At 42.0% G+C, this 72,089-nt stretch overlaps 1 protein-coding gene and 1 pseudogene across 1 annotated transcript; one reads left to right on the top strand and one right to left on the bottom strand.

The window, feature by feature from the left end:
• Window positions 1-17,010: 17,010 nt before the first annotated feature.
• LOC148010356 (uncharacterized) lies at window positions 17,011-44,104 on the top strand. The gene is made up of 13 exons (XM_087671173.1): window positions 17,011-17,168; window positions 17,580-17,922; window positions 18,373-18,553; window positions 18,632-18,681; window positions 18,798-18,890; window positions 19,021-19,109; window positions 32,917-32,995; window positions 40,367-40,449; window positions 40,626-40,704; window positions 40,816-41,617; window positions 41,788-41,889; window positions 42,858-43,512; window positions 43,729-44,104. The coding sequence occupies exons 1-13, from the start codon at window positions 17,137-17,139 to the stop codon at window positions 43,799-43,801; spliced, it is 2,661 nt and encodes an 886-aa protein (XP_087527299.1). The 5' UTR covers window positions 17,011-17,136; the 3' UTR covers window positions 43,802-44,104.
• On the bottom strand, window positions 33,283-33,984 carry LOC148010357 (uncharacterized; annotated as a pseudogene).
• Window positions 44,105-72,089: the final 27,985 nt, after the last annotated feature.

Raw genomic sequence — 72,089 nt, 5'->3', positions numbered from 1 at the left:
GAGAACCAGTCTAGGAAAAGGCTTAAATGTCGTCAGATAATGGGGGTGAGTATGTATCACGTGCTTTTGAGCAGTTTTGTGATGAGCGGGATATTAAGCGTCAGTTGACCGCCCCTTACACCCCACCCCAGAACAGTATGGCTGAACGCATAAATAGGTTCATTCAGGAAAGGGTCCATAGCATGCTTAGCCAGGCTGGCTTACCACAACACTTTTGGGCTAAGGCAGTTACTACTACAGTGTATCTCATTAACAGGTCACCTAGCAGTGGCATTGACTTTCAGGTTGCAAAGGAGATATGGACAGGCAAACCCCCCTCTTATGATCATTTGCGTGTCTTTGGATGTGAGGCATTCTACCGTGTTCCCAAGGACAAATGCAATAAGTTGGATCCTAAAAGTGTCAAATGCATTTTCATTGGCTATGGAGATATAGGAGAGATGGGTTACCGTCTATGGGATCCGCAGGCACGGAAAGTGATCTGCAGCCATAATGTCATATTTCATGAGGAAAAAATGCATATGCAGCCTGAGAAAGTGGTTGAGGTATGCAAAGTTATCTTTCAGGAGGAGCCACCTGCTCTCGTTCAGCTTGCTCCACGGCCAGCTAGACAGCGCACAGCATCACCTGATGCTCATGGCCCAGATGCTAGACATGTTGATGTTAGATAGGATGTCGGTTAGACAACAAAGCCTGGGTTGAGGCATTCTGCTAGGAGATAGACGACCTCCTGACTGTTTTGTGCCCTCTATGGATTATGTACTAGTTACAGATGCAGGAGAGCCTCTCACTTATGATGAGGCTATGCACAGGGGTGATTATCGCTCTTGGGAGAGGGCTATGTAGTCTGAGCTTGACTCATTAAATAAGGATCAGACTTGGGATTTGATTTCCTTACATCAGGGTAATAAAGCTTTGCCATGCAAGTGGGTGTACAAACTGAAAAGTATCCCTAGACATCCGAGCTGGCATACAAGGCTCGATTGGTTGCTAAGGGTTATAAGTAGGAGCATGGTGTTGACTTTGATGAAGTCTTTTCTCCTGCCGACTTTTTTACATGGGGATTTGCACGATGAGATTTACATGGAGCAGCCTAAGGACTTTGCAGACCCTGGCAAGGAACACCTAGTGTGCAAGCTAAAGAAGAGTCTATATGGCTTGAAGCAGGCACCTAGCTAGGGAATGATACCATAAGATTGATGCATTCATGTAGTCACAGGGCTACAACCGCAGTGCTATGGATCCGTACTTGTACATGAAGAAAGCTCGTGACGGTTCTTTACTAATTTTGGTACTTTATGTGGATGGCATGCTTTTAGCAGGGACAGCTCATGAAGAGCTAGATGCTCTTAAGGCTTAGCTTAAGAAGAGCTTTGAGATGAAAGATTTGGGACATGCCTCTCATATACTTGGTATGCGCATTATGCGCGATTGATCTCAGGGACTACTCTATCTGTCATAGAGGGAGTACATTCATAAAGTCCTTGAGCACTTCCACATGCAGGATGTTAAGCCTATTGGTTGTCCCTTACCTTCTCATGTAAAGGTTTCACAAGCCAATTGTCTGCAAACAGATGAGCAAAGGGTCGAGATGACCAAGGTTCCCTATGCATCAGCCATGGGCAGTCTTATGTATGCCATGACAACCACCCATCCAGATATTGCTTTTGCAGTTGGGGTTGTGGCACGTTATATGGCTACACCTGGCAAGAAACATTGGGATGTCGTGAAGGGTATCATGAGGTACTTGAAAGACACAACAGATATGTGTCTTTATTATGGCAACCAAGATATAGGAGTCATGGGATATACTAACTCTGATTATGCAGGACATGCAGATAGTAGGAAGTCCACTTCTGACTATGTGTTCACTTATGCTAGAGGGGCTATCTCTTGGATGTCCAAGGCGCAGAAGTGTACGGCTCTTTCTACCACAGAGGCCGAGTATATTGTAGCCATAAAGACTTGCAAGGAGGCTATCTGGTTAGGCCGTTTGATTACATACATTGGTATGACATATGCTATGCCTACACTGCATTCGGATTCTATGAGTGCCATTCAGTTGGCTAAGAATCCGGTCTTCCATGCGAAGACGAAACATATTGAGGTGAGGTATCACTTCATTCGTGAGGTCATTGAGGATAGGTCTGTTGATCTTGTCAAGATTCCAACTGAGCAGAATCTTGTAGACTTGCTCAGAAGAGCCTCACTACTGAGCGCTTTGCCTTCCTTAGGAGATTGATGGGCATTGGATGAGATGACATCTTTTTCCTCATCCTATTGTACATGTGTACATGTTTGTATTGACTTTTCTTTTTCTCTCTTTCACTAGGGCAGATTTTCCTTTAAGTGGGAGGTTGTTGGGGGTAAAGGTGCCTCCACCTAGCCGCCCGTGTATTACTACACTGATAGTATCCACCACTGCACACTGCAGGTGGCGGGCGCTCCTCACAGTCACTTATTTTTTATTCTTTTAGTGATAGTTTGAATAAAGGAAGGCTCGGCCACACATTGTGGTTGTTGGAGTTCCCATTTGTGCCTCTCTCTCTCTTCTTGCTCTTGCTCTCTGCCATAGCTCAATTCTAGCAAGCTTTGATCCTTCTCACCTTTCACCTCTTACCAGATAGGACCATGCATTTCTACACCATGGACATCCAAGAAACAACACCTCTAGCAAAGGTGAAGTCATAGCCAAAGGTGGACTTCCTACTGTCTGCATGTCCTACATAATCAGAGTCAATATATCCCATGACTCCTATATCCTGGCAACCATAACATATGCACATAGCTATTGTGCCCTTTAGGTACCTCATGATATCCTTGATGGCATCTCAATGCAATATGCTAGGTGTACCCATATAATGTACCACAACTCCCACTGCAAATGCTATGCCAGGACGAGTGGTTATCATAGCATACATAAAATTTTCCACTACGGATGCATAAGGGATCTTGGTCATCTTGGCTTTTTGCTCATCAAGCTGTAGATTATCAACCTGACTAACCTTCATGTGAGAAGGTAAAGGATAGCCAATAGGCTTAACATCCAGCAAATGAAACCACTCAAGGACCTTTTGGATATACTCCTATGACAAGTAAAGGAGCCCCTTAGAGTGATCGTGTGTAATGTGCATCCCAAGAATATGTGATGCATGTCCAATGTCCTTTATCTCAAATCTCTTCTTGAGCTGACCTTTCAAAGCATCCAGCTCATCATGAGTATTCCCATCAATCAAAATATCATTCACATAGAGAATGAAAATCATAAGGTTGCCATCATGAGCCTTCTTCGTATATAAACAAAGATCCATATCATTACAGGAATATCCATGTGAATGCATAAAGGCATCAAACTTGTGATACCATTCCCTAGGTGCCTACTTAAGGCCATAAAGACTCTTCCTCAATCTACACACCACGTGTTCCTTACCATGTTCTACAAAGCCCTCGGGCAACTCCATGTAAATCTCATCATGCAAGTCCCCATGTCATCTTCACAATAGGAGAATAGACTTTATCAAAGTCCACACCAAGTTCCTACTTAAAGCCCTTAGCAACCAATCCAGCCCTATATCCTAACTTGGGGCATCCAGGGGTACTTCTCAACTTGTACACCCACTTGCATGGAAAAGCATGCTTGCCACTAGGCAAAGGAACCAAATCCCACGTATGGTTTTTTTGTAGTGAGCCATACTTTGACTACATGGCTCTCTTCCAAGAGTGACTATCACCTCTGTGCATAGCCTCATCATAAGTAAGAGGCTCACTAGCATCTATCACCATAACATAATCCATAAAGGGCTCAAACTGCACAGGTTGTTGTCTATCCCTAATAGACTACCTCAAAGTTAGCTGTGGGACCTGTACATCTTGTGGAGCATCATGGACATGGGACATTGGGGTATCAACTGTTACTGTAGGCTATCTAGCTAGCTACACAGTAATAGGAGGCTCCTCTTGAAATATCACATTGTATACCTCAATGACATGCTTAGGGTGCTTACGCATTTTCTCCTCATGGAAAACAACATTATGGCTATGGATAACCTTTCGAGCAACCTATGGATCCTATAGACAATAGCCCATCTCACTTGCATCCCCATGACCAAGAAAGATGCACTTCCTAGACTTAAGATCCAAATTATTGCGCTTATCCTTGGATACATGGTAGAAAGCCTCACAACCAAAAACATGCAAATGAGAATACGAGGGAGGTTTTCTTGACCATACCTCCTCTTCAACCTGATAGTCAAGAGAAGTACATGGAGACTAATTTATCAAGTATACAGAAATAGTAACTGCCTCAACCAAAAAATGATGTGGTAAGCCTACCTTGTGAAGCATATTGCGAAGTCACTCCTAAATTGTTATATTCATGCTCTCAACCATACCATTTTGGGGTGGGTTATACGAGGCAGTCAACTAACACTTAATACCCCTCTCATCACAAAACTACTCAAAGGAATTAGAGATATGCTCACCTCCATTATCTGATCTTAGGTATTTTAGCCTATATCCAAATTGGTTCTCAACTAAAGCAAGCCAATGCTGAGATGTGGCCAAGACTTTTAATTTCTACGTAATAGGATATGCATAGACCTAGTGTATATAGTCATCAATGAAGGTAACAAAATACTTTGTGCCACCTAACGATTTGTAGGCCATGGGACCACATACATCTGAATGAACACGAGTTAATGGCTCACCCATGCATGTCAGACTAGACTTTTTATGCATATTGTGTGTTTGCTTGCCATATAAATAATGATCATGACTCAAAGCACTTATAGTCAAGGGATGGAAGATACTGCAAACGAGTAAGCATTTCATTCCTTTCAAGGGCATGTGCCCAAGGCGACGATGCCAAAGAGATACATGTGAAACTACATTTACTACCAAAATATGGTTAGTTGTTCCAGACACAAACAAGTGATTGAGAGTATTCGACTTATCACCATGTGCAATGACAAGATTTCCACATGTAATCTTCCATGAGAAATCACCAAAAGAAACTACATAAGTTTCATAATCCAAAGTGCCAATTGAGATCAGGCTCTTCGTGAGAGCCAGTACATGACGTACGTCACAAAGAGTAAACATGCAGCTTGAACCAAATTGCAGTGGACATCACCAATACCAACTATCTCAAATGCCTGGTCATTACTCAAACGAACAAATCTAGTTATTGTCAAGATTGTGGAAGAGAAGGAAGGAGTCTCACTTGTAGCTTTCTTGCTTGCACAATGGGGGAATACACACAAAGGTGGAGGCTGAAAACAGTTTTCCTCTTCTTAGTTGTGTAAGCCAAAAGAACTCTCATACAAAGAAATAGAAGAACCCTATATATGGGTCTCAAACCAAACTCAACTAACTAAGGTGGCATACTAACTGAGCCACGAACTAGAGTAGATAAGGATAGCTATCATGTAGCTATTATTCCTGGGCGGTGTACCAACCGCGTCTGCAACTGACAAGTCGGTGACATAAATGCACAACGGTCACCCTAGCGTATCACGAGTGGAGCTCGATATCTCAACAGTTATACTACGATAGGAGTAAAACCACTCTCTATGAGAGGTCACATGAAAAGAAGCCCTTGAATCGATCAGCTAACACTGAGTGTACCCTAACAAAGCATCAATCAACTATTGTGAACTATCAAGAGAAGAAGCTACAAGTATGAAATCATCATCAATATCAGTCTATACAACACTGAAGAGACAGTCTATACAACACTAATCTCTTCAATCTTAACACTAGACTTGCTAGGGACAATGTTGCGATCATCATTTTTATCTTATGCTTTACCCTTTCCCTTTTCTATGTGCTTATCCTTGTGCATCTTATGGCATTGGGCCCGAATATGTATTGCTTTTCCACAATAATGACAAGTCAATGAGGACTTACAACCACAAGACTTACTGCACGACTATTCATGGGACTTACTGTGAGACTATCCACATGATCGAGAGAGAGATTGTTGAGAGTCTCTCCCATGACAATCATTACCATCCCTACCATTATTGCCTTTAGCTGTCAAAGCATGAGAGGTGTGAGAAGCATTGACATCCTTTTTGTTAACCTCGTCAGTCAAGAGTGCACCCTCTACATCCTACAACAACTATAACCCATCAGTAGGTATATTAGCACGCATAACAGTACGAAAGGTATCCCATGATTCAGGCAATGTAACTAAGAGAAACAAGGAAAGAAGAGTGCCCTTGAATTCAATCCCCTGTGAAGACAAATGACTGATAATGAAATGAAACTCATTTAAGTGAGCCAACATAGAAGTGCCCTCCTTCATGCGAAGGTCCATGAGTTGCTTCAACCAATACATTTGAGAAGCAAGGCTTTTCTTGTCATAGACATTGCAAATCTTTTCCCATAATTCCCATGTGGATTGCCCATCAAAGAGAACATTATAAAACACCCGCTTAGAGAGGGATAATATAATGGTGGACTTACATAGGTTATCTAATTCACCCTAATCCTCTGTATCAATAAGTTCGGGCTTGATACTGTTATGTTTCAGAGGTCTAACTTGCATCTTCTACACTAAAGCTTGCCAGATTTGGGCAATCCAATAGCTATAATTGATGCCATTCAACTTGTCAATATTAAAGATAGCACTATCGTTTGAGCCACCAGCCATACTAAAGGTAAACAAGTGCACAAACTGTCAAAATAAGCTACTGTAATTACTACAAACAACCCTAAAATCACTGCCAGATCGAGTTGAAAACAAGAAGTACTGACCAAGGATTGAACTATCCACAAACTCAAAGCAAAGAACTATCAAGTGACGGTGATTGCTCACAAAAACAACAGTGCAATAAATTACAATTACAACATGCTGAAAATAAAGTACATCAGTAAGAAATCAATGCGATCATTGATACAAGACCAACTGCAACTACCAAGGAATAGCTCCAACTAGTAGTGAATGAGTATGCGACTAGAACCAAAAACTATAAAAAAATCAATGTGTTAGACTAAGGTACATCCCATAGGCATAACTATCATGCATAGAGTGGGTCTCATGGGTAATAGAAGAGACCAACTACAGGCACAATGGATTGAGCAATGAGGAAGCTCAATACATAACCAACCAAGATGCATACATCACTGGCAACATCGTGACAAAGATAGGTGCCGGTCCAAGAGAAATGTTAGATTAGTCCATAAGCATCAACTGCGTACATAAAGCATGACAAGAGCATATACATGTCACCAAGTTCCACAGTCTCACTGTATGCCCCTCAAGCTCAAGTACACAATACCAAAAGCTCAATGTAATATCCAAATGTCAAGAAGTGACTCCCATTGGAACAAAATTCAAATGCAAGTTGAGCAAATAAAGCTCAAAGCATCATGTGGAGGGCATCCATACATCTAGGATCTAAGTAGTATATATATGGGACCATCCAACCCAAGTAACTTACAAAGCTCTTATTGGAGCATCAAATAACCATACATAACAATGATTGACAATCACTATCAAGATTTTAAGCTCTAATCCTAGCTCAAAGGCAATTTGGAAGCATAACCAAGCATGTCACATGAACCATAAGCATTGATATATCACCCGAAATGATCAGTAAGTCACCTAGGAGCAATAAGCATATGCTTTCACTGATAAAATAGCATTCAGGCCTACTTATTACATATGTTAAAAAACGTCTATAAAATTGAGCAAAAGAGTGCTCAATTTAGTCCAGGGCCATCTCACAACAATGTCATATCGTCCCCTGAGTATGTAGCATCAATACATAAGCATACGAGAATCCCGGGAAGCATATACAAGCTCCAATGTCTGAGAAAAATCTATTCAAACTTGTATAATAGTAGGTCTACTATTTATGATAGTAAAAAATGGAGGTTGGGAAATCCAAGACTCAAATAACCAATGACAGGGAGTGTCGGGGATGATTGCCCAAGTGGCAAATGCCACACAGGAGGTGGGAGAGTTGCCAGATTGGATAGAGGGGAGGGTTGCCTAAACAAGTGCAAACACATGGATGTTGTTGTTGCCTTTGTTGCCCACAACGAAGCCCAAGGCAATGATGATTGGGGCTAGGGGAAGGCTTGAAGCAAGCCTTAATAAATCTTCTACCATTGGGAAGAAGATGGAGCTCAATGCATACCTTAGGGTGAAGAATCCATGGTTGCCATTGAAATTGTGAGCTAAAGCTTTTTTCCATTAGCTGAAGCAATGTGGGTTGAACTCTTGAATGTGGGTAAAATGGCTCTAATACCAGTTGAAGGGAGTGAGCTGTGAAGTGGAAGCAGAGAGCGGAAGCAAGAGCTATAGCAGAAGGAGCAAGAGTAAGAGAGAGAGAGAGACACACAATGTGGGAACTCCAACAGTCACAATGTGTGACTGGCCTTCCTTTTATTCAAATGTCACCGAAAGAATAAAGAATGAAGTGATAGTGATGGGCACTCGCCATCTGTATTGTACAGGTGTGTGTTGGGGGTAAAGGCACCTCCGCCTAGCTGCCCGTGTATTACTACACTGACAATCACCGCCACTGCACACTGTACGTGGCGGGGGTCCGTCACCATCACTTTATTCTTTATTCTTTTAGTGACAGTTTGAATAAAGGAAGGCCCGGTCACACATTGTGACTGTTGGAGTTTCCATTTCTAGTCTCTTCCTTTCTTGCTCTTGCTCTCCCGCCATAGCTCTCGAGTCCAACCTTCGATCCATCGCTCCCTTTCAATTGGTATCAGAGCTTTGCTTTCTGACTCTTAAGCTTGGTTCGTGGCATTCTCAGCATCCCATCGACTCCCTACTTGCATTGGGTCTCCTTCCCAGCAACCATATCCGACTCCTTTGAGCTCCCGTCACTCCTCGGCTTCTCGAGCACCTTCCCAGTATTGTTGGGCACCTTCAGGGAATTACATCAAAGATATTTGATCATTTCTTCAAGGTTTACTTCAGTTCTCAGGTCTCACAGGTTGTAAATAAGATTGGGAGAGCCACCATTGAGGCTCCCTTGCTTCATATCTCACTTGCCTTTGAACAAGACTTGCTAGAGCTTACGTTGAGGCCTTCCTTGGCTTTAGCCGGACCCCTCCGAAGCTTAGCCACCATTTTATACAGCCCCAGGACCAGCATTTATAGTTGGCGGAATCACATAGCCCTCCCATATATGTCTTCAGCATTGACAATCATAATAGCAACTCTCTCCCTCCATTGGCACAAGGCTCCATTTCGGGCATATGAACATGCTTTTATGCTTGGTTTTGATGGTTGATGTGTTGGCATGGCATTTGGATTGATTTAACACTGTTCTGGGACTGTCATAACAGTCCATAGGTAGTTTATGACAGTGTTACATTGACATTTGATGCTAGAACTTGTTTAGCATTGTCATTTGATGCCCGGTTGGTCCCGTTTGATGCCCAGATGTTAGGGGAATATATGCCTATTGTTTGGAAACCATTTGGAGCTGATTTTGGTGCTGAAATTCTCAGTTTTGAACAATAAATCACTGCTATACACAGTCGGGCTGAAGTCATTTTACTCATGTATACTTATGCCTATGCTTTTCGGGCTATGTTTCGGACATATATGGTGATGTATTGACACTTGGGGCTCGACATAGAGCTTGGTTTTGATTCGGGATCGTTGGTTGAGGCGAGTTCGCTTTGCAAAGCATTTGGATTCTCCGTCTTGGATGTACTTATGGCATGTATGTTGCTTATGTCTGACCGATCTTGACAAGCTTAGCCTATGCCATTACTACATGCTAGTTACATTGTTTGGAGCCTATTGCTACTGGAGCTCGGTCTTGGCTTGACCTTGGATTCTCAGAGTCTTAGGATGTACTTGATATCTTACATGCTTATGGATGCTACATACGGATGCTCTACCGCCTACATGTTCAAGATGTACTATTGATGTATTGTCTTGGACTTATGTCATTGGCACTGTGTCTTGCCTTGGCTTGAGCTCTTGAGCTTGTACATACGGCTTTTGTGCCAGTGAGAGCATTCTTGAATGCTTATCAGACATTGAGCAGGTGGTACTTTTATGCATTGAGTCGTTATATGCTATTGAGTAGTTACAGACACTTGAGACTTTGGAACTTCTTACCTTTTGGGATGATACATCATATGTCTTGGTTCACTGTATGCTTATGAGCTAAGTCTCAATTTTGGATCCGTATCTTTGTGAACTGACACCTACTTGTGTCAAGTTTTGGTAGTGGCAGGAACACTTTGCCCCGTTGCCTGGGGGGTGTGCCTACTCACTGGCAGATGTTTGTATGACATACTTGGGTGTTGGATTCATGCTTATCGACCGTCATATGCTTATGCTATGCCCACATGATGCCGGCTTTGGTCTTGGCAGTATCTGATTGCCTTGGGATCCGATTTTGACACTATTAGCTCTCTTTTACTGAAATCTGAAATTTATTATAGCAAGCATATATATATGGACTGACATGGATTTTTCATACCGAAACACTTTGAAATAATGTACTTTCAGTAGTACTTGGTGGGCAGCAACTTTGGTTCCACTTTCTTCGCCATTTTTCCTCGATTTTGGTGATCTTTTTTGTCATTTTCTACAGTAAACAGCAAGCAGTTTTGAACTGTCTATAGTCTTCCAGCCTGCATTATAGCGAGTTTGTCCACTGATCGTGCTATTTTCAACATCACTAAGCTTGATGATACGAATTACTCTTATTGGAAGAGCCAGATTTGGTAGGTGTTGGTGCAGAAATCGCAGATCAAACCTTTGAGGTTAAGCGGGCATCCACCTGCAACTATGCTAGATGAGGAATGGCTTGAGCTTGATGAGTTATGTAAGTCCACTATTGTATTGTCTCTCACAGAATAGGTTCACTGTAATGTCTTTAAGAAAGAACAGAGTGCATGGCAGTTGTGGAAAAATATAAAAAATCTCTATGACAAGAAAAGTCCAGCGAGTCAGATACATTGGCTGAAGCAGCTTATGGATCTGCGCATGAAGGAGAATGTGACTACGTCTGCTCACTTGAGCCAATTCCATGCTATACTCAAGAACTTGACTTTGCAGGACATCACTTTTGCAGAGGATGTCACTCCTCTTTTCTTACTTGGTACTCTTAATGAGTCATGGGATATATTCCGTACTGCATTATGTGCCTCCACTGTTACCTCGAAATTATCTGATATTGAGAGTGCTCTTCTGCAGGAAGAGGTTAACCGTAAGAATTTGGATGCCTCTCGTGCGTTTCATGCTATGATAGTTAGAGGCATGAATGATGGATATGGAAAGCATGGCAGTGGTAGTGGCCATGGACGGGATTCTCAGAAATCTCAGTCCAAGTCTCGTGGGAAGTCACGTAGCAAATCCCGTGGCAGGAATGCATATGTTACTTGTCACATTGTGGGAAAAAGGGCCATATTAGGCCGCCACAATGCCATGAATTGCGCAAAGATAAAGTGAAAGAAAAAGTGCAGGATAAGTCTTCTGATCGCAGCATAGTACCTGCAAAGTCCAGTGTTAAAATTGAAGAGAACAATGTTATGCAGCCTGAGAATGTTAATGATGATGATTATATCCTAGCAGCTTCTTCTAGTGCTTCGCAGATGACAGAGATACACTCTATGTATGCACAGTATTAGCTCTTGGACTCAAGTGCGTCCTTTCACGGGACACCTTGCCGAGAGTGGTTTCATTCATACCGTACTGTTTCGGGTTCTGTGCGTTTGGGTGATAACACCTCTCTTGATATTGTGGGCATTGGTGGTGTTAGGCTGCAGTTTCCTTCTGGCAGTAGTTTTGTTATGCGGGATGTATGTCATGTACCTGCTTTGACACACTGTCTCATGTCAGCTGAATAGCTTGATGACGCAGGATATCATGTATGTTTTGGAGACTCTGCATGGAAGATCACTCGTGGCAGACTTGTGATTGTAAGAGGTGCCAAGGCTGGCAGTCTCTACCCCTTGATTGTATCAGCTTCTTCCCTTGATCACGTTTGTCTGTGGGTTCTATCCCACATGTATCTCTTTGGCATGTCCGTTTGAACCATATGTCTTTGAAGGGAATGAAAATGCTTTCTGGTTTGCAATACTCACCGCCCCTTGTTATGCATGTTTTGATTCATGTGAGCATTGTCTTTATGGCAGGCAGACTAGGTCTGCGCATAAGAAGTCTAGTAGGCCACGCATGAGTGAGCCCTTGGCATTGGTACATTCAGATGTCTATGGGTCCATGCCTTGTCAATCTATGGGTGGTGCAAAGTATTTTGTTACGCTCATAGATGATTTTTCATGGAAAGTTTGGGCTTATCCCATTAAGCTGAAATCCGATGTCTTGGCTGTGTTTTCAGAGATGGCTTGCATTGGTTGAGAACCAGTCTAGGTATAGGCTAAAATGCCTAAGGACAAATAATGGGGGTGAGTATGTCTCACGTGCTTTTGAGCAATTACGTGATGAGAGGGGTATTAAGCGTTAGTTGACCGCCCCCTACACCAACCCCCCCCCCTCCCCCCCCAAAAAAAAAGAAGGTTTGGTTGAGCGGATGAATAGAACCATCCAGCAGCGTCTACGCAGTATGCTTAGCCATGCAGGCCTACCACATAGCTTTTGGGTTGAGGCAGTTAGTACAGCTATGCATGTCATAAACAGATCACCCTCTAGTGGTTTGGATTTCTAGGTTGCAGAGGAGGTATGGATTGAAAAACCTCCCTCTTATGCGCATCTCCGTGTCTTTGGATGTGAAACGTTTTGCCATGTGCTCAGGGACAAGAGAAGTAAGTTGGATCCCAAGAGTGTCAAATGCATTTTCCTTGGTTATGGGGATGCAGGCAAGATGGGTTACCGTCTCTGGGATCTGCAGGAGTGGAAAGTCATCCACAATCATGATGTAGTCTTCCACGAAGACAAAATGCATAGGCAGTCTGAGAGAGTTGTTGAGATCCGCAAGGTCATATTTCAGGAGGAGCCGAGAGCTCCCACATAGCCAGTTGGACAACCTACAGCTGTAGCACATGCTCATGGTCAGGGTGTTGGACAGGCAGCTAGGCAGGCAGTAGAGCTTGCCATGAGACGATCTACTAGAGACAGACGTCCACCTAATAGATTTTAGTCCTCGATGCATTATGTCTTGGTTATAGATGCAGGGTCCCCTTCCACCTATGATGAGGCTATGCGCAGGGGTGACAGTCACTCTTGGGAGAGGGCTATGCAGTCTGAGATAGACTCCCTGCATAAGAATGACACTTGGGATTTGGTTTTCTTGCCTATGGGCAAGAAGGCTTTGCCATGCAAGTGGGTGTACAAGCTAAAAAGTACCCCTGGACACCCCAAGCCGGCATGCAAGGCTAGATTGGTAGTAAAGGGTTTTAAGTAGGAGCATGGTGTGGACTTTGACGATGTCTTTTCTCCTGTGGTTAAGATGACCACCCTGCGCTTAGTCTTGGCTTTGGTTGCTCAGCTTGACTTGGATTTATACCAGATGGATGTCAAGACGGCTTTCTTACATGGGGACTTGCATGATGAGATTTATATGGAGTAGCCTAAGGGCTTTGCAGAACCTGGCAAACAACACCTAGTGTGTAAATTGAAGAAAAGTCTTTATGGCTTAAAACAGGTACCTAGAGAGTGGTATCATAAGTTTGATGCCTTTATGCAATCGCAGGGCTACAGTCGGAGTGCTATGGATCCGTGTCTTTACACGAAGAAAGCCTGTGATGGTTCTTTATTGATTTTGGTACTCTATGTGGATGATATGCTCATAGTAGGGAAAGCTCATGATGAGCTAGATGCTCTTAAGGCTTAGCTCAAGAAGAGGTTTGAGATGAAAGATCTCGGACATGCTGCTCACATACTTGGTATGCGCATTAGACGCGACAAGCATCAGGGACTCCTCTACTTGTCGCAGAGGGAGTACATTCATAAAGTCCTCGAGCGCTTCCGCATGCAGGACGTAAAGCCTATCGGCTGTCCATTCCCTTCTTATGTGAAGGTATCACAATCTGATTGTTCGCAGACAGATGAGCAGAGAGCTGAGATGGCCAAGATTCCCTATGCATCCGCAGTGGGCAGTCTTATATATGCCATGATAGCCACTCGTCCAGATATTGCCTTTGCAGTTGGTGTTGTGGCATGCTATATGGCTATACCTGGCAAGAAGCATCGGGATGCCATGAAGGGTATCATGAGGTACCTGAAGGGCACTGCAGATATGTGCATATGCTATGGTAGCCAGGATATAGGAGTTGTGGGGTACACTTACTCTGATTATGCAGGACATGCAGATAGTAGGAAGTCCACTTTTGGCTATGTATTCATATATACTAGAGGTGCGGTTTCTTGGATGTCCAGGGTGCAAAAATGCACGGCCCTTTCTACTACAGAGGCTAAGTATATTGCGGCTATTGAGGCTTGCAAGGAGGCCATTTGCTTGGGTTGTTTGGTTGCTGACCTTGGTATTGATGCTATCCCTACACTATATTCGGATTCTATGAGTGCTATTCAGTTAGCCAAGAATCTGGTCTTCCATGCGAAGACAAAAGACATTGAGGTCAGGTATCACTTCATACGTGGGGTCATTGAGGACAAGTCTGTTGATCTTGTCAAGATCTCAACTGACCAGAATCCTACAAATCTACTCACGAAAAGCCTCTCTACAGAGCGCTTTGCCTTCCTCAGGAGGTTGATGGGCGTGGGATGAGATGACATCTTTCCTCATCTTGTTGTACATGTATACATGTTGTATTGTATTTTTTCTTTTTCTTTTCACTCCTCACTAGGGCAAATTTGTCTTTAAGTGGGAGGTTGTTGGGGGTAAAGGCGCCTCCGCCTAGCCGCCCATGTATTGCTACACTGACAGTCACCGCCACTGCACATTACAGGTGGCGGGCGCCCGTCACCATCACTTTATTCTTTATTCTTTTAGTGACAGTTTGAATAAAGGAAGGCCCGGTCACACATTCTGACTGTTGGAGTTTCCATTTCTAGTCTCTCCCTTTCTTGTTCTTGCTCTCCCACCATAGCTCTTGAGTCCAACCTTTGATTCATCGCTCCCTTTCAGTGTGCAGGTATTGTCAGTGTAACTAATGCACCAGCGGCTAGGCACATGCGCCTTTATCCCCAACAATTAGATGTGGCCTATACATGCTTCTCTATAGGTCTTGTCAAACTAGGCATATATATGCTCCTCTCCAGTACTCTTAGTTGTATGCTTGCATCGTTTTGCATCCTTGGAAAGAGGGAAACTAGAGGCATTACATATTACAATTTTTGTGCTAGTACCTCAATGGTATTGTTCCTTACATCTTATGCTTCACTTTCTGAGTTCTAGTGCTTGTTTTTTTTGGGTTCTTGTGTTTATCTCGTTCCATTGATGTTATGCCTTGTCTTTCTCACTTTCATTCATTTATGCATTCTCACATGTTAGTGTTTCAATGGATGAAATTGTATTATAAAGATTTCACTGACCTAAAGATGATGTTCAACTCACAAGACCTAGGCATTAAAAATATTGAGTGTTTACCTTATGAAGGGACTTTGACTTTCAAAAGATAAGAACAAAAGAATGCCATGAAGAGTATGAAAGTTTATTGATGTCCTTGTGAAATATGAAGAAAAGAAGTAATTAAGTACATCAATCTCAAAGTCTAAAGAAATTCAAGAATAAATGGTTGAAATAATTGAAAATTCGATTGAGAATAACCGTTGACAATAGAAACAAGGGAAAATAACTCACTTATTACATCAAAATGATTTGTAAGTGTGAGTAAGAGATACCCAATTGTAAGAAATGATATGGGAAAGCATACTCCATTTTAGTATCAAATAAAAAAGAGGATATAAACTATCCTCTACAGCTTATTGTGTGCACATTATAAGTCATCATTGTACATTTGGTGGCTGAGTTGGAGAGGAAACAAGTTGGGATAAAAATAAATAATTGGACAATTGAATTTAAACAATTGCATAGCTTCTTAAAAAATGGTGTTGAGAGGATGGTTGGTCGAGGAATAACCACAAAGTTCTTCTTTTTATATGTCCTTCTATATTTGAGGAGTTATACAGAAAATGCATTGTACATTCCCTTTATGACTTCCTTCTATTCAAGCATGCACTGAATTGCTAGTCTTTTATTTTCTCGCTATTCAACTTTGCCTTCTCTATTTTGAAACATAATGGAAAGCCTTCCTTGAAGGAGTCTAACTACCATGATTATTCAAGTCCCTTACATCAATAAGGCTTATGTTAATTATGCTTATAAACACTTTCAGAGCCGATTCCCTAAAAATTACGATGGTGTGTCTCGCCATTTGGGAGAATCTTTTGATGCTTATTAACACTTTAAGAGCCAATTCCCTAAAAATTATGATGATTTCTCACAATTTGATTATTTTGTTTATTTACCAATCATTGGTATGTATGCATTTCTTTATCAATGACATCCCAAATGAGATATACATCATTTGATTGCATCATTAGTGTTAGCTTATGATTTATTAGTTGTGTTTTATTACCAGTATAGTGGTTATAATGTAGTTTTGCATGGGATGTGGAATTGATCCTTGAAAAGAAAACCATATACAATTGAAGGAAGGTATTGGAATCTTTTTTCTAATCCACCATGAGTATGATGCAAACATAGAAGATAGCTCAAATAAGACTACTTAAGAGCTATATAATTGAAAATGTATGTTGGATTTCTATGTAAACAAGCTATATTGGAAACCTTCATTTGGGCTTGAGAAAGTATAGATGGAATGTATTACCATGCTTTTAAAATTGGTATTTTCAACCAAAAACACCATCAAGCAACGGAACTAAGAAAATCGACAACAGACACTCAATTTCGAGGGCTCGAAGAGTTTGCATTAAGTCGGGGAATTTGCTTTGGTCATGCCTGATGAAGAATGAGAAAGTCAAAAGAAGTGTGTTTCAAAGCAAAAGCTCAATGCTGCCTGATGAGTTTTCTTGATTAAGCTCTATGTAGGCTTATGGCTTTGTGTGTTCTTGATTTTCATGAAGGGAAGAGCTTTGTTTCATGGACGTGGGGTTGTGATCTGTGTCGGAATTTGGAAGTGTGCGTTTGGAGAGAGCGGGAGGGAGGCAGGGGCGGCGGAGCGGGCAAAATTCGTTCGTTGGGCTTCTGTCACAACGAAATGGCATTTCACGTTGCTTGTCCTATAACCTGGTCTCTATCTCCCTCTCTTCTCTCTCTCTCTCTCTCTCACACACACACAATCGCACACAAGCACGCACGCACGCATACACTCCCATCCTCTCTCTCTGTCTGTCTGTGTTTGCCTCCTCTTGAGGTCGCGGCTTTGCCCGCGCTTGCCCCCTCCCCCTCTCGCCCCCGCTCCACCGCCCTCTCGCCGCCCTCTCGCCATCCCTCGCCGCCGCAGCGCAGACATCTTTTGCGCCATCTCCTGCTCCCCTTTACCCTAGGGTTTCCTGCTCCCTCCCCCTGCGCGCACCTATTTCCACACTCACCGCACCTGCTTCATTCCCCGTTCGAACGTTTTTTTTTTTCCCCCTTTCATCGGCCCAGGTGTGATTCCTGTCTCTGACTCCATGCTCTGTTTTCTTGGCTTTCCTGCAGTCGGAAAATCTGCTACTGCACGCTCGGGACGCCCTTGCCCCTGCAGTCTCCGCAAGGCCAAGATGCTTTCTTTCAAGACATTTTCGATTTGGAGAGTTTGCTCGCGAAACCTGCTTTTATGGCTGCTGGAGGGGAGGAAACTGTCGAAATTCTGGTTCCTCGTTTGACGAAGGACCTCAAAGCCAAGAAGATCAAGGGTGCTGGCGGTCAAAGCGGTTGGGAGAGTGGCGAGGAAACCTCTCTGTCTCTGTCCAAGAAAGCCTTTATGCGCAAGAAGGTCACCATGGCTGCAATTGCAGCTGCTGAAGCTGCAGCATTGGCAGAGCAAGCTGCTGTACGCCAGGTACTCTTGCTCACAAAAGCTTCTTGTTTCTGCATGACCTTCATAGGCACGACTGTTGAACACTGATCAGGGAGGCTGGCTTAATCGTATTGTAGATCTCAACTTGTTCTGTGTCACATTTGCATCAATACACCATTACCAAGGATTACTTGAAGTAACACTTGAGAAAACGTTTTAAACCATGCCTGTGGAGTTATGAATGCCAGTTTGGAAGGAACAGTTAATGTTGACGATGTACAGGTTTCTTCAGGCTCGCTTTGTAACACAGCATAGGAAAGGCACTCGTGAAGTGTGAGTGGACCTTCTAAAAGCATGTATATCGTAGCTTACGAGGAGCAATTGTGAAGTGTGATTGGACCTTCTAATACTATGCTTGTTATGGTACAATGTGCAGCATTCTAATTGATGGAGGTAAAATGGAATCTCTGATTGGTTGCTTTTGAATTGCAGCTGGCTGAGTCAGGCACAGTTAGGGCGCCAGATGGAACCACTGGAGTTCCACAAGTTATGTGTGAACTCTGTCTGTTTGGTGAAGTTGCAGGCAGTAAGAAGGTGGAGAGGATGATACCATGCTCAAATTGTAGCAGGCGATACCATAGGAATTGTCTCAAACGATGGGCTAGTAACAGGGGTAATTGTTGATAAGATCCAGTTGTAGTCTTAAATTGTTTTGTGCCTGTGGTATCTCATTGTGATCTTTGCTTGACAGATCTGTTCAATTGGTCTTCTTGGGTATGCGGCTCCTGTCGAATATGTGAGGTAAGCCTGACCATTTTACCTACAGTGCCTGGTCGTGGTTTGTGCTTGAGTGTGGATCAGCTTTACCAAGAGTTGTTTGCTGCAGTAGTTTAAGCTTGTTAGTTTGGGATTCACAGGTTTGCAGACGCACTGGTGAGCCAAACAAGCTTATGTTTTGTAAGAGGTGTGATGAAGCTTACCACTCATATTGCCAGCAACCTCCAGCCAAGGTTTGTTTACTTTCACATACACAACCAAATAAAGACCTTTAAAAGGTGCTTTCTTTTTCTGATGACTGCAAGCACTCTGTCAGCATAGCTGATATAATTGTAACTGGGTCTGCTGATGTGAAATTTACAGCAAGTTTCCAAGGGAGCTTTCTTATGTCCGAAGCATACTCTTTGCCATGGATGTGGATCACATGTCCCAGGAAGTGGCGTGAGCTCAAGGTAAATGTCTCGAAGTGGATGTTTTAGCAAACTTTTGACCACTAAAAAATTCTCTTCATATTCTAAATTGGAGCATTTCATAGATCAAGTTGTTGAGATTGTTCATAATTTTTTAAATAAAGTAGTTTGGGGCTAGAAATTGAGTTTTTGCTCCATGCTTGTGGACCAAGTTCTTGCTCATGAAACCTTACTGTCACCTCAAACTTTAGCTAGGGGTCTCCTAGGGCATTCACCATCACCACATATGAGTTGAATAGATATTGTTTTGGCCTTCTTGTGGGCATCTTGGGGTGAGTAGCTTGCCAGTAAGTTCTAGATGTAATGATGAGGTAATGAAGAAGTAGAGCTGCCTTGGGGGATGACTCAATGTAATTGTGCATGGATATCCAAGCCAACTGCACTTTGACGATCATACAAGGAGTATATGCTTGCACAATGCAAGGGTTTTCATTCAGAGCGGGTCTAGTTTGTCAGATGAATCCGGAGCAACGGAAGATAAAGCTATTGTAAATACAAATAATTGAATGAAGAAACAAGGACATATGAACTAAAAAATAATGAACTCAAGAAATGAAATACATACACCAAAGCACAAGAGTATGTACAATGGCATGAGTTGTGGGCAACTAGGAGAGTGCCGTTGAGCTAAAACATGCTTTACACCTGATTAGCATTTTTAAACAGTCCCAAAACATGATGCAAATTTGGTGCATGGTTTGAGTGAGTTTCATTGTCCCTCCAAACCTTAATTTTTTGGGGCATCCTTCAACATCTATAAATAGATGGGTTGCCCACCATTCAGCCTTATCCTTCTGTGTGGATTTCTCACCCTATCGTGTAGATTTCAGCCATTAGCCACTTACCATATGTTATCCAATCATCACCAACTGCAGCCCATCACTATCTAGCCCTAGGTGGCATGTTTTTAGCTATCGTCATGCTGTTTGGAAGTCTCCATTTGTTGCGTCATCATAGCAATTGATAAGCCTACGTTTTCAGCATCTGGTGCCAGTCGATAGATTGCTGCCATCTCTCCTACTAGGAAACTATTACAATACTTGCGCTTTTGCTGTTCAGCAGGCTGTCTACAGTAGCAAACATCTCTCTTATTGTCGACTAACAGTTTTCTTTCTCGGGCAATTAGTTTTCAACCTTCCTCTAGTGAGTCACTATTGCGTTTTCCAGATTTTAGCCTCCGATTGCTGTGTTTTGGTGACCGGCTTGCTGCCCTTCTCATTCAGCACTCTAACATCTCTAACCGATGGTTACTCTCCGACACTGCATTGCTCTAGAGGCCCTTGGGCATTTTGTATACTCTCACATTCATTTAAAGCATTCATTTCATCAGAGTTTCTTCTCTCTATGTTTGTCTTTGTGTTTGAGTTTTGAGTTATTGCGTTTTGCATTAGGGTTTGAGTTTTGCTTGTCTATGTTTGAGTCTTTGTGTTTCATTATTGGTTGTACATGCTGTGTTTTCTTAATACAAACTCAAGCATATCTTCACAAGTAGTCTCCCTCTCTCTAGCAGGATGTAGTGCGCATGTATCAAATGATAAAGAGATGGAGGAGATAAATACAACATAGTCATAGGGAAAGGTCGTCTTAGGCCCCTGAAATGCGAAAATGTTGTTTAGGACAGATTGGTTGACGGTGATGCTAAAATGGGATTGAGGACTCCCGCTATCTTGTCTCTCCATCTTGGCTGTCCCCTACCTTGCCCCCTTGTTAGGGATGGTTGATAGGGGACAATTTTGACCAGGGATTTTTTTTGTTTTTCTGGGTTTTGACATTTTGGGATCTTTGAGTCTTTTTCCAAGGAGTTTAACATGCTTGTTATTTTTGTTTCCTCCCTATTTTGTCACATGTATACACGTACAAAATCAGCATACTTTTGTAGCAAACCAACCTATATTACATATTTTTCTACAATGGAAAATACATGGATGTGTACATGTGCATGCATATGGTCTTTGACACATTCACCCACACATCCATTGTCATCCTGTCAAAGTGCAGTGATGCGGAAGCGTAGGACAAAGACTGAGAGAGAGCGAACACAGAGAGAAGAGAGAGAGAGAAAAGGAGACAATGTAAATGCAGAAAATCTGCGGTGTAATATGTTGTATAAGAGTGCAAAAATACACAAGGGGGCAGAGGAAATATCTGCGTATGTCTCTGACTTGATGACCTTGATCTTTGTCAGCTCGAGCTTCCATTGTCATCCTGTCAAAGTGCAGCAATGCGGAAGCGTAGGACAAAGACTGAGAGAGAGTGAACATAGAGAGGAGAGAGAAAAGAAGACAGTGTAAACGCAGAAAATCTGTGGTGTAATATGCTGTATAAGAGTGCAAAAATACACAAGGAGACTGAGGAAATATTTGCGTATGTCTTTGACTTGATGACCTCGATCTTCGTCAGCCCGAGCATAGTCTGTCTTAGCCAATAGATCTCAAGATCAGAATCTGAATAATGAATACTGGAGTGAGCCATGAAACCGGCTATAAATAGTCGAAAAATAGGAAATAATTGTAGCAGGTTAGCTGTACTAAATGCAGTCGACCGCAGCAAATCTGGCCGACTGTACTAGCTAATCTGACCGATTGTACCAGTGCCCTGCCGTACTACTGACGTGGACTGCCATACTGCTAACTGTCCAAGAAATGACTGTCTAACACATCCAGCCACCACATCACATGCATATATTTGCTAACTATGGAATTTAAAATGTTATTTATGTATGCTGTCCCCTCCCTTGCCCCACCCCTCAGTCCTTGTCCCCTACTCCTTGTCCATGTCCCCTACGTTCGGCCTCCCCCGTCCTTGACTTGGGCCCCATCCTTGTTTCCATCCCCAATCTTGTGTTACTATGGAATACAAGTTGGCCAAACATAAATGTGTTACATATTTACAAATGTAATGCATTTAAACAATATGTCCATGTAGCCATGATACGTTGTACATCGCTAAAATCCTCTTTTTGATCATGGGTAATAAATACAATGGAATATACAATGACAAAAGACCCATCATGCATGCATATGGTCTTTGACACATTTACCCATACATCCAATGTCATCCACCCACCACATCACATGCACATATTTGCTAACTATGGAATTTAAAATGTTATTTATGTACGTTGTCCCCTCCCCTGCTCCACCCCTCAGTCTTTGTACCCTACTTGTCCATGTCCCCTACGTTCAGCCTCCCCCGTCCGTGACTTGGGCCTCATCCCCGTTCCCATCCCTAGCCTTACTATGAAATACAAGTTGGCCAAACATAAATGTGTTACATATTTACAAATGTAATGTATTCAAACAATATGTCTGTGTAGCCATTATATGTACATTACTAAAACCCTCTTTTTGATCATGGGGGGTAAATACAATGGAATATACAATGACAAAAGACCCACCATAGGACATCCAACAACAAGTAGATAGGACCATGGAAGTAATGGGTGATCAAGATATTAGCAAGGTGTCTCAGAAAGACATTGTTGTTAATGTCAATCCTATTAATGCTTGACCAGAGAGGATAGAAACTACGGAATCTCAATACTTACCATGAACTAGCTCCATGAGAAAGCACATTATAACCATGGATTCCTTGCCTTTGGCCAAACTGTTGAAGTGTCCCCTTGTGTTGAATAAGCTAGGAGCAAAGACTACTCACTAGCTCATCTTCCATCATGAATTGGAAAGGCAAACCAAATCGAGGCTTTCAATTTACAAAACTTCATTGGTGCTTGTAGATAGCATGTTTAGGATCCCACACTTGCATATTGATGAAGCTCACATATCCCGCCACCAATACTTGCTTGCACTTCCTCTCTAGCATTGGAGAGTTGTGAAGGATGATGGCACCACAAGGGCTAGAAGAACAATTTTAAAGTTGTTGCATTCTTCACTACATGGCCAAAAATTGGTATCGTAATTTGAGAATGATAAAAGAGTCAGAGGAGTCCTTTCCTTCTTCTCTTGCTTGTGTTTTTGCAACTCCACTAGCTTTTTGTAGTCCTTGCGAAGGTGTCCCATCTTACTATTGAAGTAGCATATTGACTCTTCTGTGCCTTGCATTCTTCCTCTCTGAAGTACTCAAGGCATTTGAACAAGGGTTGCTAGACCAAGATGGCAACCTTTGGTAATCTTGAGGTGGACTCGTGCTTAAGTAGCATCAATGTTGTGTGTTGGTAATGTTAGAGATTGTCATTCCCTGGACAGCCAAGAGTGTTACAGTGTGTAGAGTAGGTCAGAGCATTAGACATGCATGTGCCACGTAAGCAGCCACGTGATCGTTGCCAAGGCAGATGCCATGTGGCAGTGTGCAGTCGAACATGTGCAATCGGCCAGTACAGTCGAACAATTTTGCACCAGTCGGTTGCATTTAATGCAGCTGACCTGGTCATTATTTGGCATTTCTTTTTTGCTATATATAGTAGCTCTCTAGCACATTGTTATTCACTTGTATTTGATAGATTTCAGCCTGTTGGTGACGGCGACAACACTTGGGGTTGACAGAGATCGAGGTCCTCAAGGCAAGGACATACACAGATATTTGCTTTGCACATGTGTATAATTTTGCATCCTTATATAACATTCTTCACTATAGATTTTTTGCATTTCACCGTCTCTCTCTCTCTCTCTCTCTCTCTCTTTCTCTTCTCTCTGTTCACTCCTTGTCAAGGTCATTCGCTTCCGCATTGCTTCACTCTAACATGGTACTAGAGCGTTGAAGGACTGACCTAGGGTGGATCTATTTGAAGAGGAGTTTGCAGCGCGACACAAGGCTGCGTTTTGAGCATTCAAGTGCGAGTAGGTGGGCTTAGCATAAGAACAAGGTTGAGGCGAGTGTGGGCGTGCGAGAAAAGAGAAGATTTGCTGAAGCTATTGCTGTTTTTCTGCTGTTAGAGAAGGAAGAAGGCTGTGTTTTTGGCTTTCAAGTGCAGATTTTACCTTTTCATCACCTCTAGGGGCGGTTGAAAAAGGTTCGGGATGCGGAGACAAGAGCCCTAGCAGGCTACGTTTTCACAGTTAGAGGGGGTTTCTTTTGCATTTGTGCAGACATTGCAAGTGAAGATGTCTACAGAGATTGACGTGGAGTTCCAGGCGATCATGGACTAGAAGGTGCCTATCTTATTAGCTTTTCCATCAGATCAAAAGCCCAACGGCGACAATTACCGCATCTGGCGTGTGATGATGTTGGCCATATTGGAGTCTTATGATTTGGCGGAGCTTGTGATGGAGATCAACTGGCCTTCGGTGAGAGATGAGTCCAAACTCTCTTTAAGTGCTCGTGCGGAGTTGACCAAGGCCCAATCTCATTAGGACAAATTGAATGCCAAGATTCATTATTTTCTTTTTCTGTCTTGTACAACAGCCGTGATAGCCCATATAGAGCACTTGATGGTGGCTTGGGAGATACGGTTGAAGCTTGACCAGATGTACAATTGGGTGACTCTTATGAGGAGGGTTTCTTTGGAGGTGCAGATGCGGATCCTATTCGGAACAAGTCTTCTTCGCTTTAGGAACACATCAACAAGCTTCAACAGCTTCAAATGTAGGTTCAAAATGCGGAGAAGCCCATTTCCTCCAAAGACATGATGATCACTTTAATGTCCCAGTTACCGCCACGATTTGATACTTTTTATTCCGCTCTTATTGCTTCAGGGCGGGAGTCGACTCTTCGTTGGGAAGAGTTAGTTCCTATGGTCTTGGACCAAGAGAAACAATTGAAGGGAGAGAATGCTTCCAAATTGGAGGCATTGATTGGTCAAGCCTCTCAGAAGAAGGGGAAGGACCAAAAGAAGGAGGACAACAAATCCAAGAAGAACAAAGAGAAAGAATCAACATGCCATATTTGTGGTAAGACCGGCCATTGGAAGAAGGATTGCCCCGACAAGGACAAGAATGACACTAAGAAGAAGGACACGAAGGGTTTTGGAGCGGTGGTTGCACCCTCATTTGTTGCTTTTCTACACTTGGCAGTCATTGAGGACTCTACATTGAAGACTTCTGATGCTGCGAGACCATCGAATGGGCAGATTCTCATAGGAGACAACTCTTCTGTGTCTATTGCTGCATGGGGTGAGATGCAGTTGATTCCAGATGGACGTGGTGGTATCCACACTTCCGAGGTTTTGCATGTGCTAAGTTTAGGGTATCATTTGCTTTCGGTACATAAGATTTGTTCTCTTGGTCTCTTGGTGGAGTTTGACAGTGATGCTATTCGAGTTCTTGATCGTGGATCGAGGAAGGTTCTCTCTTCAGGGTATGAGGAGAATGGCATCTACAAATTGACGTCTTCTTTTGCTTTTACCTCTCTTCTTCTTACCTCTCAGACACAATCTGAGTTATGGCATGCTCGGTTTGGCTACTTGAACTATGAGTATCTTTGGAAGGCGTCGCAAGGATTGCTTGTTTGAGGTTTGCCGGACATAGTGGTGAGCTAGCAACCATGTGTCTCTTGCATTCGTGGGAAGCAACATAGGGATGGGATTCCCAACAAAGCTTCGAGGCAGTCTGCTTCACCTATGGAGCTTGTATCTACGGTTCTTTGTGGCCCGATGAGACATGAGTCCTTGAAGGGGAGCTTGTACTTCATGTTGATCGTAGATGACTACAACAGGATAACATGGGTCTATTTCTTGAACCTGAAGTGGAGGCTTTCTCCCACTTCAAGGATTGGCTTTTCTTCGAGGAGAACTGATCAGGCTGGAGATTGAAGACCTTGCGATTAGATAAGGGTGGTGAATTTGTTTCTAATGAGTTTGCTCGTTTTTGTGTAGATAAAGGCATGCACTAGGAGTTTGCTAATACCGACATTCCTCAAGAGAATGGCATTTTGGAGCCGAAGAACCGAAGTGTGATTGCGATGGCACACACCATGATGCAGCATTGACAGACACCTCAATTTTTGTGGGCCGAGGTAGTGGCTACGGTAGTCCACATCCTAAATTGGTCTCCCACTTCGGCTGTTGACAGGATGACACCTTTTGCGGCTTACTTTGGGACTAAGCTTGAGGTCTCTTATTTCAGGTCTTTGGGTGTCATGCCTATGTGCACATCTCGAAGACGCAGTGTGACAAATTTGAGGCAGCTTCCTGACGGCAGGTCTTTGTTGGCTACAGCTCTCAGTCGTCCCAAGGTTATCGCTTGTATGATCCCGTGAAGTGGGATGTCTCCATGAGCCAAGATGTGTGGTTCGTGGAAGTTCCGACCACAGAGGGGGTTGAGGAGCACATCGTGCTTGGAGATCCAGGGGAGAGTTGGGTTCCTAAGACAATTCCTTTGGAGCCAGAGCCTCTTGATGGAGATTCTTCTTCAAATTCCCAGTCTTCTCTTCCATCGGCCGCCCCAGTGGAGATCTCGTCAGAGGATGTATGAGTCTTTAGTAAATGGAAAGCGATGAGGAGAGATCTTGCATCCTCCTCATTGGGCCCATGACACCCTTTGAGATTTAGGGATCGAGGGGTCCTTGAGGAATAGGAATCGTAGGATGGACCGCGGAGGTCACAGAGGCAATAGGCACGTACTACGGAGCTTGTTTGCTCTAACTATTGTTTGATGTCTCATGTTATGCAGAATAGAGAGCCTACATCAGTAAAGGAGTTGGAGGCTATTGAGTGGAATGACACTTGGTTTCTTGTGCCTTGTCCCTCTCATAAGAAGGTGATTGGTGTCAAATGGGTCTTCAAGACCAAGTACCATAGTGATGGCTCTTTGGACAAGCACAAGGCTCGCCTTGTTGCTAAAGGTTTTGGACAACGCCCAGGTGTTGACTTCCGTGATACCTTTGCCCCTACAGCTCGCATGGCGACTATTCGTGTTATTCTTGCCTTGGCTGGTCATAGGAGATGGCCTGTTTTTCAGCTTGGCTGGTCATAGGAGATGGCTTGTTTTTCAGTTGGATGTGAAGTCTTCTTGAATGGTGATTTAAAGGATGAGATCTATGTCGAGCAACCTCTTGCTTTTGGCTTCTTAGATGGGCAGGTTTACAGGTTAAAGAAGGCCTTGTATGGCTTGAAGCAAGCTCCACATGCTTTGAACGAGAAGATTGACTCGTTTCTCCAAGCCAAGTTGGGATATCGGCGTTCTAGGGCCGATCCGCAGCTTTATGTGCACACTTTCGAGGGAGGTCGTGTGTTTGTTTTGTATGTTAATGACTTGATTATTGCAAGTGCTCATATCCAGAAGGTCGAAGAGACGAAGGCAGCCCTACACTAGAAGTTTGAGATGATGGATTTAGGACTTCTCCATTTCTTTTCATGAGATTTATCAGTCTCAGAGGGGGATTTTCATCTCTTAGCAGAGATATAGGAGCTCTTGGTGACTTTTGAGATGGAGGATTGTCGGTCCACTACTACTCCTATGGATTTGAACTAGAAGGCCACTTGACACGTAGATTCTCCTTTGGTGGATGCTACTCGGTACTGTTAGCTGATTGGCTCATTGATTTGGCTTCTCAACTCACAGGTTGATCTATGTTCTGTTGTAGGTCTCTTGGTTGGGTTCATGAGCGCACCTCAGCAGGTGCATTGGCAGGCTGCTCAGAGGATACTATGGTGTCTGAGGGGGACTTCCAACTTAGGGATTCATTATCCAGCAGGTACAGGTGCTTTTGATCTTGTTCTTCCAAGTTAGAGTGATTCAGATTGGGCTGGCGATGTAGATCAATGGTGATCTACTACAGGTTATTGTTTTACCTTGGTTGCTGGTGCTATCTCTTGGAGTAGCAAGAAGCAGCCCACGGTAGCCCTACTTTTGATTGAGGCAAAGTATCGGGATGCGTCTTCTACCACATGTGAGACTGTGTGGCTTCGGCGGTGGTTGGAGGAGCTCGGCTGCCCCTAGACTCGTCCTACTCTCTTGCGGTGTGACAATGAGAGCTGCATTGCCTCGGCATGGAATCTTGTTTTCCATACTTGGACGAAGCATATACAGCTCCAGTACCACTTCATTAGGGAGAAGCTTCTTGATGTGACTAAAGATGTGGAGTAGTGCAAGATAGAAGACAATCTTGCAGATTTGTTCACGAAGGTGCTTTCCTAGGTTCTTCTTCGGAGACATGTCAGATCCCTCAGCCTTATGTTCTGTCCAGGATTTGAGAGGGGGTTTTAGAGATTGTCATTCCTTGGACAGCCAGGAGTGTTACAGTGTGCAGAGCAGGTTAGAGCAGCAGACACACAGGTGCCACATCAGCAGCCACGTCATCACTGCCAAGGCAGATGCCACGTGGCAGTCTGCAGTCTGACAGGTGTAGTCGGCCAGTACACTTGGACAGTTCTGCACCAGTCTGCAGCCGACCTGGTCATTATTTGGCATTTCTTTTCTGCTATACATAGCAGCTCTCCAGCACATTGTTATTCACTTGTATTTGGCAGATTTCAGCCTGCTGGTGACGGTGACAGCACTTGGGGCTGAGGGAGATCGAGTCCTCAAGGTGGAGACATATGCATATATTCTCTCTGCACCCATGTATAATTTTGCATCCTTATACAACATTCTTCACTGCAGATTTCTTGCGTTTCACACACACACACACACACTCTCTCTCTCTCCTCTCTTTGTTCACTCTTTGTCAAGGTCATTCACTTCCGCATTGCTTTACTCTGACAGTAATTGATGGGAGATTTCAACGTTTGAGCTTGTAATGCTTGCAAAACCATTGAACTCTGGAGATGGTCTATAGAGAACAATGCCTATCACATGGGCTTTGTGAAGAGTGGATTGTAGCTGCAAAGTTGATTTGGATCTTTGTCACCGGAGAATGAATATTTGAATCGTATCATATGCCTTAAACATGGTACCTTGCAATTGGCTGCAGAGTTTAACAACTCTTATGGTCAATGGAGCCTTGTACATAAGCTAGAGCTTCTCCCATACCTTGGGAGATGTCCTATATGGGGTGACTAGTTGTTGCTAGAAGGACTTTGTTCAAGATGCACCAAAGAAGTGTAGAGTATGCTTTCGCATTGTTGTTGTCCTAGTCTATGATTTCTTCCTCACGATTGGCTTTGTTCCAATCAAATGGAAGAGGACAAGGTTTTTGGGCAACAATGCACAAGAGATGCTTTTGCACAAACCATGCTTTAATCACTGCACTCTTAAGTTAGATAGTTAGGGCCTTCAAGCATATCATCAATGTTACAATATGGAGGATTTAGCGATGGATTATATGAAGAGGAGATAAGTAGGAGGTGTAGAGAAAATACCCGGGGCACTTATGGCTAATAAGCCCAACGCCAAGAATTCTACTATTTAAGTAAGAAATACCAATTGAGTTTAAAGATAAGACAGATGAATATTATGTGAAGTGAGTGTAGTGAACAAAGGCACAACAGGCATATGTTCCCTTAGATATGTATATCAGGCTGTAAATGCAAAAAGAGAGAGATGCAGGCAAGAAGATGCTAATGCATGCAAAAGAAAAGGGAAATGACTGCAAAATGATGAAAACATTAGCAGCTGAGTGCAAATGATGGCTGGGCTGATGGAAATGTAGGCTGTTGCAGTGAGAATGCAGTGCACAACACCCAAAATGCAAGGTAAACAAGCTGCAAACTGCTGGCTAGTTGTTGTGTGAGGTGCCCAGGCCAACCAGATTTCAAAAGCAGCAGAACACAAAGTTTGCTGCAGTTGTGAAGAGGTATCAAACTTGAAATAGCAGTCAAATACTAAGGAAGCTTCAGAACCGAGACACTTGGGCTCTAATACCATGACAAAGGAATGTAAATCAACAAAAGCAAGAAGATAAAGCTGCTGTAAACACATGGAACTGAACAAAGGAAAAATAACACATAAAATCAGAAGTAATGAATATATTCATATACCTACTATAAGATTGTATCCAAAGGCATAGGCCATGGGCAACTAGTAGAAGGCTCCTAGTATGTAGGATGCAGCGTGCATGTATCAGATGATAATGAGATGGAGGAGAGGTAGCCTTTACATAGGCCGAAATAAAAGAAAATGAAAATTAGGTTGGCCAGCATTTGGGGGACATAGATGCAGGTCGGCCAGCTTTCAATGTGCCACCTACTTAGAAATGCAATGCACTCAAACACTGTGCCCATACTACTACGATATGCACATGCCAACATACATTCGTAGGTTTTCATTCCTTCCAAACAACCTATTTCACATAAGCACAATTCAATGCATGGTTGGTGCAAGGGGAAATGGAAAGTTTCATGCAACATGGAAATGCAAAATGTAGAGATGCAACTCGAGGAGTGCCCTCCAAGGGGATTTGTTTCACTTGCCCAAGAGTCCTTTCACAAATATGATCATCTTGATGCAACGGAAAGTGATGCTAATACATGATGACATAAATATAAGGATCAAATTCTTGAAGTCACAAAGAGAATGAGCAGCCTTCTCTCCCTGCAGGTGGAAGGGAAAGCTATTGAGGTCCACTCTCCTCCATCATGCTAATGTGACATATCCAAAGGAGAGGTGGTTAAAAACCAATCCAATGTTGGAGGTTGTGGAGAATTTGTTGGTTGATATAGGCTTGGCCAATACGTTGAGATAATTCTTTGATTATGCCATGGACACAAGGCAAATGGTGCCCTGCTCCACCAGCTTTGAAGTGGTGATGCACTCCTATGCGTTAGATTTTTTTGCAGAAGATTGGGTTGTCAACTAGTGGAATGGCACTTCGGCTATCATAATAAAACATTGTAGGAGCCTCGCATGGAAACTGCACATGCGTACAAGTAATCCAATGAGATGCCTAGGTGTATTAAAGTATTGGCTCAATATGGAGAAAAAAATTGAGTGATCGAGGCAGGTGTGAAGGATCAGTAGCAATTTCCCAAACACTTCACAGGAATTGTACTGCTTGAAGGGAGGATGTAGTCTAGCGGGAAAAATTGGTCTACTAACTAAAGGGTGTACTTTTGTTGGAAACAAAATTACCCCTAGCAGGTGTGAAGGATCAGTAGCAATTTCCCAACCACTTGGCAGGAATTGAACTAGTTGAAGGGAGGATGTAGTCTAGTGGGAAACATTGGCCTACTAACTGAAGGGCGTACTTTTGTTGGAAACAAAAATACCCTTAGCATGCCACACAACCTCTATACCAAAAAAATATGAAAAAAGCCCAAGGTCAGTCATCTCAAAGGTGGTGCCTTTATGGATGCAATCGTAAATGTGACTGTAGCCTTCATTATAAGCACATTGGATGGAGATATAGGCTTCTTTGTCTTGTCCATGACTCCCTCTGTCCTGTCCAGCATGCCCTGTAGCATTCTTGGCTTTCATCTACAGCTGGTGACACTTGTTTTTTGTAGTCTGTGGACATTCAACCCTTGGGCAGGACATTTTCTGCACGGGCAGACATTTCCAGGATCAGATTATGGTCAGGCAGAGATTCATACGCAGCAGGACCTTTTGTATTGCAGCAGGCATGGGCGGCCACTTTTCAGCCCAGTTGGCCAGGTTTGGCATACTCAGCAGTTGGCTGCGGGTTAACTGATTAGTCTCCTTCATAGCTTAGGGGCTGGCATCCTCTTGCTTCGTTGTGATCAGTTTTTTGTCCCCTTCTATATGTCACAGTCATCATCTGTTTCTCTAGCCCTCATCTTCTTTTGTGTTTTGTTTTCTTGTTTCCATATTGTGTATTCACAGAAGAATGGAAACCATACTCCTAAAGGAAGTTATCTGTTCTATAGAACCATGCACACAGAGCTTGCTTTGAAGTTTACCTGTAAAGAGCTTTACTTTTGCCTCTAGGGTTGTAATGGAGAAGCCTGCTGGATGGTTCACATGGACAACTTTATCCATTTGATGGATTGGCCAATGATTATGGGCAGCCAAAGCAAGTAAAAACATAGTTATAGGAAATGGCCTGAAATGGCACTTCTAAAGGGTTGAAATGTTGACAATGTGACGAAAATGATTGAAACACATTCCTTGGACCAAAACACTTGAGCACCGCTGAGATGGCACCATGTGATGTTTTGGGTTTGGGCTGAAGCATTTCAGGAGCTGTTTTGGGACATGAAAAAAGTAGTCTGGAACATACGCCGTTTTTAAACATTATTTTAGTTTTTCTTTCTATTAAAAAAATCAGACCACATTCAGCCGATTTTAAGTTCCAAACATGTCCTTCACATTAAAATGCTTCAAGTTGCCATTTCAACCGCAATGGTCATGATTTTAAGTTCCAAACATGTCCTTCACATAAAAATGCTTCAAGTTGCCATTTCAAGCGCAATGGTTATGATTAGCCAAAAACAAAGGACTGCCATGATGAATTGTCTGCAGAGAATCAAATCTCTCTCTCTCTCTCTCTCTCTCTCTCTCTCTCTCTCAAAAAGTAAGTCTTATTCATATAAACTTTATAACATATAAATTAAGCTTTGTAACATTTAAGTCTCTGTCTCCCCTTGATGATGTGGAATTCCATTTCTTGTTTCATCCTTCCTGTTTCTGATTCCATTAGATGCTTCCATCAATACTCCCTGAAGGCCAGCTCTTCATCTTCCCAGTCTGTGATACATCATCAATGTATGGCCTGAAAAGAGTTTTGTGAGAGAGAGAGAGAGAGAGAGAGAGAGAGAGAGAGAGAGAGAGAGGCGTGTCTTCACGAAAAAAAAGAGAGAGAGGTGTGTCAGATGCATGGGATGTTCAGCTGATTTATTGCAGTATCATATAAAGGAAAACTAGATGTTAAGAATTTGTAAGTTTTGTAATTTAGTAATAACAAGGCTATCATAATCTGAAGTAGACAGACTTTGTATTGCTTCTTAGCAAGCAACAAACATTCATCGAGATTCTAAACTATTATGTTCTTTATGCAGGTGGTTCATGGGGTACACAAATTGTGATGCTTGTGGTAGGCTCTTCATCAAGGGGAAGTATTGCCCAATTTGTCTAAAGGTAAGGGCCTTGGATTCTCATGATTTTAAGCTTTCTTATTTACAAAGCGTGTCTTTAGCTGTGGTTGCTTTGCTGTATACAAAGTGCTATGGGTGTGAACACTAAGCCTTTTGGGGGGGGGTGTGAGAGAAATGAAATGATATATTAATGTCTACAAAAGGCCAAAATGACCTATGAGACCATGAGTTACAATCATGTGTATGATGGTACAACTGTCTAGGCAAAATATGTAGCACAAAGCAAAATAAGAAAGGAAACTAACTATGGCTATGTGTAAAACATAGAGCTCTATCTAGTAACAATGAGCTCCAAATGGTACAATCTCATGTGGGTATGGAGGGCCTAGCTCTAGCTCGAGCAATAATCCCTTGTATCCGCCTATGAAGGTGTCGTCGATGTTTGTGTCGAGGCCTAGGACGTCTGGATCGGCTAAGCTGAACGGCTCGATCAATCAGCACTCCTTGTCTGTGTGTGGATTGTGGCGGTAAGAGAGGCTCTCATGTGGACTGTGGCTGTAACTGTATTGAAGTCTTTTGAGTCTCCTTTGCAAAGAAGTCTGTGAGCTGCCTTTGTGAAGGGCCTCGGTGTCCTGGAGCAGTTGTACTCTTGAGGCGTATGTCATGAAGTCGTCATATCTCAAGAAGAAAGAGGCCAAGGCATCGCTGATTGGTAAAATCCATGACTCTGGATAGTGGTCCAAATCTGTCTCTAAAGAGACAGTGGAAACGACCATGGACCTCATAATATGTTGGGCAGCGGCAGATATAATGCCCCTTTGTCTCTGGCTCTAATCGGCATATCTGGCATATGGGCTTCTCTGGTGGGATGGATCTATATCTGCCAGTCTCAATCTCTAGTTGATGTGAGGAGATGCGCAACTGGCCAATAGTACATCTGATCCCATGGGAAAGGTGGATGTCCATGTATCTTGGGCGAACAATAAATCCATCATCTGTAGTATGAAGGAAATGCTCGAGGTAGAAAGCCATCTTTGTCCCTAGCTCCTGCCCTAGCATCAATCATGTCCGCCTGATATCCAACTGGGTAAGATCCATCTTGATGATCTTGCGAATCTCTAACCTGCTCAGATCAAGAGATGGTGTATCAAGGAAGTACTGGAAGGGGGGTAACTTGTTCATGCTAAAGCCATGCAGCTCAAACCAGGCCGACATCTGTGCATACCAACATGAAGTATCACCCTCACTGGCAAGTTGCCTGGAGGACTCAAGGGCCAACTGTGTGTATGTGTCTGGATAAGTCCCATAGGCTATGTATGTATGCGATCGATCGGATAAGGGCCTCTACTACAATTGATGTAGCTGCTTGCTTGGCTTTGATGATCTCATGTGGCACTAAGGCCTTGCATCTGATCATCATGGATATCATGGATACTAGGGGTTTCTCCATCGACCTTCATCCGTCATAAGTGCGCCCTGATCTGCTATGGTGGTCAAGGTTGGACTCCCATATCTGTACGCCATAAAGTAGTGTGGATGTGAGCGGTGTATCGAAGAGCCATAGTTTGGTGCGGGGTTCTTGGAATTACACTTGTGAACATATGCTCTCCAAACCACCTAGTGCTTTGTATCCGCAAGTTAGTCTAGTGTCTACTGCCTCTCGCATAGAAAAGGTGGGCCCTGTGAATAAGACTCCGAGGTATGTACAAGAATCCACATAATCGAGCTCCTCAGATCCATATGTAAATTTAGGTGCTGATCTCCTGACCTATTGTGGTGTAGTATTAAATACCATCACCTTGGTTTTATCAAGGTTCACTGAAAGCCCATTGTCCAAAGTATAGGAGTGTAATGCATCCAAGTGTCTCTGTAGACTCTCTGGAGAGTCAGCTATCAATACAATGTCATCTGTATACAATAGGAGAGGTATCCAAGTGCCAGCTAGTGGAGCTCCTCTATCTCCTTCCTGTGAAATATAATCAGCAATCCCATCAATGCACAGGCCAAATAATGTCGGAGAGAGGGGGCATCCTTACTTCACCCCAATGGTGGAGTAAATAGGTGTCGAAAGGCCCTCAGGTGTCTGGACTCTGCCCATAACTCTCTCATATAGTGCCAAAATACCCCAACTGAGCTCTTTCGGTACTCCTATGGCATGCAATCTATGTATGAGCCTGTCTCTCGATACTGTGTCAAAGGCTTTGTGGAAGTCCACAAAGCAGTAGTAGATTCGTCGGCCATGGGCCGTTCCCTCCTCAACGATTGTTCTGAGTGTGAGGATGTGATCCAATGTGGAGAAGCCTCTCCTAAAGCGAGCCTGTCCCTGTGCTCTAAGACTCCATATCTCTGTCCACTTGCTTAACTCATGCTCAAGGATGGAAGCATATAACTTAGCAAATGTATGGCCAACCTTGATAGTCCGATAGTTATTGGGTAGAGTAGGGTCCCGTGACTTGAGGATAGGTACAATAGTGTTCGCGCTTCAGCTTTCTGGTAGGCCTTTACACATGGCTCTGTTAAACATGAGAGAGAGAGAGAGAGAGAGAGGGGGGGGGAGGGGAGTGTTGAAAAACCCTTCATTCTTCACCCGCAGTTTGCGTTTTTGCGTTTTTGTGTTTTGCGTTGAGGGTTTAGGGTTTGCAGTCCCAAAAAGGGGCACCATCCTAGACTAACTATGCCTATTTATAGGCCACTCTCTCATTCATTCCTTATAGCTGATTCATTCAGTCCGTCACCTCTTCTCTCCAGTCTCTCCACTACCCTCACACCCCTTCAGGAGGACATTGCGGTTCGTGGTTCGTGGTTCGTGGCTGTCTTCATCATCTTTGTGCTACGGCACCCTTGTTCCCTTGTATCACATTCACTCCATAATTTAGAACTTCATCATTCCATTCATGAGAGTTTCTTCTCTCTTCTCTTCTCCTCTTCATGTTTGCCGAGTTCACTCCGTGTTCCTCCCCGCAAACCCTATTGTCTCGCTGGTACGTCATCTTTTGACATGGTATCAGAGTTGGATATGCTCAAACAACGGCAAAGATCCTCCACTCCAGTGAAGGCAAAGACTGGTGGCGGGTTCGGCATCCACTTCTCTTCTTCTTCCGCTGCATCAAAATCTCGTTTTTGCAGGTTTGAGGTGTTTTCAGCTTGCTGCCCACACCCCTTTCGTGGAGGATATCACAGTCTCAGCTGTCCCTTGTTGTCATCTACAGTCTGGCACTTGTTTCCAGCCTCCCACCTACAGTTTGCAGCTGTTTACAACAGAACGATTATTGCTGATCACTCTCCATTGAGAAAACAATCTCGTTTTTGCAGATTTCAGTCTCTTATTGTTGGTCACATCCTCCTCCCACTGGCAGCTCACTTCCATTTCTTCCACTACTCTTCCACCCCTTGAAGCGGACATTGCGGTTTGTGCTTCACACTGCCCTTACACTCCTTGAGGCGAACATTGCGGTTCGTGGTTCATGGTGGTTGACCTCTTACTTCTTCAGCAAGGCACACTGGTATCCATGGCTTCTTTACCAACGGATGACTAGACTACTGGGTGCTCCTACTATGCTTGCCAACTTCGACCTTTGCTCCCCACCCCCCCGGAGTATATGCATCTTCCACCAGGCACTCCTTGTGTCACCTCTCCTTTTTGGGCCACACAGTTTGTTCTTCATCGGCTATCAAAGTACTATGCTCAAGGCAATAAGACACATCCGATGTGCACTAAGTCCTTTCGAGCACATGGAGGATCGATTGGCGCTATGACCTCTTGGAGATCGTGGCAATGCTAGTGGCAGTCTTCTCCCACTTATTTTGTGGTATAGTGGCTTGTACGACCTACGGATTTGCAGTCCGCTCCATCGAGAGACAATGATTGTTTGATACCGTCTCCTCGTCAATCTGCTCCTTCGAGAGACAGTGGTTGCTCGACTCCTTCCTCTTCTTTGGCTACCCAGTCCGCTCCACTAAGAGACAACGACTGTTGCCAACCTCTTGCTCATTCTGAGCCCCATCCTTTTCCACCCTCGACTACTCAGGTTCGAGAGGCTACCTTTGGGAGCTCTTCGGCACCCCAAATACCTTTTTCGGCGCGATCGACAGCACTTCCTTCGTCATCAAACATTTCGGAGTCCGTGATCCATGAGTTTTTGGATTCCCTATCTACTTCATAGGGGGATTCAGAGAGAAATGTTACTTCTTTGCCTTCAAAGGGAGCATCTACTTCTTCTTCGACTTCAACGGGGGTCCCTCCACCTCCCACCTCAGAGGGGAAACCTACTCCACATGCAGTTCTTCACCTATCCTTTACTTTCTTGGGGTGGCTGTCTTTGACCAGTCATCTCTTCTACTGATACCCAGGATCTTCAGGTACCACCTAGATTGGAACCTCGGAGGTTCAGCTGCGACTTGGTGACAAGGCTTTCATATTCCTTCCAGCATGGATGCACAGAGCTAGTGGCTTCTCTCCCGAGGTTGAGTTTCAGGTTCTCCAGTTCACTCTGTCTACAGTTCTTTACTGCAGGTTCCCTTTTCGGTGGAAATCTTGGATCTTAGGGATCCTCTACATCTTCTTCCTTCTCTCCTCTTCTTGCCTTCGTCACTTGGTTAGCATGGAGCCATCTCCCGAGATTGAGTACGGGCATATCCTTATGGTTCTCGACACCACCCAAAGTCCGAAATTCCTCCTATGCATTGCATGTTTTCATCATCTTTGTACTAGGGCAGTTGGGCAAGTGAACAATTTTCCTACAAGGGACACTGTCCAAGTGGCACCTGCTGCATGAGCATTCTTCAGCATGTAGCATTGTATCTCCACCTCACTCTTCTCTTGTTTCCCTTTTTGGGCCTGAGAGGGGGTGTTGAGAAACCCTTCATCCTTCATTCGCAGTTTGCGTTTTTGTGTTTTTGCATTTTGCGTTTTGCGTTTAGGGTTTGCAGCCCCAAAAAGGGGCGCCATCCTAGATTGACTATGCCTATTTATAGGCCACTCTCTCACTCATTCCTTACGGCTGATTCATTCATCCATCATCTCTTTTCTCCAGCCTCTCCACTACCTTTACACCCCTTCAGCAGGACATTGCGGTTCATGGTCCGTGGCTGTCTTCATCATCTTCCTTGTGCTACGGTACCCTTGTTCACCCTTCACCCGCAGTTTGCGTTTTTGCGTTTTGCGTTTTGCGTTTAGGGTTTGCAGCCCCAAAAAGGGGCGCCATCCTAGACTGACTATGCCTATTTATAGGCCACTCTCTCATTCATTTCTTATGGCTGATTCATTCAGTCCGTCACCTCTTCTCTCCAGCCTCTCCACTACCCTCACACCCCTTCAAGAGGACATTGCAGTTCGTGGTTCGTGGCTGTCTTCATCATCTTCCTTGTGCTACGGCACCCTTGTTCCCTTGTATCACATTCACTCCATGATTTAGAACTTCATCATTCCATTCATCAGAGTTTCTTCTCTCTTCTCTTATTCTCTTCATGTTTGCTAAGTTCACTCTGTGTTCCTCCCTGCAAACCCTATTGTCTCGTTGGTATGTCATCTTTTGACCGGGGGGGGGGGGGGGGAAAGAAGGTCAAGAGACTTGCATCTTATTTACCAGCATGAAATTATAACAGGAAAACAAAGAAGAACTTAGCATTGACCATGCAAAGCAATGGAAAGAATGAAGCTCATTGACTATTTGTGAATAAGTAATATCATTTAGTAAAGTTGTTAAAGAGAAAAATAGATAGTTGTTGGAAGTGAGAGCCAACGAGAGTATTTCATTTGTCAAAGAGAAGGGAGCGGATTTTAAAATTTTTGCTCACACAAACTTGGTTCAATGACATTTGCCAGATTTGAGAATGTGGGATTACCTTGTACACATGTTCATGAAAGCTTGAGAGATGTCTTTCAGTGGTAGTGTGGCTAAAAGACAAATCTTGAATACAAACATGACTAACTTTGATATGCTAGACATAGGGTTGCTTCACTACTTTTTGGAGATTTGATTCACAAAATCGGCATGGTATTCCTATGTCTTAGGCACAATATGTTCAAAAGTTGCTAGTTATGCTTTACATGCAAGATTGCAAACCTAAGGTACACCTATGAAAATAGGGCTGAAACTTTCAATGCATGGTGGCAGTGATCTATCAGATGTTGCTATAAATAGCCAGGTTGTTGCTCATCTATTTGTGCACAAGAGTAGATACATGCACAGTGCAAGGACGCAACATTGGCAAGTTGTTAAGTTGTTATTTGCAAGGAACAAGGTAGTCTACTAGTTTACATTGTTTCTTTGTAGACCATTTATTCATTTCTTGGCTAAGCAAAAAGGAACCTATTGTAGCTACCAAATCTTGTGAAGTGGAGTACATCACGGTGACACTTAAATGTATTTGGTTACGTCGTTTCTTGGCTGATCTTCATGTTCATTTGGAGAGACCCTTTTCTACTTTTTGTGACATTCAAAGTGCTATTCTAGTAGCATGGAATTTGATGTTTCAAGCTTGTACGAAACACATTGAGGTAAATTATCACTATGTCAGAGAGAGATCAGATGTAGGGGAGATTAGCATGATCTCTCACACATGAGAATCTTGCAAATATTTTCACAAGGCATTGTCATGTGAAAAGTTTGAGAAATTTTCAAGTCCTTGAGCTAAAATACCTTTTGGTGATTGATTCACTCTTTGTACATCATCACATTGGCACTGCATTGGGGTGTTAGAATTTGTCAACTCTGGGTTGTGCCCAATGTTTAAGCATGTGGTGTAGACACAACTAAGTTGTGTCACTATCTCTAGTTAGTTTGACTCTAGCAGGTCTAACTTACTTTAGAGTCTAGACCTATTGTACTTTCATTCTTTCATTCCAATACTTGGCATCTTTTCAGTCTAGGACTATTGCCTACTCTTGCTCATTGTCTTGTGTTCCCAAAACCATCCCCCCGTCATGTGAAAAGTTTGAGAAATTTTCAAAATCCTTGAGCTAAACTACCTTTTGGCGATTGATTCACTCCTTGTACATCATCACATTGGCACTGCATTGGGGTGCTAGAATTTGTTAACTTTGGGTCTTGCCCATTGTTTAAGCATGTGGTGCATACACAACTAAGTTGTGTCACTATCTCTAGTTAGTTTGACTCTAGCAGGTCTAACTTACTTTAGACCTATTGTACTTTCATTCTTTCATTCCAATACTTGCATCTTTTCAGTTTGGGACTATTGCCTACTCTTGCTCATTGTCTTGTGTTCCCAATAGAACCCCCCCCCCCCCCCCCCCCCCCCCCTCTTTACAACACCAAAAAAAATAAAATTGAAGGGATTTTTACAGTTATCAAAGAGTCATGGCTATTTTTAGAGTTGTAGATGACTATTGTTGAACAATGTCGTGAAATTTGTAACTTTTTTTTTTCAATCTCTCTCTTTCTCTGTTCAACAGGTCTATAGGGACTCTGAGGCTACTCCGATGGTTTGCTGTGATAATTGTGAACACTGGATTCATTGTCAATGTGATGGTATAAGGTATGTATAGTGTAGGAGTCCCCTTCCTCTCTTTAATGCAGGTATAATCTAGAACTCTTCTGTACAGCAGGAGCTTGATGCTTAAATGATAGTTACATTTTGTAGAGACTTCTCTGCTTAGTAATCAACGACAGTGCTAAATGCATCTTGCTATACTGAAAGAAGTAATGTTGCAGTGATGAAAAATATCAAGAGTTTCAGCTGGACAATGATTTGCGATATGTTTGTGCCGTTTGCCGTGGAGAGTGTAAAAGGGTAAGTAGCAGCTTGTACCGTGTTACTGGTGTTTCTCTAGCTATATGGCTTATTTCTTATTATCATTATTTATGGTAGCATTATCATTATTCCAAGTTTTCTCTAATGCAGGTGAAGGACATGGAAGAGGCAACTGAGGAAATATGGAGGAGAAGAGATGAAGCAGAGAGGGATCTAATTTTACACAACCAGGCTGTTGCGGGGCTTCCTTCAAGAGAGGATAACATGAAGTTATGTCCTTCTGATGATGATGATGATGATCATCGGGTAGAAGATCGCTTCTCAAAGAAGGCAGGCAAGCCACCACCTGTAAAGGGGAAAGATCGAGAAGGAAAATCAGTGAAAAAATTGGATTCGAGTAAACAAAGAAATGAAAAAACAGAGAAAGTTGGAACCAGTGCAAGCATCAACAAATTTAAAATTACTCTACCCATGTCTGATCTTGGGAAGCAGAATTTATCAGAGGAGAGGATAGGGGAAGAAGGGGGGGCATCTGCTGCCAATAAGATCTTGAAAAAGAAGAAGAAAAAGGATGAATCAGTTGTCAAGCTGACTAAATACATGATTCAAGTACGAGAATCTATAGCAGCTGGCAGTTCAAGAAAGGATGTACCCTTGCCTGATCAAACTTCAGTTGGATTTAAAGTGTCTGACAAAGATTTTCCAGTTGCATCTGCAGAAAATAGTGCTAGTAGATTTAGTGAGAATGGTGCACCTGAGAATCCAGTGAAGACACTCAAGTTCATAGACAATGCAAATGATAAGGCTGGGACGAAACTCTTGCTGCATGTTCCTGCAAAACAAAAAGGAACTCAAAACAAGGTCAAAATGAAAATTCATGCAGCTCCAGCTACAGTTTCGAAGAATGCTTCAGGGTTTTTGAATAGAAACAAGTTCTCATCAGATGAGGAAGGTTAGAACTTAGCTGTGTTTCCTTTGAAGATTTGTTATTCTATGCCTGATAAGTAGAATTTGGTTGTGGCAGTCAATAGGATGATCCTTTAGTAGTATAGGACTAGGTGTTGGTGTCTTCTTACTTATCCATGTTTTTAATCATAAGAAGCTTGTGTATGTGAGCAACAGGATCAGACGGGGGAGGTGACCGTGAGTTTTCTGTGCACGGTGATAGAAATGGTTTGCAAAGCTACTATCCTGGACAAGCTGATGCAAGGCAAAACATGGATGGTATGATATTTATTCTATGAATGAGAGGGATATCTTTTGATGTCTTGTAATTCTCTTGAGCCCACAAAAGTTAATTTTGAGATTAGAACAATATGAGGGCATTGATGCGACGCGTTTGGATATCATACATGTTTTTATGTTTAATTTGCATATAAAGTGTTTTGATTTAGCATAATTTGTGTTGCCAAACTTTCTGTCATAATGCTTTTGCTCTAAATATATTCTGTGATGTAGTTAGGGTGTGTTGTGTGGTAATGCCTCTTCTTTGATGTCAATATATTTTGCAGAAGCTCATTGTTGCTCCCCGATCTCTCTGCTACTTTGTGTGCCCTCTCAACTTTCTTCCCTTTTTCCCTTCTTTGATGTCAATATATTTTGCAGAAGCTCATTGTTGCTCCCCAATCTCTCTGCTACTTTGTGTGCCCTCTCACAACTTTCTTCCCTTTTTCCCTTCTTGTAGCCTCCTTTCTCCCCACACCTGGCCTCCTCCCCTTTCTTTTCTTCCCAGCAGCATATGCTTGTGGCGAGCTCTCTCTCAACTTGTAGCCCTGCCTCCCCTCCTCTGTTGTCTTCTTCGGTTCCATCTGTCCAGCCTTCCTGTCTCTGTACTTCCATTTCTTTGTCCTCCTCCCCTTCTCCTCCCCTTTTTTGCTTGTCCAATGCACACCTCTCTCTCTCTCTCTCTCTCTCTCTCCAAGCTATTTCCTGTTCTCATCTGTTCTACAGGATTAAAATTTACTAGCCATATTGTTTGCATGAAGCTCGAAAGAAGTTCTAAAGTACTGATTTTTACACAGTTATTGTGCTTGCCTCAATAGCTAGCACTTATGGCTGGCATGTAAATGATGTGTCTCAATTGTTTAGCACGTGGCTGTCTGGAAAGAGTAGTAGTCATTCTTAGTGTTACGTAACAGTACTATGTGGTTTTACCAGCAATGTTCAAACTTGACAAAATTGTTTTGATTCAGGACATTCTCCAAAGCATGCTTTGGGAGGTCATGAACATGCTGTCAGAGGTCAACGCACAGCTAATGTGAAGTATCGTGATAAAGGATCTAGTGTGCAGAAACCTCCTCTCTATTACAAGAATTCATATCATATGAAAGAAACATCTGAATTGGCAAGGCATGAGGATTTCCATGCAAATGAAGAACGTGATTCAAATGACACTTCTTCTGGCAAACAAGGTGCATCACTAGTGTCCCACAGAAAAAGGGAAAGAGAACACGATGCAACATCTATGTATGATGAGGATTTTATGAGAAAAAGGTGGAAACCATATCTGGGTGGAAGATCAGAAGCAACAGGCATAAAAGAGACCTCAAAAGTTTCTTTGAAACTGAAACTGAAGAAGTTGAGCAATGAGAATGGCACAAGTCTGGACCATGGGGAGAGTCCATCTCCGAATCATGGGAATGGTCATGCAATTCGTGGGCAGAGATCAAAGAGGAAGAAGCACCATCTTTTAGAGTCAGGGAGGGTTCTTGAACATGAACATGAAGTCGAGTCTCAGACAAGTGAAGAAGCTGGAAAAGAGGCAGATGATAATTGGATTTCATATAAGGTCGGGAGAGATGCAATTGGCAAACGGGGAGAGATTGTTCGCCCAAGGGAAGAATCTTGGTGAGTACTGTTTAACAAATACAAAGTAGTAAACTTACATCGATACTATTGTTAGCTCACAGTAAAAGTGGTCCATTGGATGTTATAAAGTCAGATCATGTTGTATTGTAGCACTATGCTCTGGAACCTCAGTATGCTACATGTCGAAATTCTTGCTTGAAGTGTGATCATGACTATGTTGAATTCCTAATTTACTGTGAATTCTGATGATGGCAGGCATGATAGTACTGAGTTTGGGAAGAGGAGCATGCGAGTGCCTTCCAATGCTAACAAGCACTTAAGACGCTAAGATGGATGCTAGTGCTACAAGAGCTGAAACTAGGCAGTATATCATCTTGGTGGAGCATGTGATTCTTCTGTGCTTGCACCTTTTTTTGGCCCAGAAGAATTGAGTTGTTTTGTTTGATCTCTAAAACCCCACGTGAGAGAAAGCAGTATGGCAAGATAGGGTGTTCTCCAACGGGCGATCATTCTGCAACCTGGAAAGCTGTGGATTTGCTATCTTCATCTCGCTTGCCCAAGTCCACAGGCCGTTCCTTGTACTCTTATTATTCTTCATGAGCTGAAATCAATGCGCATAACCCTTGAGGGGGATTGTTTTTGGTGAGATCAGTCAGCCTTCTCAATCGAAGGGCTCTTCTATTTCTTTTGGTAAATCCGGGCTCTGCTGAGTTGACCAAACTTACATGGAGATGGTGATTAGAGGATCCTACCATTTTAGAGAATCCAACATGTACTTTATGTAGCTAGTCCCTTGTAATTCCCAAAGTAGAGCTGATTATAGATTAAGGTGAAAAGCAACAATTGGAAAGCTCATTGTTTTATTGGTTCTCTTGTATCACATGCTGAATGCTGTGATATTAATCAAACACTACTTTTCTCAGATATTTGTTGGAGTTAACTGCACCAATATGTTGTAGGAAACATCTTATACTGAAGTGCTATAAATTGGTGAAGGTTGGTTATTGTACTGCAATATTTATGTGGCTGTAAAATGCTATCGATACAGTGGATGAAAGTTCATTGCCCTTTTTTTTTCTGGTTGGGGTTTTTTCAGTCTATGCATGATCATCGAGATGATGAGAGGAGCAAATGCTTTGCACACTGCCTGGTTCAATGTGTTGGTGAATTGGTATATTATATCATGTCTGTTGTCATAAACACGATAAGCAAACTGTTTAATTACATTATTATAATTGCAAATACTTGAGCTTTTTAGCAGTGTCACTGGTGAATATTACAGCTGTGAAACATTTCTATTAGACAATGTTTCTTTATCAGCTTCTTGCCTCTTCATTGTTTGTCAGGTTTGTTGGAGCTTTAGATGATGTACAAAGTGCGGACTTGGCAAGGCCGAAGGGCCATTCATCAAAGTTCTTTGGTGGCTAGTCTATGCATGATCATCGAGATGATGAGAGGAGCAAATGCTTTGCACACTGCCTGGTTCAATGTGTTGGTGAATTGGTATATTGCATTATGTTTGTTGTGATAAACACGATAAGCAAACTGTTTAATTACCTTATTATAATTGCAAATACTTAAAGCTTTAAAGCAGTGTCACTGGTGAATATTACAGCTGTGAAACATTTCTATTAGACAACGTTTCTTTATCAGCATCTTGCCTCTTAATTGTTTGTCAGGTTTGTTGGAGCTTTAGATGTATTCCCAACGTCTCCCGTTGGAGTTTTAGATGTATTTCCCAGGTCTCCCCCCTTTAGATGGGGAGTTGAGAGTTGACATTGGTTTAATAGAGAGAGAGAGAGAGAGAGAGAGAGAGAGAGAGAGAGAGAGAGTATAGGTGTTTACAAAAGGCCAAGTGTGCCTTTGAGACAGATGCATCCAAAGTTATAAAGTGTGATGTTTTTCAAGTAGAACAAAGAAATCATGCTCGAAACGGAAACATCTAGTTAGGAGAACCAATACTGACATAAGGGATCTAATAAAACGTGGAAATAACTTGGGGATTCGTATCATCCCAATATCTCACTCATGGGTCGGTCTATTAGATATGCTCAATGCCCCACCCTTGTAAATTGCCACCAATGATTTGAGTTGTAAGGCCCCAATTATGAGAAGCCATGTGGGAGCCTAGACATTGGTTGGATTTTGACTTGTGCGTTAGTTAAGGTCTATGATCGAATCCAAAGAAAAAAAAAAAGTGACCTTTGTAGATCTAATTGTTGGGTTAGATAGAGTAGTTCTGTTAGTAATAGCTCTAGGCACAATACATCGAGTTGTTGCATGTGGGAGTTATTAGGTACCTCTATTTTGGGATTCGAGGATTGCTTTCGAAGCCATGGAAGTGGCCCTTGGTTTGGGGGGTCTTAGGGGGCCAATAGCCCCTTTAACGGGGGTTTGGGGATAATGCCTTGGCCAACGATAAAGGGAATATTCTTTCCTTGGTTGATTAGGGAAGGTTCATGCTATGGTCGAATAGGTTAACTAAGACTATCTTCTAGGGTATAAAAGGAAGACTTCTCCAAAGCCATCGTCGATCTAGTTTTCACCAAGTCAGGGCTCTTCCAATTAGCCTTGAGCTCTTTGCTTAACATTTACTTGGATCATTATCTAAGCTTCACAATGGAAGTGCATGGGTGGAAAGAGCCATTTTTATATCAATTTGTTTGCAATTAAAGCAAATTTTGATATTATATTTTATCATGTACTCTCAACTCCTTCCTTAAATTTTCTTTAGTATGTTATGTAATTTTTTATACAATCCAACATGGATAGGCTGACACAAGAGGTAGAGTTACTCAATGAGGTGCTTATATTGTTTGTCCTATGGTGTACTGCAAGGGGGGACATGGATTGACAAGCCATGGGTGGTTAGCTTTGTATTTGTTGATGGTTGTCTAAGGTGACTCCTTGTGGTGCAACTACTAGTTGGGTTTCGGGTATGCTCTAAGGTATAAGTATTGTTGTAGATTGGCTAGGATGCATTGTTGTGATTCCCCAGGATACCTCCCTTCGTAAAAGTTCAAGGCAATGTTGATTTGGGAAGTCAATCACATTAGATAATGGTTTGAATGAATCTTGGAATGGACAATGTTACAATCCTCTTCGAGGTGTTATTACTTCGGTGTGCTATTGGCACTAGAAGCCCAATTGCTAAAGCCATAAAATTTGCTAAATGTAACATGATCCTAGAGTAGCTCTCTACTTAGGCTTCTTCTATGATGAGCTTGTTGTCTTGGTTTTTGTAGTTGTATTTGGTGCTTCCTTGCTTTGGAGGGTGCACTTTGAGGGGAGGGGATGTTTATGGTAGTTATGCTTGATGAAAAATGAGTTTTTGTTGATGTAAATGTAGTCTTCCATTCTATAAATGTATAGTGGTTTGATACTTTTGTCTAATTGTTTGAGCTAGGTAAATATTGTACTCAGTTTGTTCTAAAATCTCATATGGGCTTATCCATTTTTATTGCAATGATTGGGGTAATATCTATTTTGCGATTTGGGCGAAAAAGAGGAAAATTGTCACCCTTCTTGCATTATGTGCGCTTTCACATCTCATTGTAGTATTGTTATCTAGTGTGAGTGATTTATGAGATTGTTTTGAATTATGGATTGAATGACATGTAGTTGTTGTTATGGTCAAAGATACCAATTCACCACATTTATGATTTGTTTTTGGATGGCCATTGTTGAATACATTAGGAGAGAATTGGAGCTTGTGGAAGCTTTTTTAGTAAACAATGGTATGCATTGCACTGCGTAGTTCTAGTAGCATTAATAAGTTGGGAATGATCTAACTTCATTCATTGAAAGCATAGGAATCAATTGAAAGTCTGTGGCAAGCTAAATGGGTCGATTTATTATATTTCTAAACTTTGGATACATGATAATCCATGTATTGTTGCATCTTGAATCTTGATCTCAAAAAGAGTGTGTGTCATAGACATGAGATCATCATAGATAACAGGGGAGCAAGATGAGCACGAAGCAAAAGTCGATATTGAACATGATGACATTAGCAAAAGTAATGATCCCACTCATTTACTTGGTTAAAAAATAAAACATTGAATTTGTTACTATGTATACTCATTAAATTTGATTTAAAATTGAACTTATGATGGCTTTATTATGTAATATCGCGACAAAAGATTATGGTGCAAAATGCAAAACCAACATGCAGCAAAGAAATTGAGGCATTTGGTAGAAATAAAACCAAGTATACTTGAAAATGACAGCACATGGACCCAAATGGAAATATGTGAACGAGTTGTATGCGATTGACTAACTAGTAGATAGAGTATGTTTCATGCGGGTGGATTTTAGAGGTGAAAAGGCTACTTGTTGCATAGAAAATATGCATTATTGGTCCATTGCAAAATTAGGAGGTCTAAAGAATGTTAATGTCATTAGGGTTGGTAATGTATTCAACTATAAGAGTGCAAAAGAATGTGTCATGTTCAAATATCTAGACATTCATTATGTCCTTTATGTGGCCCATACTTTCAGAGCATTTCTAATAGACACGAGAAGTTGCAATTTATTCAATTGGTGCTATTGGATGCTAACCAATTAATGAATTTTTTAGAGAGAATCAATATAACTATGCATTGTTTCAACAACAATGTAACAAGTGTCTTACGAGAAGACATAATTGTTGGAAGATTTTGGTAGTTGTGGCTTGCCAAGCATCCTCAATACAATGAAGGTACAAGGAAATGCATTAACAAGACTTAAAGCAATTCATTTTGGTAGTGAAATTGCAAGGAAATGCATTAAATATATTTAAAGCAATTCATTTTGGTAGCAAGTTGAAGATCATCAACTTGGTGAAGCCATTTTTTCTCCCAAGTGCCTTATGAATTAATAGAACTTTGTCATGGGAAACATGTGCTGGCGTTTTCTCTCACATGTGAAGCCATTTGTGCTCCGAAAAGTCTTAAAAGAGCCAAGGCACTTACCTCTTTTGTTGCATGTGAAAAGCTAACTATTTCAAAGATAATGGAGGCACAGTAGGGGCAAACATACCATTGCATGGAGTAAGGACTAACTTGGATGCCCAAATTTAAGTGTTTTAACAATTAAAAGTTAGGAGGTTATAAAAGATTTTAGACAAGTATGTGTTTGGTTACTATCAAGCAAAGATGTGTGAATTCAGATAGAGTATGCTCATAGGGAACACATATTTGGAGATTGAGGAGCTTGAGGCAAGCTTTGGCTTTGATAACATGGAGAAGTTGAAGCATGGAAAGAATGTGAATGATGGGAAGTGTGGAAGAATTAAAAAAAAAACAAAATGGTAGGTTCCAATTTTTTGCAAATGAAAGTTGTTTCCCTTTCCATCACATCCCCATTCTCATAGAGTAGTAATGCAAAATAGGAGCACCATTACGTAGAAAGGTGAGTTTCCTTGGGTGGTTGCATCAGTTAAAGTTTCATGCACTGGAGAAAGTGAAGTACCTTGTTATTGCACCAACAAACATGTTTTGAGTCTATAAAGGTTTAAAAAAAAGTTAAAAGAGGGTATAAGTAAAGGTTTCAAGATCATCTACAACACCAATAGAGTTTCAAGAAAAGTAGGTGCATTGAAATGGGAATAATATAAGATCAATCAGCAATTTTATGTAGTGATGTTGAAAGATATTTATCTTAATATTTGCAAGAAATGTGGCCAATTGCATGTAGATCGATGGGAGAGAGGGATGAGAGAGAGGTTTAGCAAGAAAAGACAAGCATAGTGTCATGCTAGAGTACCTTGTTATAGCATGCCAATATACATTAAATGCTAGTATTCTTGGATAAAGAGTGCTTAGTTGGATGCAATAGTGCAATCCAAGAGAATGGTGGTAAGAATGGCATGAGTATTGAACCTACTCAGGTTTGAGTCCAATTGAGGGATCTTCCTACTCCCAAAGAGGTATACATCTCATCAATACATTACAAAAATAGATCAATATCACCACTCAAGAAGATCTGAGACTAGGCATGTCAACCAGACAAAGGCAAAGATCCACTTGCAACCAAATAGATGATTAGATCCATGCATGCATAAGTTCTTAATATACCAAAGCATTTTCTCAAAAAGAGGAAGTGCAATAGGTTGCCATCCCTACTCATAGTAGCAACCTTTGACCACTACAAAAAACCAAATCTATTGCCAAAGAGGGCACAATAGAAGAGGTTTTGTAATCCCTAAGAAAATCCCTTCATCAAAGAGAAGGGAGAAAAATGTTCAAAAAAGTTTCATTTGTTTTTAGGAGGTCTCCTACAATGTATCCACACATGAAATACAAAGTATGGATCTTAGAGAGTGAAGCACAAATATAGTAGATCTAATAGGCACAAAAAGGCATATAAGTGGATTATCTCTATGTGTTATCTATAGGGACTTTATGTGGTCACATATGGGTCTCAGATTATGTTCTTGATTGATTTGGAGAGTAGAGGACCTACCCTTCCCTATCTTCCAAAGGGTTCACGCCTTTAATCCCTAACATAAATATGTAAAAGTGAACACCACTATGACACCATAGCTTGCCTTATAGCCGATTGTAGTAGTACATGGGCTAATACCCTTGCGAGGCTACAAGAACAACAAACATTAGGGAAACTAAAAACATTGCCAAAGTGAAGCTTAATGAAATGGAAAAAAATAATATACAAGAATAAATGGAGGACCCAAAGAACTCACTAAAGAAGATGATGATTCACCATGGTTGTTTGATAAAACATCAACAACACCATGATTGAAGTGCACTACCGAAAAAGAGTATGAAGCTTCACCAAAGTCCCTATGAGGCATGCTAATAAAAGCATCCTACTCAGTAAGATTTTGCGAAAACATGACTTTTCTTGCAAGTTGCAGAAGGGAAATAAGTGCTAAATTCCTTTGCTATATTGCTCCTTAGAGTTTGGAGGACCATAAAGAAGAAGGGGAATATTGCCTACATAGTAGACAATGAGGAGGAGAGGTAGACAAAAATGAAGAGAAGAAGTACCACGAGAAGACAAAAGAAGAAAGAGAGAAAGAAGAAAAAGAAGGTGAAAAAAGAAACAACAAAAACTTGAATGCAAGTGAATCAAGTAACTCAACACGTCTAAACGTGATCCACTTCAAGTAAGTATGGGTAAATTTTTTGCGACAAGCACCGCCTTGTCACCACATCATTGTAATAGCTTATGCCCTAATAGGCAATGCTAACAAAAGCCTAAAGTAAGGCTATTAAGGCTGTTAATTCCTTTGTAGGGCTACTAAAAGCCACAAAAATCGACTATTTGGGCTTGTCATCAACTTTGTCATTACAATTGGTTTTCTTTCGACCCATTGCCATGTCAAACATCACTGCTATCACCTTGGCACCACCATTGAGGGGAGGCCCAATCCCCTTGTTTACTATGAAAACTACCTATCCTAAGAAAAACCACTATTTTTACTCCAAGTAGTGGTAGTATTGACCAATAGAGTTGTAACATATCAATGTTTCAATATCACAATTTTTTTGTTCTTACATTTGTGAAAACCTCCAAAATCACAACTTATGCAAGTGCCCTCAATTGTTTATACACATATATAAAAGAGAAAAAACATGTTTATCTATAAATATATATGTACACATATTTCTATATAAATATACATACATGTATTCATGACCACATAAATATATACAAGAAAAAAATCATGAGTTAGTCATGTGGGTTCACTAAGCTAGTAATAGTCAATAATGTTAGTTGAGTTATTTAATAATAAAAAAAAACCTAGTTAGGTTGATTAACTACGTGGTAGTGGTGGTGGTAGGAGCAACATGAGTAGTAGCAGACAACTTAAACAAGCTGCTATGTGGAACCTCACTCCCCTCTCTCATATCCCCCATCACAATTTGTCACATCTACTCCCTTTTGCACCCCCCTCATGGTCATCACATGCCCTCCATTCACAAAAAAAAAACAAGTTGTCCATATGAGAGAGAGAGAGAGAGAGAGAGAGAGAGAGAGAGAGAGAGAGAGAGAGAGAGAGAGAGAGAGAGAGAGAGAGAGAGAGAGAGAGAGAGAGAGAGAGAGAGAGAGAGAGAGAGAGAGAGAGAGAGAGAGAGAGAGAGAGAGAGAGAGAGAGAGAGAGAGAGAGAGAGCAAATAATCTATATCACGTGCATTCAAGGCATTTTTAAAAATACAATTATTTGCAAATTGTAATATTTTTTTAAAATAAGACACATTATTTTTCTATTCAATCTATAAATAATCCCTTTATATGGTATCCTTTTGTATGATATCTCAAAAATCCCTTCTTTTGGATCCACGTGATATACTTACATATTTATGAGTTCCCCCTCCTTGCCAAAACACACACACACACACACACACACACACACACACACACGCACACGCACACGCACACGCACACGCACACGCACACGCACACGCACACGCACACGCACACGCACACGCACACGCACACGCACACGCACACGCACACGCACACACGCACACACGCACACGCACGCACACACGCACGCACGCACGCAGATTTTGGTGGAGTTTTTATTGTTTAGCTTTATCTTATTGGTGGTTTGATTTGGTAGTATTGCAGTAGTTGCTAACTTGGAGTCTAGGGTCTTAAGCATACTACTCTTTGCTATGGTGTGCTTGGAATTGGGTGCCTTAAGTATGATGCTTTGCTTCACAACATTGAAAGATGATTTGTTTTGTCTATTGGAAAAATTAGAGGAAGAATTGGGGCCTTTAAATTTGTAGGCTATGGTAGATTTTTGTGGCTTGAATCTTTTGAGAACCTAGAAAGGATCATAAGGACCCTCAATGAATTATCATAACTTCCTGAAGCTTTGAATGCCAAGCTTGATGGAACCACTTACTAAGAAGAAGAAGAGAAAGAAGAAGAAGAAACAAAGAGCTTCACTTGCACTGGTCACACACACACACACACACACACACACACACACACTCTCTCTCTCTCTCTCTCTCTCTCTCTCTCTCTCTCTCTCTCTCTCTCTCTCTCTCTCTCTCTCTCTCTCTCTCTCTCTCTCTCTCTCTCTCTCACAAAAAGAAGTGATATCCACAAGATTGCATACCACAAGAGTGTGCATTCATTTATATGTTGATTTTTTATACCTGGACTACGGACTTGATTTTTGGGTGCCGTGCCCTCTCTTTGGGCTTAAACTAAACCTCTCTCATTTTGTGCATACCTTCAAATTTTTAATTGGCCTTCTTAGCTTCGTGAGGTGAAATCTCTTGTCACCATAATCTCACTCTGACATGTATATTACAATTTACACGGGAGTGAGCTTGGGCTTGAAAGGTGGAGCAAGAGTGAGAGCACCAGTAGAAGCAAGAGCTATGGAGATTCAAGCAAGAGAGAGCAAGACCGGTCTGTGGGAACTCCAACAATCTCAATATGTGATGTGCCTTCCCTTATTTTTGTTGTCTTGAAAATAGTAAATAATAAAGTGACAGTGATAGGCATTTGCCATTGTGATGTACATGTGTGCATGCACTATGTACAAAGTAAATGTAAGCAACGCTAGGCACATGTGGCCTTTGACCCCCAACAACCTTCCACTTAAAGGTGAATGTGCCTGAGTGAGGAGAGAACAAGAAAAAAGTGACAAAGTACAATGTGTACATATACATACAACATGATGAGGAATAGAATAATCTCATCCTATACCCATCAACTTCCTAAGAAAGGGATAACGTTTCATTGGAAGACTTTTAGTGAGCACATCCACTAAGACTCTCAATAGTGGAGATCTTTGTGAGGTGTCTACCAGGCTCATTCCAAGGTGCACCTTTTTTGTAGTCCATCACTATGTTTTCCAAATGATGCCGCTCAGTGCTCCCTTGGAGTATCACAGGGTTTGTCACTTAGACCCTACTAAGTCTACATCGGAACGAAAGAGTTCCGACTGAACCCAATAGGATCAACGTGAAATTTCAGGTTCCTAAAAATTAGTCAAGCCTCCTAACAACTAGCTAGCATCAATAATTTTGAGTTCCCACTTCCTACATGATTACTCGAACTGAAGCAGACTTGCCATTGCACTTGGTTCAAAGAGAATGGGAGACGAAGGGGAGTGCGGTATGCCAACCCTCTTGCCCATAAGGCAAAATCCCATTCCGGCCCCTAAAACAATGCAAGTTGGTTCTACCTAGCGACTAATTGGTCAATTTATCATTCTTCTATTTTGATCACCGATTTAGGAAAGCTCCCAGTTAACCGGGACCACCCTATCATTGGACGGACCTGTCGGGGGTCACGCCCACCCGCTTTCCTTTTATGACGGTATCATCTTTAGGTTTTTTTAATTACCTGCAACACATTATTGAAACATATACAACCAACTTCCTTAATTAGTCCGTTAAATCATAGGTACCTTCATGTAATTTATCTCATGGATATGCATACAATTCAAACAACCCTTGATAAAACAAATTCCTTTATTATATTGGAAGCTTATTACAATTTCCATCTTTTCGATCCTGTGGAAGATATATAGAATTCCACAAGGGTATTCTGCCCCCACCAAGATTCCACCCTTGTAACTAGTATTAGGGTTCTGGGATCCTGTCCTGGGCTATGAAGGGGCTCGTCAGATTCTCGGAGTAATGGGAATTTACGGCTAGAGCCCCACCCTGGCATGCATATTTCCTACTGCTCAAGACTATCCCTATAAGATAGACCTTTCCATGCTACAGAGCCGGTTTAAGACTCTCGAAGCAATAACCATGACCCCCTTGGAGTAGGGTCTCGCAGCTAGCTTGGGGGTAGACAAACAATCCTTTCAAACATATAATGGTGCAATGACAATCACACCATCGTGCAGCTCATAGCTTCACATAGCCAAGGTAGACTTACAATCTAATGAGAATTCTCCTCCCCATATAGAAGTGTTGAGTACAATTCTTTCAACTTTGTTAAGCAAGATATGAATTTCCTATTTAGGGCTAACTTACTCAACATAAGCGAATTTCCTTTAGTTGGTACTTAGAAAAATATTATGACAATAACTTAACGAGACAATTTACAAGACATTTAAATATTCTTTCACTTTTAAGCGTTAATCAATACTTAACCTTGTTGCATTTGATAATAAAGTTATTTTACTAATCTCGAGTGCGCATATAGTCCTTTACTCATTTCGTGCAATATCCTTCTACAACTATTTCCATCATGATTTTGCAGATCATAATCTCAACTACTCTAGCTACAAATCATAGGTAGTAGTTAACAGTTTATGCATGTACTGATACTCTTTCTAGATAAAAGTTGTCATTTCATGTAAGTGTAAATATGGAAGTTAATATTTTATGTACTTAATTTTTATATGGATGCTATCCATGCAATTTAACAAGTAGTTCTTGTACCATTTAATGCAAAAGCTAATAGTTTATGAAATTTATTGACAAAAATTTTATTAATTTATGTAGCGATATGAACATAATAGCCTATTTTTGAGTGGTGAATAACCTTGTTTGGCACGACAACATTGGAAATTTCGTCTTTGGTTGCACTTGTGTCCGCCACACTCGATGTTCCGTTTGGTAGTGGCAACTCTAGCAACCTCAGGCACTCTTGTATCTCTGGCAATATCGACTGTGTAGTGGCGATCAATTGCCAAGACCCACGGATTGCTTATTGCTTCAAGCGTTCCAAGCCAGGCACTAATGGCTATCTTTCACATAGCCGATGCGCTATCCATCTCTATGGATGTAGTGAGCTTACCTCCATGCCCAATCGAGTTACCTCCTCTCTTGAGCACTTTGGTAGCTCCACGATCCAAGTGCAAGCTTCAAGAAAGCTCCATTCTCAAGCTCCACACTCGAGGCTCCATTGCCGCGAGTAAGAGAAGTGAAGAGAAGAGAAGAGAAGAGAAGAGAAGAGAAGAAGAGAGGAGAAGATGGAGAGCTTCTCCTCCCCGGTCCCTTACCCTCACACACTTAGACCCTCATATTCTCCCTCTCTCAAGCACAAGCTCAAGCAAGCAAGCAAGCAAGAAGAAGAAGAAGAAGAAGAAGAAGAAGAAGAAGAAGAAGTAGAAGAGGAGGAGGAGGAGGAGGAGGAGGAGGAGAGCCACTTTTGGGAACACACAAGAATGAGCTTCTCATTCACTTTTCAACTTTATATACAAAACCCTAAATCCCTTTTGGGCGGTCATCCCATTATCCCCTTTTTTTACATGGCCCTAGGCTCTTTTTCCCATTGTCCTCTTATCTTCCTAGATTCCTTCCTACCACAGATCTACCTTAACAAATTGCACGGGGTAATCTTAAAATAAATAGTGATGCGCCTTGCACTCTTTTACAAAAGTATTGATTTACACTTTTTCTTGTGTGCCTTTCTCCTTGATTTAGGACTTTTTTGCACTTCTTGTGTTTCCATATTTTTCTTGGCATGACTTCGTCTTCTGTTTCACTTTTTCCTTTGCCTTTGTTTTCTGCTTTAGATTTTTTGGATTTTCTACCTTGTTCGTCTGAGGGTTAACATTACGCCCCTCCTAGATGAGTGCCAGTCCCATGGCACTCACCATCGTAGGTAGCAGGCTTTGGCATGCACTGAAGACGTGGGTGGAAGGGACTGCTGTGGTTGGCCTTGGAAGAGTTTTAGTGGTGGCGCGGATGAAGGTGGCTGGTGGCACTTTGTTGGCCTGATTGGTTGGTGATAGGGTTGTTCAAGTTGGGGATAGGGGCGATTTTTGTTGGGAGTTGCAATCATGGGTTGGCATAGGTGTTGATGTTTGGGGGATTCTGGGGCAGCGGGCGACGATTCGGTGGTGGGCTTGCAGGATGATAAAGGATACAAATTCAGAGTGGAGTGTTGATGAAGAGCTGAGGTTACTTTCGTTGGAGTCTGTAATACCTGCAATTGAAAACCTTTATATGTGGTCTCTCCGGGGGTAGTGCTAGTCTTCTTATCATGCACAAGATGTCATTTGATTAGTTTAGGAGACATGTTGAACTCTAAGCAAGCTAAGAATATTGTCCTACACTTGAGGATCCAAACTGTGTATATATTGTGGTGCAGATATTATGTGAGTGCTCGTGTATACTTAGATATTACGTAGTTAGAAAACCGTTGGTCTGGTTCCTCGTAGCGACATGTGGATGAAGCAAAGTTGTCAATGTTGAGGAGAAGTACCCATGAAGGTGTATGAGACATCCTTTGCGTTGTGACAACATGATGTAGCATAATTGAACACATTGACACTTGACTTTTGGTAGTAGCTGGTAGCTATTAGGCTTGCTCGACGAGTACGGTGTACTTTTCATGTCTGTTCGTGCGTTGCTTACCATGATCGATTGCAATGGTACGGAAGTGGAACACAAAAAAAAGTCGTGCAAGTGGGTCAAGGTGACAGGTCTAACAATAGGCAAGACAAGCTCCCTAGGTATGTCCTAACTTTGATGTGCCCTGAACAATTGTGGGGGATGTGTAAAGGGGCTAGGGGATAAGGGACGGAGCCAGCCGAGAGACCGAGATCACTAGACGCACCCAATTTGAGGACCCCTAGGTGTTGTGCTGTGATTGTGAGTGCTTTTTCTTTTTTCTGGCTTTGCTACTTTTTTTTTTCATTGCAATATGTTGAGGCTATCAGCCTTTTCTTTGGACTGGGAAATGTAGAGAGTCAAAGGCTGTGGAAATGGATATTACAACAATGATTGTATTACTAGCCTCGTTGCGAGAGGAACATTTGTGGAGATGGGGAGATACACCTGAGATTTCGCGAAACCTCTTTGTAACATGCGATGTCGGTACAATTAAGGTAACAATTTCCGTGATTGTAGAGTTTGACTCAGAAAGAGAGAGTAGTCAATAACTATGCTTTGGGCCATGCGATGTGGGTGGGTTGCAAGGGTGATTTTCGCTTTTGGTAGTGAAGCTTCTGTCATGGCTTTTTCTGGAGTCGGTGGTCTTGTGGTACCTTGGACATTGAATGCTTTCGTATAGGGACCTGTGTCGTTCTGTATCCACTTAACAACTCGTGAGGGTACATGCAAGTCATTTGTTCAGTTATAATGAACATGTGTAACGCAAAGAGACATTACTCATCAGAATCCCATGGTGTTAACTTAGATACATATCACATGTTCTTGAGTTTTGTTAAAGTCGTGAGATATATTAAAAGTAGATATAGAGAGTTTGCACAATTGGGGAGTCTGCCCCTTTTAACCATCTAACGACAAAAAATCGTGGCCAGAGAGCACTTGGTAAGAATTTTGTATAAAACAGGGGCTATTCTATTTGTATGAGGCGGGGTGAGTTCAGGTGATGAGGGGACGAGGACGTTGTTGGTGAGGGGCTCCTATTAAGCCGGGAAAGGGAGATATCAGATGGGACCCAAATGGTGTAGTCCCTGGCTGCTTCCGTTTCAAAAATTCTTTTAAATAATTCATCAAATTCCCTCTTGTTTTTAGCTTCCTTCTCTTCCTTTGAGTACTTGGTGCTTGAGCGTCTGGTGAGGGCCTGCACGGTAGGGGTTACCACCCTCCGGGCATTCCCTTGAGCCTTTGTCCTCCTGGCCTGGGGAGTTTTTGGCCTCCTATGTCATGGGTGGTGTCGCTTGGGGTCTCATTTTGGTGCATACCTCTTAAGGGTAGGCACATAGCGTTTTGGTGGAGGCACTTGTGCCATGTGCTCTCTTCTGCGGCGGAGAGCTTTGCTATAGGCCAGCTGCATTTTGTGCTCCATGACGGATTCCTGTGGAGGGACCTGCAAAATGTGAACCAAGGGTTAGGCCCTGAGGCATGATAGAGCTATTCACTTGAAAGGAATTAAACAGTGAGTTATCGGGCGCATATGACGAAGAGGAGCGATGTGAAGCATGCAGTATTTGCTGTAGAGTGTCGGTCCATGTGATGATATTCATCCTAGCTCAATTGTAGGGCAGATTCCAGCCGGTAGCAAATTTTTGCCTATGCCAAGTAGCTCGGAGTGGCTGTGAAGGAGTGGGGCAAGGCTCATCCCCGGAAAGTGTGTAGAAGGAGATGATGCCCCATCTACGTCCTTCAGAGGTGTTGGTCAGGGCTTTGCATGGCAGCGGTGAGGGTTGCATGCCCTCCCTCGGAGGCATGACCTGTCACACAACTTCTAGATGTGTGGTGAGAGGAGGACATGAGAAGCTCAACCTGTCAAACCCAAACCTTTCTCCTTGCGCTTGGCTATCATTGCTTGTGTGTGTTGGTACTATCTATGCACGGTCTCAAAACTCATTGTTTATTTATGTACACGTTTATGAATCCATGTCACTTTGTGAGGAAAAAAATCAATTGTAGAACTCAGTGGAGTGTGGCACACGCATCCAGTACTCATGGTAGCCTACTTAATAACAACATGTATTTTGCAACATCGAGTAGCATGGTACCTTGTCCAAGTCTACTCGCAACATGTAGCTCCTCCTCAGTGAGAACCTTATCAGCCAGAGAGTTCTCTTGGCTAGTTCCGGCTAAGTCCATACCTAGAATAGCAGTTAATACTCGGAAGGAAGTTGGCACCACATAGGTTGGGTCTCTTTGAGACTGCCATTTGGCCAATCGCTCCTTTGAGATTGTCATAATCTGGGCTCCTAATTCGACCATTGTAGCACGATTTTCAAACCAACGTTCTTCAAATTGACTTCGACCCTTTGATTATTGTTTAAGTTGCTCTATCTCTAAGAGATTTGGTTGGCAAAGTGCTTCATTGAATGTCATAATTAAGCGTAGTTTGTCAGCCTCCTCCTCAGAGATGAGTTGCATGCGTTCATGTAGGAGCTTGTCATAGTGCTCATTAAGATATTCTTGTTCTTCCCAGGATAGAGAAAATGGCAAGTATTCCTCAAGCTGATCCTTAGGGAATGTACCCATGTTTGCAAGGATGTAGACACGTGTGAATAATTTGAGTTTAGCATCTAACTCGGCATTCTGTGACACTTCTATGTTCTATGAAGGCTTGTTCAATTGCTATCTCATGCAAGGTTCTGGGAGTTTCCCTAGGCTTTAGCATAGCTGGGGGGTCGGGTTTAGATGAGCAAGATTGGTCAGTGCTAGGATTACTTATGTCCTTGGGGTTTTCATGTTTCTCATGAGGGTTTGCTGCTATTGTGTCATGGTTTCCCTTAGATGTGACTGGTGTAGTTCTGTCAACTTGTTGTGACAGTGTTGTATCCACTCTTGACTGGTCAATGTAAGTTCTGTTGGTCGATGGATTGAGTGTTGCAAGCAACCGTTGATGGTAATGGTTGCTTTGACTTATCAAAACACACGGATGTGTCTGAGGTTTCGCTACTATTAGGAGAGATGGTCATGGGTTCCTTAGTGAGTGGACTCGATGCTTTATTCCCAAGCCCTTCCATGCTCTTGGTATCCATCTTCTTGGTGTCCCCAACCACTTGTAATTGCCATTGTTTTTGTTGTTTTTCCCTCTTTTTCTTGGTCAATGAAGGTGTATCCCTTAAAGACTCAAGTCCCTAAACTAGGTCAACTGTTGATATGCTTTGTTGGGCCTTAGCTTTCTCTTCCTTTGGTGTGTCCTCATGGGATGTAGCTGCGATCTACTGGATAGCCTTGCTAGGTTGATTGGTCAGATGCGCCATCTCTTTAGCCACATCTTCGAGAGGTTTCTTCTCAAGCCTAGACTTGAGGTGCTTTGACAGTGCTAGAGGTGTCAAGGATAATGATTGCGACACCTCTTCCACAAGTGAATTGCTAAGGATACGTTTCGCAAGAGGCATCATCACGGTGAAAGGCTGTGACTGCTATGATTCTTGATTGGAAGTAGTAGCAGCTAGTTCACTGGAGCGGCTACTACTAGTCGACTGCGATGTCAAGTCCTTAAGCAGATTAGAAGTGTCCGTGTCTTTTGTTGCCCTTTGCGCATTTTCTTGTGCAGATCAAGTATGAGTTGCACTAGTCATGATGGATTGCACAGGCATATCCTTAGGCTGAGAGCTAAGGGTGGTGTCATGTCCCACCTCTTGGACATTTGGAAGCTTAGATGGAGATAGAGATTGGGATTGAGCAGTTGCACTTAATGACTACTGTTGTGATTCCTATGCCCGCTTAGGGAAAGAAGGTGTAAGAGATTTGGGACTCCTTGGTGGACTTGGCACTGGCTGGGAGATTTGCTTGTGGCTGTTAAATGATTTTGCCAGTTGCTTTACTGAGCAATCAACCTTACCATGAGAAATGTTGCGCCTAAGACACTCGTTATCCTTTTGGAAAATTGAAGGCTCCTTGGGCACTAGTGGCCTTTGTGTACACTTGATGGGTACATATGATATGCGCTTGTTAAGCACGCTAGGCTGAGGATCTACCCTTTGAATAGCCTCGTTTGATTTCTTGATTTCAATTGTGTGAGGGGCTCGATCACTCCAATGTTTTTGACTCGAGACTTGGTTTTTCATTTAGATTTCCTCGTGCGCTTTTTCGCTCTTGATACGTCCTAGTTGACAGAGATGGTTTAGCAGGGGGTTTTGGTACCCAAATCCATCGGTCACTTGCATAATACCTTTGAGCACATAGCAACACTTTGGATATCCATCTCAGCGTTGTGCTAGCTCTCCATCAATACCTTTGTCTATAAGGCTTGGGCTTCTTTTGGGGTCTTCTACGATATTTGTAAGTCCAAAGCCCGTCCTTGGCATTGTCTCTTGACCTTGTTTCGAGCATGGCCTCGCTCACCGATTTTCTCTGTTCAACATGCACTTCTATCAACTCTTTCAACAAGTCCTTGCTCTCATCACTAGACTTGCTTGGTATGTCAGAACATTCCTCGTCTTTCCCTTGAGGTTTGATGAGGTCACCTTTATTAAAGGTTGTGATTATCCTCCACCCGATAGTATCAAGTGTATCCTCCTTGCTATGTAATCAGCCTCACACTTCATCGCCCTTTTGAAGGGTCGTCCTAGGAGGGTTTCCTTTCCACAACTAGCACTATTTGGAGGAACATGGAATATGATAGGCAAGCTTTCAGTTTCAATAGTGACAAGGATTTTGCACTTTCCTATGAGTGCTTGTGGGTGGCCCCTGTATGGACTAAGAGTTGCATTAGTCGGTGTGAGCTCTGGTTGGCCTAGCAGAGTCCATGCTTCATAGGTCAAGATATTAAAATCTACCCCTTCATTGATGAGAGCATCGACACTACGCTCTCTTTTTGCAGTGAGTTTGACCCTAAGATAAGCAGGCAACACTATGTCTTCATCTTCTGGGTCTTGGCTTGTAAATTTAAGCCTTTTGATGCATGCCCTTGAGTCCCCAACTACACAGCTAGATTTGGGTTCTCTACGGATATCTTGGGTCGCCTATGCAATGCCGTTCAAGGTGCATCTATCTTCAGGACTATCATGTCTAGTCATTCTCGTAGTTGTAGCTTGTGGTTGTAGCATTCCGCTTTGACTAGATACAATTCGAATGGAACCTATACATATTTTTGTGGTGTGGCCTTTTTTCCCTTGCTGGCTAGATTGGCCCATTGAGGTTCTAGGGTTTCTTACTGTCTTGTCTTTACTCGTTTTAGGTTCGTTTCGGGGTCTATGACTCCATTGGTTGCCGTTATGGCATTGACTCTTTCAACAACCTATTCATGCTGCTAACTGGTTGCGTCTTGTGAATTCGCCTATTCCTTGCGCTAGAATGGAGCTCTGGGCATCGGGATGGCTCGCAAAGTTTGTGTGGTGAACTAGCTGGGTCTGGTGCAATTCTCCAAAAAATTTACAAAAATATGACTTGGCCCAACTCGTCCAAATTGCAGGGGATAAGTGGTGGATTCGGACGAATAGGAACAGTGGCCGAATTTGCGGCTTAGACAACCAAATGGATGTGGTTGAGGGCCGAGTTGATCGTTCGGACGGGTTGAGTCAAAAAGGGCCGAGTGGAGATGCCCGAGTTGGTTTGGCCAAATCGAGTTGGTCGAGGGTCGAATCCAAATAGGGCCAAATGGTATGTTCGGATGGGGGCTGAGAATCGATTCTAGAACTTAGCCCAGAACCAAGCCACTCAGACGAATTGAGTTGCGCGCGACGACGACAGCACCGAGGTAGATTTCGTTAAATCTAGCGATCCTAGCAATCACAAGACTCACAAACTTTGAGATCACAACAAGAACGTAGGAGGAAGGATTCTCCCTCTCTCTCTCTCTCTCTCTCTCAATGCTAGGGTGAAAAATGAGCTCTTCTATGGTCTCTTGGACCTTAAACCCCTTCCTGGGCAAGGTCTTGCTATCCCCAATCACTCACTTGCCGACATTAATCATTTCAACCACTCTTTTTTCCCGTTTACCACGATTTATGCCCTGTTTTTCTCTTTTTTCTTTGTTTTTTCCTATCCTAATGCATCCAAATCACAAAAAAATACCTACAATACTCCAACATGCTTTTCCAAATCCAAAAATCCAAAAACCTACTTGCTAAGGAGATCGAATACCTCTTCAAACTCCCTTAGCTCCTACTTATCTACCTCAAGCACCGTTTCGGGGAAAACCCTACTTCAATGCTCAATTCGAAGCGCACAAGCGCTGAAGGCTTGAATCTGTTGGCCTCGGCAACGGAACCAAAATGTAGTGGCGATCAACTGCTAAGACCCATGGACCGCTTATTGCTTTAAGCGTTCCAAGTCGAGCACTAATGGCTACCTCTCTCACATAGTCGACACGCTATCCATCTCTATGGGTGTAGTGAGCTTATCTCCATGCCCGATCAAGTTACCTCCTCTCTCGAGCACTCCGGTAGCTCCACGATCCAAGTGCAAGGTTCAAGCAAGCTCCATCCTCAAGCTCCACGCTCCAAGCTTCATTGCCGCGAGCAAGAGAAGAGAAGAGAAGAGAAGAGAAGAGAAGAGAAGAGAAGAGAAGAAAAGAAAAGAAGAGAGGAGAAGATGGAGAGCTTCTCCTCCCCGGTCCCTCACCCTCACACACTCACTCCCTCACACTCTCACACTCCCTCTCTCAAGTACAAGCTCAAGCAAGCAAGAAGAAGAAGAAGAAGAGGAGAGCCACTTTTGGCCACACACAAGAATGAGCTTCTCATTCACTTTTCAACTTTATATACAAAACCCTAAATCCCTTTTGGGCGGTCATCCCCTTATCCCCTTTTTTTACATGGTCGGCCGTGGCCTAAGCCCTTTATCCATTGTCCTCCTATCTTCCTAGCTTCCTTTTTACCCTCTCTCTCTCTCTCTCTCTCTCTCTCTCTCTCTCTCTCTCTAACTCCCTCTTGTAGCTTCTTGGGGTCTCCTTCTACCTTCTCAACTGAGTAGAGGACATGCCTTTATATAGGCAGAAGGGAGTGCATGCTACCTCTCCCTTCTCCTCTTTTTCTCCTCTCTTATGCTAAAATAACTCCTTCACTCAGAGGTGGAGCTTCTCTCTTTTATTATTATTTTATGTTCTCTTAACTTTTTAAAAAAGGGGGTTCATGAGGCTGTTGATGTTGATTGTGGTGATAAAGAAGATGACAATGATGATGATAATGATAAAGAAGAAGATGATGATGATGACGACGATAATAACGATGATGATGATGACAATAGTCATGATAAGGCCTATGGCCTATTTCGATTAGGGGGCACTGTTTACGATAGAAATAGCCATTAGTTTGACGCCCCTTTTTCATTTTTTTTAAAATGTTAATTTTTCTAACGTTAGTTATTAGTAACTTATATAATATATAAACTACTAACCTTACTAACTATGAAACTTACTAACTAGTATATAAACTAATCTTATGAACTAACTTACTTCCTTACTAACTGATTGACTTTACTAAGTTACAAACAAACTTACTTACTTACTAACTAATTGACTTTACTAACTTACGAACTAATTAACTTACTTACTAACAAATTGACTTTACTAACTTATGAACTAAAGATAATCTTTCCACTGGACAAGGTATTTGCTAAGGGTTCTACTCCTCAATTTTCTCTCTCTTACATCAATTACTTTGTCAGGTTGTAGCTCAAAGACTCCTTGGCTAGGTATTACGACTTGTTGATCATCAAGGATATGGTTAGGGTTAACTATATATGCTTTCAATAAGCTAACATGAAATAGATTGAGGATATTTAAATTCGTAGGGAGTTGTATCTTGTAAGTGCTTGGTCCTAAGCACTTGAGAACCTTGTAGGATCCACAATATCTTGGACTTAGCTTCTTAAATTCTTCTAAAGACAAGGAACTCTTCTTTGGATGAACATGGATGAAGACCATGTCTCCTTCTTTCAAGATTCATTCTTGCCTTTCTAGATCAGCATACATCTTTTGTCGGTCCTTTGGCAGCTTGAATATCTTGTTTGATAATCTTGATTTGATCATCCATTTCTTCTAACATTTTTCTCAAAGATTCTATCTTGAGAGTAGGATCAGAAAAATTAAGTGGCATACGACAATCTTGACCACATAGTGCCTAAAATGGAATCGTTTGAATACTTCGATGATAGGAGGCATTATAAGCAAATTCCATTAAGGGTAGATACTGAATTCACCTTTTAGGTTCCTTGCTACAATATGCATGTAGAATATCCTCAATCACCTAGTTAACTCATTTTGTTTGCCCATCAATTTGTGGATGATAAGCAGTGCTGGGTTCCAATGGCTTCAAATAAAGTTCTCCAAAAATGTGATGTGAAAAGAGAATCACAATCACTAATGATCCTTAACCTATGTGACCTAAAAATCTATTTTACAAAAATTTCTTGCAATATTTGAAGCTTTGTAATTGGTTTTTGTTGGAATAAGATGAGTGACATTTGTTAGCATGTCTACTATCACCATCATTGAGTTATATCCTCCTTGCACAGAATGTAAATTGACTACAAAGTCCATGCTAATAAACTCCCATTTCATCAAGGGAATGCCAAGTAGCCGGAGTTTTCCTGGTAACTTGACATGTTTAGATTTTACCCTTTGGCAATTTAGACATTCAATGACATACTTAAGTACATCACCCTTGAATATTTTCCAGTAATAGCTTTTCCTAATAGCATTGAGAGTTTTTGCATAACCTGAGTGTCTTGAAAAAGGAGAGTCATGTGCTTCCCAAAGTATTCTTCTCTTGAGAGTTTGACTTGAAGGAATGCATAGTCTCATTCTGAAATAAACAAGTCCTTCATCTTTATTTGTAGTTTCCTCATATTAAGATCAGGCTGAGTAAAAATCCACTTATGACTTTTATGATCTATGACTAAGGAAGACTTATTTTCAAGGAAGTAATGTCTTCATAATTTGAGAGCGTGAATCATAACTAACAACTCTAGGTCATGAGTAGTATAACTCTTTTCATGGGCTTTCAACTTTCTTGAAGAGTAAGCTACAGGATGACCTTCTTGCATTTGAACACATCCCAATGCAAGAGAGTTGGCATATGTGACAACTTCAAATTCCTTGCTTAAGTTAGGTAGCCTTAAGATAGGAGTAGTTATCAAACTATGCTTTAGTTGATCAAAGCTAGTTTGTTCAATTGGCATCCAGATAATAGCAACTTTCTTTTTGAGTAGGTCTGTAAGAGATGCTGCAATTTAGGCATAGTTTCTAATGGATATCCTATACCATCCTGTTAGACCTAGAAAACCTCTCACTTCCTTGATAGTGGTTAGGGGTGGCCAATCTTGAACATCTTTGACCTTGGCAGGATCTATTGATATACCTTCAATAGACACTATGGATCCCAAATATTCAATCTTTCTTTTGAAGAAGCCACACTTCTTTTTCTTGGCATACAAATTTTATGTTCTCATTGTCTCTAGGACAATGCAAAGATGTGGTTCATGATCTTCTTCCTTCTTAGAATAAGTTAGGACGTCATCAAAGAATACAAGAACAAAATAATTGAGATGAGGTTTGAAAATGTCATGCATTAACTTGTTGAAGGTGGCTGGGGCATTTGTCAACCCAAATGACATCACAATGAATTCGAAATGACCGTATCTTATGTTGAAGGCAGTTTTAGGAATATCTTCATTCTTGATTCTGATATGATAATATCTCGACCAAAGATAGATATTAGAAAAGATCCTTGCTCCTTGTAGACGATCAAGAAGCTTTTCAATCCTCGGGACCGAGTACTTATTCTTCACTGTTACCTAGTTTAGCCCTCGGTAGTTGATACAAAGATGGAGAGTTCCATCTTTCTTCTTTTGGGATAATACTGGGGCTTCCCATGGTGAACTACTTGGCTAAATATACCCTTGTTCTAGCACTTGTTTGAGTTGCTCTTTTAGTTCAATGGCTTCAAGAATATACATTTTTAAAGGTCTTTTTGAATCTGGAGCAGCTCTTGGGACAAGTTTTATCTCATGATCGACTTCTCTTTCTGGAGGTAACTTAGCTCTTCAAGAAATACGTTGGCGTATTCTTTTAAGCAAGATGGTTCTTCTTCTGTCTGACCATCTTGATTTACCTTGTTAAGCTTGATCAAGTAAACATGTAATCCTTTCTTTTTTAGGCCTTTCACAATTCGAGAAGCTTTTGCTAATTGAACCTTAGGTTTTCCTGTTTCACCTTGTGTAGTTGCTATTTCACCTTTAAATCTTGAAATGTGACTTGATCTTTTCCACAATGGATATGAGCATAATTGGGAATCAGCCATTCATTCCCAGTAAACATTCATAAGCTCCTAAGTTCATTACTCTAGACCTCATACTTGAAAGGTTTTCTCCTAGGTTAAACTATACCTTGGAAGTTTGCTGTGTAGAAAGTACTTTCTTTCCATTTGCTAATTCCACAAGCAGTTTTGATGCATTTAATGTAACTATTCCTAACTTCTTAGCACACTTGGATGAAATAAATGAGTGTGTACTTCCACTGTCAATCAAAACTTTAAATAATTTACCTCGGTGTACTAGCTGGTGTTTGCATTATTGAATATCGACGATGTGGACCCTTCTTGTGAAATGCAGCATGAACAATTGTTTTTTCAATATCTTCTTCCATAGTAGGGTCTTCCTCATCATTAATCTCTTTAAGGGTAATATTTGACGTTTTTTCTCTTACCATAGCTATTTGACCGTGGCCTTGCGTACTTCATTGTTCATTGAGGACAAGCATATAGATCTGCTACCACTTTACTAATACTATGACATTATTAGAGAGGTGGTTGAGAGCTCTTTCTGCTTGTCCTCAACCATCTCCCTAATAAAGTGGTAATAGATCTCAATATGCTTGGTTTTCACATGAAAGAACAAATTATGTGGTGCCAATTGGATGGCAGTAATAGAGTTCAAATGGAATGTAGAAGTCATAATGTTGGGGGTAAAGGCACCAATGCCTAGCCATCCGTGTGTTTGTTACACTGATAGTAGCTGCATAATCGCACACCTATACACTGCAAGTGGTAGGCTCCCATCACTCTCACTTCATTGTTTATTCTTTCAGTGTGACATTTGAATAAAGGGAAGGTCGATTACACATGGTGACTGTTGGAGTTCCCACATTTTGTGTGTGTGTGTCTCTCTCTTGCTCTTGCTCCTTCCACCATAGCTCTTGCTTTTGCTCTGTGCTTCCACTTCAAGGATCACTCCCTTCAACTGGTATCAAATCCATCTTTTTTGAGAGCTCAAGCTCGATCCAGCATTGCTTCACCTTGTGGAGAAAAGCTTTAGCTTGAAGGTTCCATGGCAATTCAACCCTCTTCTCCCCGTGGTATGCATTGAGCTCTATCTTCTACTTGGCTTTTTCTCTCCCTTTGAGTCTTGTTCTAGGGAATCACTTAGTTTGTTTGAGCACCTTAGAGTGCTCCCAAGGCCTCAATACCAACATGAGGAGCAGCAATAGGAGTGGCAACAACATCATGAATTGCACATATTGTTGCTACCCACTCCATGGTAGTCTCAGCCCCATCCTCTAGCTCTTGGCACTCCTCCCAATACTTGGCAACCTTTGGAATCTTCCTCGACATTAGTCTTGTCATATTATACCTCATTTGAAGCTCTTGGGATTAGCCATTGATTCATAGATTGTGATCATTTGCCGTCATATAGTCTAGGATAGCACTTCACTCATTGTCTGGAGGTTGGTTATGCTTCCCGAGATGTTTATTTGATGTTGGATCATTTGGGGATGTTATGCCAATGTGTTGGAGTGCTATGGGACTAATTGGAGCACTCTTTTGCTCAGTTTTACATAGGTTCTTTTTTTTGTTGTAATAACCAGGACTGAAACTTATTTGGTCAATGGAATACATGTCTATTGCTCCTAGGTGCTTATTGACTACTTGGGTTGATGTACCAATGCTTATGGTTCTTGTTACATGCTTGCTTATGCTTTCAAATTGCTTTTGAGCTAAGATTGTAGCTTTGAATCTTGACATTGGTTGTCACTCACTATTATGTATGGTTGCTTGATGCTCTAGTAAGCACTTTGCAAGTTGCTTGGGTCGGATATTCTTGGATATATGCTACTTGGAACTTGGATGTATGGATGCCTTCCGCATGATGTTTTGAGCTTTGTTTGCTTGTCTAGCATTCAACTTTTGTTCCAATGGGGACCTTTACTCGACATTTAGATATTACATTGAGCATTTAGTTATGTAATTGAGCTTGAGGGTTTTATAGTGAGACCATGGGACTTGGTGACATGTACATGCTCTTGTCACGATTTATGTATGCAATTGACGCTTAGTGGGTTGATCTGACATTACTTTTGGATTGGCACCTATCTTTGTCATGATGTTGTTAGTGAAGTATGCATCTTGGTTGGTAATGTATTGAGCTTTTATTACATTGCTCAGTCCGTTGTGCCTTCAGTTGGTCTCTTTTGTTACCCGTGAGACCCACTCTATGCATGATGGTTATGCCTATGGGATGTATCTCAGTTTGACACACTGATTCTTTGATAGTTCTCAGTGCCAGTCACATATTCACTCATTGCTAGTTGGAGCTATTTCCTGGCAATTGCAGTTTGTCTTATATTAGTGATTGCCCCTCTTTGGCATTGGCTTCTTATAGATGTACTTCATTTTCAACATGTTGTAATTACAATTTATTGCATTGTTTATGCAAGCAATCACCTTTGACAATTCTTTGCATTGAGTTTGTGGATATTTCATTACTTGGTCAGTATCCCTTATTTTTCAACTTGATCTAGTAGTGGTGGTTTTAGGGCTCTTTTCAGTAATTACAATAGTATATTTTGATCATTTGTGCACTTGTTTGCCTTCATTATGGCTAACTATGGATACTACTGGAAGGTCTAAATCTGGCAAGTTTTGTGCAAAAAATGCAAGTTAGGCCTTTGAAACATAAGGGTGTTAAGCCCAAACTTATTGATACAGAGGATTGGGCTGAATTAGATGAGATATGTAAGTCCACCATTATATTATCCCTCTCTAAGTAGCTGTTTTATAATGTTGACTATGATGGGACAGTCTGCATGGGAATTATGAGAAAAGATTTGCAATGTTTATGACAAGCAAAGCCTTGCTTCTTAGATGTATTGTGGCTGAAGCAACTTATGGACGTTTTCATGAAGGAGAGCACTTCTACATCAACTCACTTAAATGAGTTTCATTCCATTATTTGTTATTTGTCTTCGTAGGGAATTGAATTCAAAGGCACTCTTCTTCCCTTGTTCCTCTTAGTTACACTAATCATGGGATACCTTTCCTATTGTTATGTGTGACAACATATCTATTGATAGGTTACAATTGCAAGATGATGTGGAGGATGCACTCTTGATTGAAGAGGTTAACAAAAAGAATGTTGATGCCTTCCACACCTATCATTCTTTGATAGCTAGAGGCAATAATGGTAGGAGCAATAATGACCACCGTAGGAGAGACTCTTGACAGTCTTGCTCTTAGCCACATGGATAGTCTTGCACTAGGTCCTATGGCCATAAGTTCTCATTGACTTGTCATTACTATGTGAAAGTAGGACATATTCAGTCACAATGCCATAAGATGTGTGAGGACAAGTGCAAGGGTAAAGTACAAGACAAAAATGATGATCGTAGTATTATACCTAGCAAGTCTAGTGTTAAGATTGAAGAGATTAATATTGTATAGACTGATTCTCATGATGATTTCATACTTACAACTTCTTCTTTGATACTTCATAGCTGGCTGATGCTTTATTAGGGTATACTCAGTGTTGGCTGATAGATTCAGGGGCTTTATTTCATGTGACCCCTCGTAGAGAGTGGTTTCACTCCTATTACAATTTGATTGGATATGTCTATTTGGATAATGACCTGGCACTCAAGATAGTTGGTATTGGTGATATCCAATAGCAGTTTGGTTTAGGTCGCATGTTTACTCTTCATGATGTATGTCATGTACCAACTCTCACGAAGAGCCTTATCTCTATTGGCACTTTGGATGATGGAGGTTATATAGTTTCTTTTGGTGATTCCTTATGGAAGATTACTTGTGTGAGAATCTTGTCATTGCACATGGTGCTAAGTCTAATACTCTCTACCCCTTGCTTCTATCTGGGTTAGTTGACCGTATTTTGGTAGTGGATGCAGTTCCACATGTATCTCTTTGGCATCATTGCCTTGGGCACATGTCCTTGAAAGGAATGAAAATCCTTACACATTTCTAGTATCTTCTGCCCCTTGAATATAAGTGCTTTATTCTTGTGATCATTGTTTATATGGCAAGCAGACACGCAATACGCATTTGGATATATGTGGTCGCATGCCCTACAAGTTGTTAGGTGGCACAAAGTATTTCATTACTTTCATTGATGACTATACCCATAAGGTCTTTGCATATCTTATTAAGCAAAAATTGGAAGTCTTAACTACATTCTAGCATTGACTTGCTTTGGTTGAGAACCAATCTATGTATAGACTAAAATGCTTGTCAGATAATGGGAGTGAGTATGTCTCTAAAGCCTTTGAGTAGTTTTGTGATGAGAGGGGTGTTAAGTGTCAGTTGACTACCCCATACACCCCACCCCAAAATGGTATGGTTGAGCGCATGAATATGACAATTTAAGAGTGAGTTCACAGTATGCTTAGCCACACGGGCTTACGATAGCATTTTTGGATTGAGGTAGTTACTGCTACCATACACTTGATAAATCAGTCCCCATGTATTGGTCTTCACTATTAGGCTATGAAGGAGGTATGTTTTGGAAAACCTCCCTCATATGCTCATTTGCGTGTCTTTGGTTATGAGACTTTCTGCCACGTATCCAAGGACAAGTGCAATAAGCTGAATCCTAAGTCTAGGAAATGCATCTTTCTTGGTTACGGGAATGTAGGTGAGATGGGCTATTGCCTATGGGATCAACAAGCTCAGAAGGTTATCCACAACCATGATGCTATTTTCCATGAGGAGAAAATGCATAAGCAACCTGAGCTTGTCGTAGAGGTATGCATGGTGATATTTCAAGAGGAGCTTCCTACTACTATACAACTAGCTAGACAACGTGTACTAGTAGATGATGGCCCCATGGCCCAGGTCCTTGATGCTCCACAAGATGTTTAGGCCCCACAACCAGCCTTGAGGCAGTATACTAGAGATAGACGATAGTCTACATGGTTTGAACCCTATATGGATTATGTTATAGTGATAGATGCTAGTGAGCCTCTTACTTATTATGAGGCCATGCATAGAGATGATAGTCGCAGTCGCTCTTGGGAGAGGGCCATGTAATGAAAGTATGACTCATTGCAGAAAAATCATACGTGGGGTT

The sequence above is a fragment of the Lygodium microphyllum genome, chromosome 29 (genome assembly GCF_053477565.2).
Source record: "Lygodium microphyllum isolate KBCC chromosome 29, Lygodium_microphyllum_v1.1.10, whole genome shotgun sequence".
NCBI classification, from domain to species: domain Eukaryota; kingdom Viridiplantae; phylum Streptophyta; class Polypodiopsida; order Schizaeales; family Lygodiaceae; genus Lygodium; species Lygodium microphyllum.
This window is presented reverse-complemented; position numbering and strand designations above follow the sequence as displayed.

Bases quoted from the DNA above. Each gene is read 5' to 3' on its own strand.
- LOC148010356 (XM_087671173.1), top strand. From the start codon at position 17,137: ATGGCATTTCACGTTGCTTGTCCTATAACCTG. The intron at 17,169-17,579 runs GTCTCTATCTCC...GCTTTCCTGCAG, and splicing joins GTTGCTTGTCCTATAACCTG to TCGGAAAATCTGCTACTGCA. The intron at 40,705-40,815 runs GTAAGTAGCAGC...TCTCTAATGCAG, and splicing joins GCCGTGGAGAGTGTAAAAGG to GTGAAGGACATGGAAGAGGC.